Source organism: Doryrhamphus excisus, linkage group LG4, assembly GCF_037039965.1.
Source record: "Doryrhamphus excisus strain RoL-2023G ecotype Guam linkage group LG4, RoL_Dexc_Guam_v1.1, whole genome shotgun sequence".
Taxonomy (NCBI): Eukaryota; Metazoa; Chordata; class Actinopteri; order Syngnathiformes; family Syngnathidae; genus Doryrhamphus; species Doryrhamphus excisus.
In genome coordinates, this window is record NC_136360.1 from 260,240 (window position 1) to 321,187 (window position 60,948).

At 37.4% G+C, this 60,948-nt stretch overlaps 4 protein-coding genes and 1 long non-coding RNA gene across 8 annotated transcripts in view; 2 read left to right on the top strand and 3 right to left on the bottom strand.

The window, feature by feature from the left end:
- Positions 1–7,687, bottom strand: part of LOC144898345 (uncharacterized) — a 14,157-nt gene extending 6,470 nt beyond the window's left edge. Inside the window, exons 1-2 of the long non-coding RNA XR_013627247.1 lie at positions 7,575–7,687; positions 3,601–3,692 (exon numbers count right to left, since the gene is read on the bottom strand). This is a non-coding gene — a long non-coding RNA (uncharacterized LOC144898345). The remainder of the gene's footprint in view (positions 1–3,600; positions 3,693–7,574) is intronic.
- The window catches only part of LOC131130187 (homer protein homolog 3-like), a 46,828-nt gene extending 36,641 nt beyond the window's left edge, over positions 1–10,187 (top strand). For all 3 annotated transcript variants that reach the window (XM_058074444.2, XM_058074445.2, XM_078789953.1), the window contains 3 exons: positions 750–860; positions 3,769–3,849; positions 5,955–10,187. In XM_058074444.2, the coding sequence (XP_057930427.2) occupies positions 750–860; positions 3,769–3,849; positions 5,955–6,140 (378 nt within the window). In that variant the 3' untranslated portion in view covers positions 6,141–10,187. The remainder of the gene's footprint in view (positions 1–749; positions 861–3,768; positions 3,850–5,954) is intronic.
- Positions 10,188–13,305: 3,118 nt separating this feature from the next.
- LOC131130189 (actin-related protein 2/3 complex subunit 5-like) lies at positions 13,306–17,380 on the bottom strand. Its single transcript, XM_058074447.2, has 4 exons — positions 17,119–17,380; positions 16,260–16,331; positions 16,013–16,189; positions 13,306–14,435 (listed from the first exon to the last, which is right to left on the bottom strand). The coding sequence occupies exons 1-4, from the start codon at positions 17,257–17,259 to the stop codon at positions 14,373–14,375; spliced, it is 453 nt and encodes a 150-aa protein (XP_057930430.1). The 5' UTR covers positions 17,260–17,380; the 3' UTR covers positions 13,306–14,372.
- Positions 17,381–25,284: 7,904 nt separating this feature from the next.
- On the bottom strand, positions 25,285–49,811 carry LOC131130190 (cytosolic phospholipase A2-like). Of its 2 annotated transcripts, XM_078789944.1 has the most exons (19): positions 49,774–49,811; positions 46,210–46,299; positions 44,899–44,980; positions 44,638–44,786; positions 44,367–44,480; positions 44,234–44,271; positions 42,378–42,522; positions 41,610–41,746; positions 39,161–39,383; positions 38,971–39,085; positions 35,895–36,032; positions 35,720–35,809; positions 33,202–33,267; positions 31,283–31,413; positions 31,074–31,185; positions 30,091–30,275; positions 29,828–30,017; positions 26,880–27,037; positions 25,285–25,547 (listed from the first exon to the last, which is right to left on the bottom strand). In XM_078789944.1, the coding sequence occupies exons 2-19, from the start codon at positions 46,225–46,227 to the stop codon at positions 25,389–25,391; spliced, it is 2,250 nt and encodes a 749-aa protein (XP_078646070.1). In that variant the 5' UTR covers positions 46,228–46,299; positions 49,774–49,811; the 3' UTR covers positions 25,285–25,388. The 2 variants fall into 2 exon arrangements, with proteins under 2 accessions (XP_078646070.1, XP_078646071.1); XM_078789945.1 differs by lacking the exons at positions 46,210–46,299; positions 49,774–49,811 and having other exon boundaries at positions 44,901–44,980.
- Positions 49,812–50,508: 697 nt separating this feature from the next.
- Positions 50,509–59,907, top strand: LOC131130186 (prostaglandin G/H synthase 2-like). Its single transcript, XM_058074442.2, has 10 exons — positions 50,509–50,643; positions 50,719–50,835; positions 50,924–51,067; positions 51,142–51,285; positions 53,053–53,234; positions 53,303–53,386; positions 54,164–54,410; positions 55,536–55,822; positions 55,899–56,046; positions 58,150–59,907. Exons 1-10 carry the CDS (start codon positions 50,589–50,591, stop codon positions 58,560–58,562), a joined length of 1,821 nt encoding a protein of 606 aa, XP_057930425.2. The 5' UTR covers positions 50,509–50,588; the 3' UTR covers positions 58,563–59,907.
- Positions 59,908–60,948: the final 1,041 nt, after the last annotated feature.

Sequence of the window (60,948 nt, forward strand, 5' to 3'; positions counted from 1 at the left end):
ATTTAGCAAACATCAACTGCTTGTATTGTTTCTTGAATCGGCTCATCGTTGTGCATTGTTTGATTTCCTTACTCAATCCATTCCATAGTTTGATTCCACATACTGAAATGCTATGGCTAGCATAACGTAGTCCTAGCATAGAAGTGTTTCAAATGCACTTCTTCCCTGAGATCATATTTCTCCTCTCTTGTAGAGAAGGTAATTGCTGTCATTGGGATACACCTATTGATGATGAAGCCCCCTTAAAAAAAACCCTAAATGTTGTATGTTTTGATAGACATGCTGAGATCATGCATTAACACGAACAGTTGCAATATCTTACATAGTATCTTACACTACCAAAACGTCTTTCCTAGGGTGCACTGATACACATACTTATGCTAGTTCCGTCAACAACAGCAGTATAGATACATCGACAAAACTACGATGTCCGCTCTCCTTGGGATGGCTGTATCTTCCAACACAGTTCTTAGGTTAAAAAATACTGATGGCAAACGAGTATCTTGTTGAGTATTTGCAGCATCATTAAACTTAGTCTTAGCTGATGAAGAAAACAGGACCTAGATCACTTAATTAGTTGACATTGACCTTTGATGCAATTCCATGATTCGGCTCATGATTATGCAAAATTGACACCTTTGATTTCATATTGTAAACAGTACATCATGATTTTGTGCAACAAGCTAGTGACGCTCACCAGAAGAACAAATACACTACGTTCTCTGAGTATTGATGTGTTTGTGTTCCAGGTGGCAGAGTTGGAGGCACAGCTTGGTCATCCTGCTGCTGCTCACACTGATAAAGAGGAGTTGAGCCGCTCACTGGAGGAGCTCGAAGCCCTGCTTAGCGTCAAGGACCAGGTACATATAAGATGCAAAGTCCCCCTTTTACAGGGAAAAGTCATAAGAATATAAGACAGAAGCTGGTGTTTTCATGTATTCCCACACAAAACTAATGTAACATATATTAGGGTACCATATTGTATATGTTAGCACACCTAGTTGGAGCAAACTAGGTGATTTCATAACCAACAGACCAAGTGCTTGTCGATGCCCTAAAATATAATTTTATAATTGTTTATCTTCAACAGTCCTGACCTTATCTTAGTAAGTATGCACTTAAGCTTGCCTGCAATAATTTTTTTCTAAACTAAAGAATAGGTTTGAATCTGAGTGGGGAAGAAAATACCACTTCCACACTGAATGGGAGGAGAACTTTTTTCACTATGACATGTCTAACTCACAGCTAGGAGACCCGAGTTCAATCCCACCCTCGGCCATGTCTGTGTGGAGTTTGCATGTTCTCCCCGTGCATGCGTGGGTTTTCTCCGGGTACTCCGGTTTCCTCCCACATTCCAAAAACATGCTAGGTTAATTGGCCACTCCAAATTGTCCATAGGTATGAACACCGCCATTGTCACTTTTACATGCGTATTACCCAATATAGTAGTCATATAATCAGCAGAAAATTTGCAATTTAAGATGTAAATAAGACAAAATAAACTTGCGTGGAAAAAGCCACACGGTGGTCGAGTGGTGGCCAGTCAGAAGATTGAGAAGACCTGGGTTCGATTCTCAGGAAGTGATGTCGGGGGGTTTGTTACGGATGCAAAAGTAGCCCATGCTCGAGTTTCTTGCGCCTCCATTAAAATCCTGTTTTTCAGGTGGTCAACTCTGGTGCTTGTGTGTCTCACCAAACATTGCAGGTTTGATTTGATTGAGAATAGAAAACGTTTACTCTTAGAGCCTTCTAAACATGAAATAACACCCCTATGGTCACCTTTACATGCGTATTACCTAATATCGTAGTCATATAATTCGCAGAAAATTTTCAGATTTAAGATGTAAATAAGACAATATAAACTTGCATGGAAAGCCACACGGTGGTCGAGTGGTGGCCAGTCGGGAGATTGGGAAGACCTGGGTTCAATTCTCCGCTTTCCACATTCCAAAAACATGCATGTTAGGTTAATTGGTGACTGCAATATTCCTATTGGTGTATGAATGTGAGTGTGAATGGTTGTTTGATTGGTGAATGGTTGTCCTCTCGCCTGAAGACAGCTGGGATAGGCTCCAGCACCGCTTGTGAACACTCTATAGGCCTCACATACCAATTGAATGTACTCTAAATTGTAAACTGTCAAAGTACTCACCACAAAAAAATCAGTCATAGACATGACATAGTGAAAAAAATGATCCTCCAATTCCATGTGGAAGTGGTGCATTTTTGACCTTCTCACTTCGTCGTCCTTCCCCACTCTGTTGGAAATCCATTCTTAAGTTAAGAATATGTAAATTAGAGGCTATCTAGTTAGCTCGCTAGCTTGCCGTGCCTAAAGCGGGAGCTGTCTCTCGTGTTTCCGCAGAGGTCCCCATAGCCTATGTGTAAGAGTTGCGCAATGTGGTGTAACCAAAGATAGCCGTGCAGCAGTGTCGGTTATTTCACAACTGTATGTGTATGCCAGATGCATGTCGGACTGGTTGTCCTGACAAAGAATGACGGATGGCTAACGTCGACGTTTTTAATGCTGTGCGATGAACCCACATTACGTTGTCTACAACAAAAAAACTTTACCCATGCTAACATGTGAGTTATTGTGTCTTACTATAGCTTGTCATGTCTACTATATTATGACTATAGGGGTACTAGACACCCACAAAATAAGAACGACAAGAATAATAAGATAATAATTAACATTGCAATGTGGTTCACGTATCTAAACAAGGCCCACTTTACTTTTTTGAACCCACATTACGTTGTCTACAACAAAAGACTTTACCCATGCTAACATGTGAGTTATTATGTCTTATTATTGCTTGTCACGTCTACTATATTATGACTATAGGGGTACTAGACACCCACAAAATAAGAATTACTTGCTGTTTGGAGGTTGTCGCTCTCCTCGTTAACATTGCAATGTGGTTCACGTATCTAAACAAGGCCCACTTTACTTTTTTGAACCCACATTACGTTGTCTACAACAAAAGACTTTACCCATGCTAACATGTGAGTTATTATCTCTTATTATTGCTTGTCACGTCTACTATATTATGACTATAGGGGTACTAGACACCCACAAAATAAGAATTACTTGCTGTTTGGAGGTTGTCGCTCTCCTCGTTAACATTGCAATGTGGTTCACGTATCTAAACAAGGCCCGCTTTACTTTTTTGAACCTACATTACGTTGTCTACAACAAAAAAACTTTACCCATGCTAACATGTGAGTTATTATATCTTACTATTGCTTATCATGTCTAAGATATTATGACAAAAGGGGTACTAGAGATCCACAAAATAAGAATGACAAGTATAATAAGATAAGAATTAATATTGCAATGTGGTTCACGTATCTAAACAAGGCCCGCTTTACTTTTTTGAACCCACATTACGTTGTCTACAACAAAAAAACTTTACCCATGCTAACATGTGAGTTATTATATCTTACTATTGCTTATCATGTCTAAGATATTATGACAAAAGGGGTACTAGAGATCCCCAAAATAAGAATGACAAGTATAACAAGATAAGAATTAACATTGCAATGTGGTTCACGTATCTAAACAAGGCCCGCTTTACTTTTTAATTTATGCAAGGTCACCTTGATAAGGGTCTGTCGGGACTTCAGGTATGTTCCAAAGTGTTCTGATGACTCCGCTTGTTTGATTCCTTTTTGATTCCAAGCACAGCAACCTGGTGTAAAAGGACAGTAAGGTTAAAAACAACAGTGACAGGGTTTTCCTGTGTGACAAGGGTGATCTGTTTTCAGGAGATACACAGTCTACAAAGCAAGAAAACTGATGTGGGACAACTGGAGAGGGAGAGGGAAGAGGCTATTGAGAGACTCCAGGTACGTTGTTTTTCTCTTGTCTACTCACTGGCTTGCTTTTTGCTTTTAAAGTCGACTTTTCGTTCTTTTCGTCAATGATTTGGACGGAAAGATTTTCTTTTTTTCTGCACTAAAAGTTTCAAGCGGGTTCAAACTTGTCTTTAATGGTTGTGACTATTACTCCACCTCCTCAAGAGGCATCTTAGAGAAAGCAATCTTGCAGGAAAAGGGACTTGTTGAAGTGCCACTGGGTAGTAATTGTGCTGCAAAATAACAGCCTCATTATCAACATCTTGGTGCTATCTTGCAATAAAAAATAATTGTGTTATCGCCATGGCCATACTAGATCTTACATGGGCTTGAATATTGCTGGGCCAGCCAGTGCACCTCCACACCTGGGGTGGGAAAATGTTTCAAATTCTGGTATTGATTCAGGGCCGTATACGGATATATATATATATATATATATATATATATATATATATATATATATATATGGATACTAATTCTCATTTTTCAGTATTATTTAATGATTTTGTGATTTTTGCCTTTATTTTGTGGCTCATTCATCCATTCATTTTCTACTGCTTATCCTCACAAGGGTTGCGGGGGTGCTGGAGCCTATCCCAGCTGTGTCACAGGGCACATGTGCACCCCTGCTTTAATGTGTTTAGCAAATGGCTTCAATGTAAATCATATTTCTCATCTGTAGCGCAGGATCAATAGAATATGGTAATGGTTTTATTTCATTTGAACATGCATCAGATTACAATTGAATGCATCACATAATCAGTTCACAGTTCCACATGTCCAAAAGGAGTAGGAAGAAGCAAAGCTTATTAAATCCTACCCCTCCATCTGGTACTTTTACAATCACTAACTGTTACATTTGTTCACTTCCTGCTTTCCATAATACAGTTTAAGGTTTTTGTGTTTTTTTTTTAATAATGTACCTTGTACCAAAGTACTCAGTGATATGAGCATCCAATGCCATAATGGGTACCATAGTAAGTGTCAATATAGTGATATATATAGCACATCATGACTGGTTCAAGACTCTTCATCCTTGTATTTAGCAAACATCAACTGCTTGTATTGTTTCTTGAATTGGCTCATCGTTGTGCATTGTTTGATTTCCTTACTCAATCCATTCCATAGTTTGATTCCACATACTGAAATGCTATGGCTAGCATAACGTAGTCCTAGCATAGAAGTGTTTCAAATGTACTTCTTCCCTGAGATCATATTTCTCCTCTCTTGTAGAGAAGTATTAGATGACATTTTTAGCTAATTGCTTATTTTTAGCCTTATGCATTATTTTAGCTGTTTGAAGATGAACTATATCAGCAAGTTATCAGCAATATCAGATTTTGAAATAAGGAGTTAGTATGTTCTCTGTAGGCGGCATTATGAATTATCCTTACTGACCTTTTTTGCAGTACATTTAGCAAGTGAAGATTGCTTTTATAGTTATTACCCCACCTTTTTAGACAATAATAATTTTATTTAGAAAGCTACAGACTTTAGTTTTGTCATGTTTTGCATTTGGTGAGTAGTAGTGGCCTCTGCTGGCATAAGTGGTCATTGTCACATGCAAGCACATCAATTATCAAAGGATTTGACTAGTAGTTTAGTAGTAGTATAGTCTGTACTCTGATACAGTTACTAAAAAAAAGAGCACAGTATATGACAGTTCAAGGACAAAACAAATTGAACAACTTTGCATGTCAATGAGGGCAATACTGACAATTTTTCGTCTTGGTGTCAGTTATGATTCATGTATCGTCACGTTTAACCTTTGCTGTCTTTGTGTTTATTTCATCAATTCTTCATCGATTCATTCAGCAAAGTTCCCCTCATAAAGCCCCCGCAATGACTCATTTGAATTTCTATTTTCAACACAGAATGAGCAGCAAATAGCCTCGGAAATTTTAGCAACCTTTACCTCACTCAGCAGCGAGACAATATAGGATATAGAATTGACCGATTTTTAGGTTTAGGTCAAAACTCAAACAAAGTGGTTAAAATGAGTACTTCAACTACAACTACTCATTCCAAAAATTACAACAAAAAAAAAGATGCAAGTATGTGTATGACTGCAATGATGTCCGCCTATTTGTCTGCAGGACCTTGAGAGGCGAAACACAGAACTCGAGGGTCAAGTTCACAACGCTGAAGAGACACTGGCCTCCAGCAGGGACGAGCGAGAGAAAGCGGAAGTCGAGGTCCAACACATCCTGGAAGCTCTCGATGTTAAAATTTGCGACCTGAATGACCTGAGACAAAATTTGGCCAAACTGATCGATAAGTAGTCCCCATCTCAGGCGGGCTGCATCTCCACAGTCGAGGCGTGGTCACTCTTGTTTGTTTTTACCGGCAGATCCTTAAAGGTGCAACGCACAGAATAAACCAGCTGTATTCTTACATAGACAGTACACGATCTGATTTGTATCTAAGGCTACCTTCACTGTTTTGCTTTGGTACTCTGGTCTGGAGAATCTGAATTGAAAAAAGGTACTTGGTGTGCACTTTGGTACAGTTTGCTCAGCAGTCACACTAGTAGTTCTTAGTAGTCATGGGAACAAACATGGGACTTTACTTTGATGAGGTTGGCCATGGAGTTTCATTTGTAGTTTAGTGTGTTTAGTTTGTGACCAAAATAGGTGTGTCCCCAATGATGTGCATTGTTAGCTAGCTCATATTAACTTGGTTTCTTGTGTTATAATGCACAGAAAAGTAAATAAATAGAAATAAATATGTTTTCATGTATCACATAAGGATTGTGAATGATGGGCAAAATTTTAAAAGTGCAGTTCCCCTTTAAAGATTAACTTTCTGTACCTTTAAAATAACTAAAAAAGTCATTTGGATGAAATGTTAGGAAGAATTTGGTATTTGATTCCATGTACATGTTATAACTAGGGATCGACCAATATGTTTTTTGGGGGTCTGATGCCGATTTTTTTCCATCAACTTTAGCCGATGGCCGATTTTACTTGGGCCGATATTGCTTTTGATCCCTCAATTTACATGAAAAAAAGACCATGATAACAAATATTTATTGAAATGTAAACTTCTTAAACACACATTTAAACGTCATTATCAACTTTAAAAGGAATAAATATTCAACCATGTGCAAAACATTTCTGTCGTAGTTTAAATTTATCTAGCATCGATGTGATGACTGCTCCTCCGCAGTGTGACACGAACCTACACGCGTATCGGCCGATACCGATAGAAGAGAAAAACGCAAATATCGGCCGGCCGATGTATCGGTCGATACTTAGTTATAACCCTGAAAAGGGGGAAATATGTGAATAAGTATGGCCGAACACGCTGTCTCCCTCTGACATCCTCATCCAGAATGCTTTTATTTCATTTATTTCACACACACAAAAAAAACATGTATGTTAAGCACACGGTAGCCATTTTGTTTCCCACAAGTAGACCCACAGAGTAAATCAACAAGACAACAGTGTCCCTTTCTACTTTTTCAGACAACTCAAACACAAAATATTTGCATGTTATTTTAAACATCCGGAGAAAGAACATATATTGTACATGTCTACCTAAACAAATACACATATTACCCTCCTAACAGACGTCGGTTAGCTAGCTAGCTTACAGTACCATGTAGCATCTACAACGAGGTACCAAATTATGTCTCAAAAAGTTTCCGCAATGCACCAAACATGCTTAAAAATGTTGCAGCACAGCAATGAGTATATTTAATACCCGTGACATACCTGAAAATGGGGAAATATGTGAATAAGGACAGCCGGATACGATGTCTCCCTCTGGCATCCTCATTCAAAATGGAGCGCCGCGGCGAAGAGCTCCCCCTTTCGGCTTTAGCAGACATAGGCAATCGATCCCTGATTAATTGATTCAGACTGCATTGTAAATCAATTATAAATAGACACGACCCTTTTAGTGAGCACCTTGCAACACAAACAATATATCATGTGAGATCGAGATATATAATAAGAATAATGGCATCCTCTCCCCGACTGTGGAAATGCACCCCACTGGAGTTGGGTGACAGGAGGGGGGGGAAAGTCTAATCGAACCGCTGCTCTACTATCTACTTAATTCCTTGTTCGTATTTGCTCCATGAAGACACGGCAGCAAAGATGCTGCTCAATTCAAGTGGCGGGTTGCCAGCTTTATTCCCTTTTTATCCCCCTCCCTTTCATGTTTGTGCCAAATTTGATTTTGTTTTCTTCTGTTAAATGTTTAGAGAAGCAGTTTCAACACCTCCTCTGTAATATGAAACTGTTTTAGTGTGTGTGTGTGTGTGTGTGCTCCCTATACTGTTAAGAAGCACAACTCTTATTAGTTTACTATAGGGGTACTTTTCCAATTCAATAAGCTTGTGGAGCTGTAAGGATGCGATTTAACCATCTTTTATTATAAAAAATTTTTAAAAGAAGGGGAGTGTTGATTTTTACAAGCACTAGCTGTTTCTGAATGCTAATTTTATGCCCCAAGTTTCACTGTGATTTCGGCACGTTCAGCTTTACATTTCATCATTTCACCCGTCTGGCGGTTCGGACCTCAGCAGCCACATGCAAACGTCTTTTAATCAGCAATATATGTTTGTAGATTCTCACTATTTATTTAGCAAGACGTGATATGTCATTATAGTTATTATAGCCTGAGAATCACACTTAGAACATAGCAGGAAAATACTAGTACGAAACAGTAGTATTTCAGGGGTGTTTTTTTTTTTTAGTCGGCCTACAGCACATTGTAAAGAAAACATTCATTCATTAATTTTTGGACTGGTTGCCAGCAAATCCCAGGGCACATTTAGACAAACAACCATTCACACTCACATTCATACCTATGGACAATTTGGAGTCACCAATTAACCTAGCATGTTTTTGGAATGTGGGAGGAAACCGGAGTACCCGGAGAAAACCCACGCATGCACGGGGAGAACATGCAAACTCCACACAGAGATGGCCGAGGGTGGAATTGAACCCTGGTCTCCTAGCTGTGAGGCCTGTGTGCTAACCACCCGGCCGCCTTGCAGCCCTGGTTCAGTATATTTTTCATCAAAATAGTAGTCATGCCAAAATGTTGTGTTGCTGCTGGATGTTCACAGTATCCGAGTGATACTGCCGTGGGAGTGCTGGAGCCTATCCCAGCTGTCTTCGGGTGAGAGAGGCGGGGTACACCCTGGACTGGTGGCCAGCCAATCACAGGGCACATATAGACAAACAACCATTCACACTCACATTCATACCTATGGACAATTTGGAGTTGCTAATTAACCTAGCATGTTTTTGGAATGTGGGAGGAAACCGGAGTACCCGGAGAAAACCCACGCATGCACGAGGAGAACCTACAAACTCCACACAGAGATGGCGGAGGGTGGGGAAAGACAAAATAAGAAGCCAAAAAGTTACCACTTCCACACAAAATAGGAGGAGAACTCATTCATTCATTCATTTTCTACCGCTTGTCCTCACGAGGGTCGCGGAGGGTGCTGGAGCCTATCCCAGCTGTCTTCGGTACACCCTGGACTGGTGGCCAGCCAATCACAGGGCACATATAGACAAACAACCATTCACACTCACATTCATACCTATGGACAATTTGGAGTGGCCAATTAACCTAGCATGTTTTTGGAATGTGGGAGGAAACCGGAATACCCGGAGAAAACCCACGCATGCACGGGGAGAACATGCAAACTCCACACAGAGATGACCGAGGGTGGAATTGAACTCGGGTCTAGCTGTGAGGTCTGCGCGCTAACCACTCGTCCCCCGTGCAGCCTGAAAATATTAAGACAAAAAAGCAATAAGTTGACAGGAAGTAGCGTCATTTTGTGAGTAAAAATAATCATTTTAGTTTCAAGTCTTATTGTTTTTTTAAATATGTAAACATAAGAAACAAACAAAACGGTTGGAATTTTTGAAAATTTTGCTGGAAAAGTTGAGAGAACAAAATAAAGTTGTCAGTTTTTTGGGATAATTAGCTTGCTAATAATGTGGGAATTATTCCGAATGTTATTGGAATAAAGTCATAATATTACGAAAAGGCAAAATTATTTTAAGAAAACAGTTTAAAAAAAACAGCAGCATCAACTTCAAATATTTTGACAGACAAGTCAAATTCTAACAAGAACATAAGTTGTAATTTATAAACAATATAATAATATTATAATAATAATACAAAATATGGAAAATCTTTAGTAGCATGGTGTTGAAATATTAAAAAAATATATTCATGAGAAACACAACAAAAAAATAAAAATTTGGGTGGCGAATGAGGTTGTAGTAAAAAAAAGTTATAATACTATGAGAATAAAATCATAATATAAAAGAGAAGAAAAAAAATGAAATATTTGGAAATAATAAATTAAATTAAATTAAATTAAATTAAATTAAATTAAATTAAATTAAATTAAATTAAATTAAATTAAATTAAATTAAATTAAATTAAATTAAAGTAATAATAAAGTGGGGAGAAATTGTACCAATAATACACAATTTCATCTGTATTACAAAACTGAGATGCTTTTTTTTCTTGAAATATTTTAAAATTGTTAGCTTATCTGTATCTGTTAGCATACAAAATGGCCCTTGCATCCTTGTTTGGACCCCTGACGCTACACACGATAAATTCATTTTTTTCTCTTCATTTGCACTTTTGACATTTCTTGAGAGGTTCTGACAAATTAGTAAGGTAATACCTCTTCACGTATTATTTTCTAGGTCGAGTATTACTGTAGAAATCCATCCAAGCTCGTATTTTTACATGTATGGAACTGCTTTGTTTAACCATTGATAGTACCTGTTTTTGTGCTTGTTACACTCTGGAGTAAAACCTTGAAGTATCTCAACAAAGCACCAAAGAGGCGTTACCACCTAAACTGGAATGAGCACATCACCTTTTTCACCAATAACGAAATGACCTTCTTTTGACTGCATTTTACTTGATCTTTTACATAAATGCTTCTTAGCTTCTAACAGTTTTTTTTATGGTAATTTGGGAAAACCTTGTAATGACTTTTTCAAGGTCACAAACCCGGAGTGAAAGTTGGGTTTCTATGCGAGATTGAGGCTTATATTTGTAAAGAAGTCTTGAAGCATTAAAATTCAGCCATGCTTGACACAGCTCTATTCTTTATGGTCATTTTTGCATACTTAGCATATTCAAACCTATACAGGTATTATTATAAAGTGCGCATCACAATAATCACTGTCGTGGTTAACTACGGCCTATTATTGATCCAAAATGGGCGTTTTAAAGTAAATTGTACTTGTTCTTGGCCTAAATTAAGCATTTTCAAGTATAAAAATGGCGAAATTAACTAAAATACACAATACAGAAAAAACAATTTATACATTGGCCACTAGGGGTCAGTGTTTAGTGAGGGTCAGATTCAAGTCCTTTACACACAAACTTGGGGTTTATTTACATCTTAAATTGCAAACTTATTGTCTTTAAAAAATTATATATGGATGAATAATCACTGTGTCGTGGTGACTACGGCCTATTATTAGTCCAGAATATGCGTTTTAAAGTAAATTGTACTTATTTTTGGCTTAAATTAAGCATTTTCAAGTATAAAAATGGCGAAATTAACTAAAATGCACAATGCAGAAAAAACATTGTATACATTGGCCACTAGGGGTCAGTGTTTAGTGAGGGTCAGATTCTTCACATATGTCCGCCCGCCATTAAAGTCCGCTAGGGAATACATTTACTGTGACACACACAAACCGCGGGTTTATTTAGGTCTTAAATTGCGGAAGTACGCTGTCCGGAAGAAAACAACAATGAACTGCTACCGTGTGAGTCTATGTTGTCTTGTTTTGTCTAATATGGCTTATTTTCGTTGATTATATTGAGTAACATAAATGTAAAGATGACAATATGTGTGTTGTTTTATGTCTAGAGGGCTCTATTAATGTCAAAACTTTATTTAAAAGATTGTAAACAGGCGTTCTATGCTACTACTATGAAAATATTCAATTTATTAATAGCAGAAATTCACTTATCGTGGTTGTCTGAGCTGGTTAATCACGATAAAGAACACATTGAGAGCACATTGACAGTTATTTAGCTAAAAAATGGAAGAAAATGACGTTTTTCAGACCGGGGTCCAGTGAAATTGACCAGCAGGCACCCATTTGACACTTGGACACTGCTCCAAGAGACTGCAGCTGCATCATAATGTTTTATGTTTCATTTTATGTATAGAACATTTCCCAGGAGGGCGGCACGGTGGAGGAGTGGTTAGCGCGCAGACCTCACAGCTAGGAGACCATGCAGGATTCAATTCCACTCTCGGCCATCTCTGCTTTTCATGTTTGAAACAGCCTATTATTACTCAAAAACATCCATTTTAAGCACGTTTGATGTATTTTTGTCTTAAGCAAGCATTTTCAGGCATGAAAATGAACTAAAGTAAAAATATAAGGCGGGCTGCACGGTGGTCGAGTGGTTGGCGAACAGGCCTTACAGCTAGGAGACCCCTGTTCAATTCTCCCCATGCATGCGTGGGTTTTCTCCGGGTACTCCGGTTTCCTCCCACATTCCAAAAACATGCTAGGTTAATTAGCCACTCCAAATTGTCCATAAGTATGAATGTGAGTGTGAATGGTTGTTTGTCTACGTATATGTGCCCTGTGATTGGCTGGCCACCAGTCCAGGGTGTACCCCACCTCTCTCACCTGACGACAGCTGGGATAGGCTCCGGCACCCCCGTGAGGATAAGCGGCAGAAAATGAATGAATGAATTACATTTTTCAAAACATTGCAACTTGATCATTTTGTTTGCTTGTCATAGTATTAGAACTTTTAAAACAATACATTTTTTTCTTCAATATTTCACTTTTATGCTTCTAGTCACAAATTTCCCAGGTGCCAGTGAACGGGCCTCAAACCAAAAAGGTATGTCCAATGTCTTTTGTTTATATAGTGAACCCTTGGTTAGCATCTTTCATTGCAGAAAGTCGGACTCTTAACCAAAAACGGACGCTAACCTCATCCATTTTTCCCATAAGAAATACTGCAAAGCCAATTAATCCGTTCCAGAAATCCAAAAAATATGTGAAATTCATTCATTTTCTACCGCTTTTCCTCACAAGGGTCGCGGGGGGTGCTGGAGCCTATCCCAGCTCTCTTCGGGCGTGAGGCGGGGTACACCTTGGACTGGGGGCCAGCCAATCACAGGGCACATATAGACAAACAACCATTCACACTCACATTCATACCTATGGACAATTTGGAGTGGCTAATTAACCTAGCATGTTTTTGGAATGTGGGAGGAAACCGGAGTACCCGGAGAAAACCCACGCATGCACGGGGAGAACATGCAAACTCCACACAGAGATGGCCGAGGGTGGAATTGAACCCTGATCTACCTAGCTGTGAGGTCTGCGTGCTAACCACTTGCCCACCGTGCCGCCTGAAATTATTAACTAACATCAATAAATAAAAAAAATAAAAACGCAACAATTTTAACCAGCATTCACACCATTTATTTTGTCCAAAAAAAAAGAAAGCACAAACATAAAAAAGGAATATTCCATAAGGCAGTTTGGTTTTTGTTGCCTTGACTCCTTGCCCTGCCTTTTGAAATCCATCATTTGCGTTATCATGTAACTGTGTATCAGTTACTGCATGAAAACGTGAAAACGTGTTTTATGTCGGGATGCATCAACCACTGACGACTACGTGAACCTCTACGAATTAACCCGGGACTAAAAAGTCAAGCGTATAAGTGAAGCTTTGGTGGAACAATGAGGGAACTTCACACGGTAGCGAGCGGGAAAAGCGGGAATGCTCGTACATTGATTTTCCTATTGATATGGAATATGTCTAACACACAAGGGGCGTATAAACTGACATGAAATTGTTTTATTTGGCAACAGATGATTATCTACCTCATCGGGTAGACCGGTTTCCTGTGATACATTGAATATGCATACTGTATGTTTGGACTTATTGACACATTGGAGTAAATATATTTTAACCTATAGATATTTTTAAACTGACAAATAGCATCGGCATAAAGATATTCAAATATTGGCCTCTTTTTTTTAAACAGGAATGCGTACTTTCTCTAAAATGGGGTGAAAAATGTTGAATAAAGTAAAGGGATTTGGTCATCAACTAAAGCATTTTTAAATGACTTTAAAAATGAAAAGAGGAACTAGGAAGTTATTAGTTATCGTTAAAGAGCTACTATAAACAGTACCAGGAAGCAGAACAAAATGATGGAAGGGAAAACCGTTCGATGGATACAGGGGGTGGGGGATAAAAGAGCTTCCGGGATAAAAGAGCCGTGCGCTTCGGGTACTGAGTTTAGGAGTCGTTTTGCGGGGTTTGATCAAAAACGAGATAATAAATGTGCCAAATTCTTTAAACCCAACGTGACCCCAGATAAGACCGGTTTTAGTGGAGCAACTCGATGTGACAACAATCCCTATTTGCGTTTTCCTTTTAGTCCGTATGCCATCTGTTATGCTGTGCGGGTCTATCCGACGTGCGCGGAGTCGCCGGTGCCCGCGCGACTTTGTTGCTTAAACCGTCTTCCTCGCCGTCAGGACTCGTACGATGCTGCCGACTCCTCCGACTGCCAGCGCCTGCAAAACACATAAAAAAACAATAATTGAAATAGGACTCTTTTTTTTAAGCCTTGAAAAATAAAATAAAGTTGTAATTTTTGGAAAATTTGGTTCAGAACAAAGTGATAATGTTACAAGAATATTGGGAAAATATGGGAATAAAGTCATAATTATGAGTACAATATTTAAAAGTTGAAATAGGACCTTTTTTAAGCTTTGAAAAATAAAATAAGGTTGTCATTTTTGGAAAATTTGGTTCAGAACCAAGTGATAATATTACAAGAATAGTGTGAAAATATGGGAATAAAGTCATAATTACAAGTAGAATATTTAAAAGAAGAAAGTTGAAATACGACTTTTTTAAGCCTTGAAAAATAAAGTTGTAATTTTTGGAAATTTTGGTTCAGAACCAAGTGATAATATTACGAGAATAGTGTGAAAATATGGGAATAAAATCATAATTATGAGTACAATATTTAAAAGAAGAAAGTTGAAATAGGACTTTTTTTTAAGCCTTCAAAAATAAAATAAAGTTGTAATTTTTGGAAAATTTGGTTCAAAACCAAGTGATAATATTACAAGAATAGTGTGAAAATATGGGAATAAATTCATAATTACGAGTATGTTACGAGAACTGCGGCTTTAAAAAAAAGTCCTATTTCAACTTTCTTCGTTTAAATGTTCTACTCGTAATTATGAATTTTATTCCATATTTTCACACTATTCTTGTAATATTATCACTTGGTTCTGAACCAAATTTTGCAAAAATTACAACTTTATTTTATTTTTCAAGGCTTAAAAAAAGGTCCTATTTCAAATTTTAAACATTCTACTCATAATTATGACTTTATTCCCATATTTTCACACTATTCTTGTAATATTATCACTTGGTTCTTAACCAAATTTTCCAAAAATTACAACTTTATTTTATTTTTCAAGGCTTTAAAAAAAAAGGCATATTTCAACTTTCTTCTTTTAAATATTATACTCCTAATTATGACTTTATTCCCATATTTTCATACTATTCTCGTAATATTATCACTTGGTTCTGAACCAAAATTTGCCAAAAATTACAACTTTATTTTATTTTTCAAGGCTTAAAAAAAAAGTCCTATTTCAACTTTTAAATATTCTACTCATAATTATGACTATTCCCATATTTTCACGATATTCTCGTAACATTATCACTTTGTTCTGAACCAAATTTGCCAAAAATTACAACTTTATTTTATTTTTCAAGGCTTAAAAAAAGGTCCTATTTCAACTTTTAAATATTCTGCTCATAATTATGACTTTATTCCCATATTTTCACGATATTCTCGTAACATTATCAACTTTACAACTTTATTTTATTTTTCCTCATAATACTACATTATTCTTGAAAAATTAATTCTGACTTTTTCCCCATTGTAGTACAACTTTTTAAATCTTATTTTACCAGTGTAAAATGACTGCAGATTGTGTAATTTTTGCTGTTTTTTTTCAAGTTTTGTCATTAAATTTTTGTTTTATAAAGTACTGACTGTACTTATGCGTCCATTATTGGCGTTTTTCATCATTCCCACGGAATGATGCATCTACTATGGACAACTTACCTTTTCGTGCCACTGCAGGAGAACGGCGCTGCTGTTTTCTGACGGCCTCTCGAAGCCTTTGTAGATATATTTCATCAGCAGGTCCACGCCGTTCTTGTCCAGCGACTGCACACCTTTCTCGATGTCGCTGCTCTTAAAAGCGCTGAGCACCTTGAGCACCAGGCCTTCTGCACGGTCCTGGCGAACAAATCAGACAAATGTAGGAAGATAGCAACGTGGAAGATTAAAAAAAAGAAAACACACACACCTTCACGTTTTGATTCTTTGTATTGATTGGTGGGTTCTTGAGCACAGCGTGAAGAGCTGCCATATTGTCTCCTGTACAAAAGGTGCGTTAAGGAGTATAATAATAGACGGTTAAACCTCCAAAAATATGAATTATCATTAGTCCCATACAGTACAGAGTTTCACAATAATAAACATTGTTTACATTTTACGTTTATATTGTACACAACTGTCAAGTTGACCAAAATTAAAGACTTATTTGCGTTATATGTTTAACAATATCCAATATTTACAATGTAAAGAATCACTTTGCGGTACAAAGATGAACAAGTTGTTTCCGACACAAAAGACAAAAAAGAAACACTTGAAAAGCAACGGATGTCACATCTGATAGGCTGAAAGGTGGAGGTGGGCGGGACATAGCTACTGCAACAAGGAAGTGTCGCGCTTCCTTACCTTATAAGGCCTATAAATTCTAAACTCGATGTTTGTTTAGTTCCAACGCGTAACGAAGCACAACACAATACGGGAGTATTGTCATCACGTTCAAAGGTAAAGATTGCGTCGACAATGAATGGTATCGACGTAGAAAGTGTGCTGTATAATTACGGAAAATGTTAGCTTGAATAGCATTTTAGCTAAGCCATATACCAGCCTGTTCTCATTTGGGAGCAGAAATCCCTGGAATGTTACTGTCAGGCAAGTCTGGGCAGTGACTGGCCTCATTGTAAACGCCCCAATACGGGGCGAGTACAGCCGCCAAAGCACAGACTAAAGTATTAGGCTAAATATAATCCAGCCAAAGTCTACATTGTAATATAACCGTTTATAGAATAGCAATTACATGTTAGCATAAAGCAGGCTAATAAAGCAAAAGGATATTGTCTGATGAGGGAGTCCACCTCCGCCTCGTCGGGACCCAGCTGGTTCTCTCCCCCGTCCTCCTCGTCTACAAATTTGTTCTCGTCGTACTCATCCACGTCCACTCGCCTGAAGCGAGCGGACATAACGTTCTTCGACATTTCGGCAAAAAGAAAGTAGCGACTGACTGAAATCAACGACCGCTAACGTTGTGAAGCTCAATTTCCGGCCTCTTCACAGTCAACTAGCAAGCAGGAAGCTTCCTGATGTCTTTCTCCTTCCTTGTGTTGGCTTTTGGTTCCGCATTTACGCCATTGCCACCTGGCGGTCACCACATGGAACTGCAGGCAGGAGTCAATAGGACCACTAGAGGGAAATCACGCCTAAGAAATGTGGAACCGTTTACTGTATCGTACACACCAGCTGTGTAAATTGTATATTCTTTCCATGTACAGTTTACTCTTTCTAAATGTATAGATTTAAACAGGTGTGTGTATATGTATCACCATAATATTACACAGGTTCCAACACTGGGCCCCAATTCAAATTTTATGACACTAAAGTTGCTCGCTCTGTTAGAAAACAAGCTTAATTTTATTTGGGTGTTAGTAAATAATGTCTACCCACTGGAACAAGTGTTTACAAACTCTTGCAGCTGTTCCTGTGAGAGCTGTGTGGGCTCAAGTGCTAAAATCCAAACAGATGATCCCTATGTACTCCATATATTTTTATTTAGCACTTAGCCAGCACTTAGTGTGTCCACAGCAAAGCAACGCAATGCGTCACACACACACACACACCTTAATCCAGGTGTGTCCAAAGGTTGGCCGGAGTTTTTTTTTTTATCGGCCCGCAGCATATTCTAAAAACATGTTATAACAATAAAAATAAAAAATACAACACCAGAAGCAAACATTGAAAAATCAGCAGTAATTTTACCCAAAAAGTTAAACTGTGAAGACAAAATATCAAATTTTTGCAAGAATAATGTAATATTATGAGGAAAAATAAATAGAAAATTAATATAAAATTAATTTAAATTAATCTAAATTAATTTATAAGTCATAATATTCTAAAAAAAACATTAACAAATAAAGCTGTAATATGTGGAAAATTTCTGGAAAATTAGTTTGCAGATAAAGTTATATTATTATAAGATTAAAGTCAAAATTATGAGAAGAAAATGAAATTGAAATATTAAAGAAAAAAATAAGTTATTTAGCACTGATATGATGGGAAACAAACAAAACAAAATAAAGTTGTCATTTCTAATAATATCAAAACAAAGTCTAAATTATGAGAAGAAAATTTACAAGAAGAAGGTTAGTCAGGAAAAGAAAATAACAGCAGAAATGACAAAAATAATTATAAAAGTATGATGAGAAAAAGTATTGTGACAAAAAAGTCCCAATTTTACTAGAATAAATATTATTATGTTATGTATTATATATATATATACTTTTGTATATTTTGTATATTATTATATTGTATATTATTTAATACTATGTATATATATATATAATGTATTATTTTTGTTGAAATATTAAAGAAAAAAATAAGTTATTTAGCACTGATATTATGGGAAAGAAACAAAACAAAATAAAGTTGTCATTTCTAATCATATCAAAATAAAGTCCAAATATTATGGGAATCGAATAATAATACTATGAAAAGAAGTTGAAATATTTAGGAAATTAAAAAATAAAAACAAAAATGTAATAATCAGCTTTTTTCACAAGGATGACAGTTTTTTTCCTGAAATGTATCAAACTTCTTAGCATATTTTCATGTGTTGAAAATAACAACATGGTCCTTGCATTCTTTTATTTTTCAGTGTGGGGTGAAAAAATGTGTCAATCCCTGCCGTATAATAAGTGAGATACCCAAAAAACATAATTTATTACCAAAATATTTGCAGATGACTCACAGAACCCCATTTTAGTGAATCCCTGCTATATACGTACATCCTGAGTAATGTCTGCTATGGATTCCTACTGGGACAAAATGAGTTGGGAATGGGAAATTTCCATGTTTGTAGTCTCGTCTGTGTATGTTTGTGTGTGTGTGTGTGTGTGTGTGTGTATGTGTGTGCTGATTCATGATGTGCTTCTCATTGTGGAAATATTTCTTTGACCGGTCAGCGCTGTGTGGTTTTTGGTGAGTCCTGAAATCTTTACGTCAGCAGGGATTTTCGGATTTTCCTGCTTTGGTGAGTGAGTGAGTGAGTGAGTGAGTGAGTGAAAGTGCATGTTTGTAATTGCAGGAAGCATGGGGAGGAAAAAAAAAACAAAAAAAACTTCCATGTTGAACTTCAGCCTAGTGAACTTTGGAAGACTCTCCAAGACAGGGGTGGGCAAACTTTTTGACTCGCGGGCCGCATTGATATGACAAAATTTAGGGGGTGGGGGGGGGCAGACCAGTATATATTTTACACGTAACAGTCCACCTGGTATTATTGTATCTGTAAAATTGTCATGCTGTCAAGCATCTGCTATTATTATTTATTATTTTATATTTATATTTAAATATTTTAAAAATAATAAAATATTATAATAATTACAATAAAATTAAAATTATAATTATTATATTATTGTTATGTAAAATATGCAAATATAACAATAATATTATATATAATTAATATAATAATTAGCATTAATGTAATAATTATAATAATCATAATAGTTCTAATAATTATAATAATGTAATTATTATTATTATTATTATTATGTGCTTGTGTCCCTTTTTTCAGGAGCACTTTGTAAACAACAGACCATGTCAAAAAAGGAAATTGGTAAAACCATCAAAAGGTTGGCTCAGGCCATGATGCCAGGTTGTATGTTGAGTTGAAATGAAATACTTTGGAAAGATTGGGCGGGCCGGATGTGGCCCCCGGGCCGTAGTTTGCCCACCCCTGCTCCAAGAGGACTTAAAGTGAATTCAAAGAAAAATGCTAGGATCCAAACCCACAGTTTCATTGACTCCAAGTCTTGTGATGTCGCTATAGCAACAGGACTGAATGGTTTTTCAGGGTGGAATTTTTGAATTTCCTGATCGGACCTGTCTAGACTGACGGCCCCAAGGGAGATAAAAGCTAATATCGCATGGATTCAACGTTCAAGTTACATAAGATAACTCACTGCTGTATAGTCTTAACATCAGCGTTGCGTGCATTGGGTCTTGAACGTCCTCACTTGAGAGCTTTTGAAGACAAAGTCTCAACCCATGGGTGCTATGTGTGACTCAACACATCAAAAGCTGAGCATACAGGCACCTACATGACAAGCTCACGTGAAGAAGGCACCCTGAAGGAATATTACAGTATGTAGATCATTTCCACTCATGCACCGTACGTACCGTGCACACTAGCATGGATGGATGGATGGATGGATGGATGGGCTCGACAAATTGTCGGATAATTAAACGGTGCTCTTCGTGACAGGATGATAAGTGCAAAATATCTTGAAGTATATAATTATTCCGCCTTATTAAATTTGGGAATGTTATGGCTTGGCTTGGAGACACCCAGGGTGGTTTGGTCTATTTGTGGAGGTTGCGATGTACTTGTGGTTTTGTTGTTTTGTTATGTCACCGTGTGAACCTGGAGTATTTTTCATGCATTTCTAAACCACATTATTAAGAATATTTTATATGAAACTTTTTATTATTAAAGGAGATTAAAAAAAAATCCCCCAAACAGTGATTACCCCCTAAACTTAATAAATGGTTGGGCCCACTCATCTTTGCAGACTTGTTGTCATTTAGCCACATTGCTTTGCTTCTTCCTACTCCTTTTGGACATGTGGAACTGGGAACTGATTTGACAAAAATAAAAAAATACAAAAAAACCTTACACTATATTAAGAAAGCAGGAAGTGAACAAATGTAACAGTTACTGATTGTAAAAGTACCAGATGCAGGGGTGGGATTTAATAAGCTTTGCTTCTTCCTACTCCTTTTGGACATGTGGAACTGGGAACTGATTTGACAAAAGTAATTAAAAAAAAAAAAACCTTAAACTATATTAGGAAAGCAGGAAGTGAACAAATGTAACAGTTACTGATTGTAAAAGTACCGCATGGAGGGGCAGGATTTAATAAGCTTTGCTTCTTCCTACTCCTTTTGGACATGTGGAACTGGGAACTGATTTGACAAAAATATATATATTTTTTTAAAAAAACCTTAAACTATATTAGGAAAGCAGGAAGTGAACAAATGTAACAGTTACTGATTGTAAAAGTATCGCATGGAGGGGCAGGATTTAATAAGCTTTGCTTCTTCCTACTCCTTTTGAACATGTGGAACTGGGAACTGATTTGACCAAAAAAAAAATAAAATAGAAAAACCCCTTAAACTATAGTAGGAAAGCAGGAAGTGAACAAATGTAACAGTTACTGATTGTAAAAGTACCAGATGGAGGAGTAGGATTTAATAAGCTTTGCTTCTTCCTACTCCTTTTGGACATGTGGAACTGTGAACTGATTATGTGATGCATTCAATTGTAATCTGATGCATGTTCAAATGAAATAAAACCATTACCATTACCATTACCATTACCATTACCATTACCATTACCATTTGTATGATATTTGAGTTCGTATTAGTTGTATAACCAAAGTTGACATCAAAGCTTTCACTGATAAGGGATCATCAGTACAAAAGCATTTCAAAGGCAACCATTCCAGGGATGATCATTACCAGGGCATTCATTGTCAGACAGGAATTCCCGTAATACTTCATAAAAATCCACATTTTTCCAACAGTGTTTGACGTTGCTCGTGGAACTCTTGAACGCACACTCAGCATTCAGAGCATACTCGTCATGCTTTATCAAAACAAGGTTTACAGGAAAAAAAGTGTCGCAAATCATCGACTTAATTCTAAAAATGTGAGTCACATAAAAGAGCGCATTGTTGTCAAAGATAAGAAAGACCACATAAGGACTTAGTTTTTTGTGGATGTGCTCCAAAGTCCTGAAACATGATCCATGAACATCCAATAGCGGTCACAAGCGTTTGAGTGTAAAATTCCACTGCGGTGTGTGCAGCCTTTGGGCCCCATGCAGGTTGGAGGTGTAATGTGTCAGATTCCAGGCTTGCAGCGCTGGAGGTGTAGGTGCAGTGTGTAAAATTCCACTGAATGAGAGCCAGTTGTATGATGCCATCTCACTCCTAACCACCACCACCCTCTCACCCTCCCCTTCCTTTAACCTGAGCGCCATTTTTTTGAGGCGGCTGAAAGCCAGCAGGGTGGCGGGAAGAGGAGGAGCAGGAGGAGGAAATGGTCTTTTTCGGAAAAAGTGGCCTGAAACAACACAGCCAGGAGCATAAACACGCCTTTAATGCTAATGTTGATATGGTATCGGGTTGTTTTTGTAGAATGGCCGCTTCAGTAGGAGGCACTGCCCGCTTCCTCCCTGTCGGCCATTAAACCACATTGAAATGTTTGAGGTTTACTAGTTACTATCATACTGTGCTATGCTATGCTATGCTATGCTATGCTATGCTATGCTATGCTATGCTATGCTATGCTATGCTATGCTATGCCATTAAACCACATTGAAATGTTTGAGGTTTACTAGTTACTATCATACTGTGCTATGCTATGCTATGCTATGCTATGCTATGCTATGCTATGCTATGCTATGCTATGCCATTAAACCACATTGAAATGTTTGAGGTTTACTAGTTACTATCATACTGTGCTATGCTATGCTATGCTATGCTATGCTATATTTCTAAAATCACAAATACTTCAACTTGCTGATATAGTTCATCTTCAAACAGCTAAAATAATGCATAAGGCTAAAAATAACCATAACCATATCTTACTTATTGTGTGGAAATATGGGCTAATAACTATAAAAGCAATCTTCACTCACTAAATGTACTGCAAAAAAAGGTCAGTAAGGATAATTCATAATGCCGCCTACAGAGAACATACTAACTCCTTATTTCTAAAATCCCAAATACTTCAACTTGCTGATATAGTTCATCTTCAAACAGCTAAAATAATGCATAAGGCTAAAAATAACCAATTAGCTAAAAATGTCATCCATATCACCTCGTACTTCGGTACGTGACAAAAATCAAATAAAAAATAAAAACACAAATTAAAAATTTAACATTTTTTACTTTTTTTAAATTTTGAATTTTTTTTTAATTTGTAAAATTAAAAAAAATAAAAAAAAAATCATTTTTAAAATTTTACAATTAAAAAAATTTCCAATAAAAAATAAAATAAAAACATAAAAAAAACTCATATCACCTCGTACTTCGGTACGAGGTGCATTATTAAAAAAAAAACCTTAAACTGTATTATGGAAAGCAGGAAGTGAACAAATGTAAGAGTTAGTGATTGTAAAAGTACCAGATGGAGGGGTAGGATTTAATAAGCTTTGCTTCTTCCTACTCCTTTTGGACATGTGGAACTGTGAACTGATTATGTGATGCATTCAAGTGTAATCTGATGCATGTTCAAATGAAATAAAACCATTACCATTACTATCAAATTAATGGCGACAAGCTTCTCTTGTTTAGGTGTGTCAGTCAGGTGGGTAAAAAACAAAAAGTCATTTCCCCGCCATGGACGGAGGGGTAGCAATTGAAGTGGTTACGAGTTACTGTCAAACAAACGGCTTCAAGCGTCTCGTATGATCTCACTCATGATGTTTGGGTGAGTCATTCGATCTTTTTTCTGCACTGGCACGATGAAAACGGATGGAAGGAGTTCAGCCAACTAACAGATACAGTACAGGCCAGGTTTCTTACACAGGGCAAACATTGCATCACCATCATTGTTGGGTTGGTCACGACACGATTCGTCTCTCGTCTGAGCAGGCGTCATTAGTTCATGTTCAAGGGGGGGTTTGAAAGAGGAATGAAGGGTGAAGAAAACATTCATTCATTAGTTTTCTACCACTTCTTTTTCACGAGGGTCGCGGGGGTGCTGGAGCCTATTCCAGCTGTCTTCAGGTGAGAGAGGCGGGGTACACCCTGGACTGGTGGCCAGCCAATCACAGGGCACATATAGACAAACAACCATGCACACTCACATTCATACCTATGGACAATTTGGAGTGGCTAATTAACCTAGCATGTTTTTGGAATGTGGGAGGAAACCGGAGTACCCGGAGAAAACCCACGCATGCACGGGGAGAACATGCAAACTCCACACAGAGATGGCCGAGGGTGGGGAAAGACAAAATAAGAAGCCAAAAAGTTACCACTTCCACACAAAGTAGGAGGAGAACTCATTCATTCATTCGTCCATTTTCTACCGCTTATCCTCACGAGGATCGCAGGGGTGCTGGAGCCTATCCCAGCTGCGGGGTACACCCTGGACTGGTGGCCAGCCAATCACAGGGCACATATAGGGTGTACCCCGCCTTTTGCCTGAAGTCAGCTGGGATAGGCTCCAGCATACCCCCACAATCCTAGCAAGGATAAGCGGCATAGAAACTTACAAGAAGAAAGGTTTTTTTGTTTGTTTTTTTTTAATTGTATTTAACTATTAAATTAAATTTTAACTATTAATTTACATTTTATTGAAAAGTTGAAATAGTTAACAGAACTGCAAAATCGGCTGTAATTTTGCAAGAATAAAGTCAAAATATTGAGAAAAATTTGGCAATTTGACGAGAATAAACTTGTAATAGTATGAAAAAAATAATGTTATTTTAGAAGCAATGACTGGAAATATTCAAGAATATTCTTCAAAGTTGTAAAATTATGAAATTGATTTGTAATTTTTTGAAAATTAGGTTGGGGAAAAAGTTCCAATATTATGTGAATAAAATCATAATATTACTAAAAGAAAATTTGAAAGAAAGTTGAAATATTTGGAAAATTAAACATTTTTTGTCCTCCCCGTGCATGCGTGGGTTTTCTCCGGGTACTCCGGTTTCCTCCCACATTCCAAAAACATGCTAGGTTAATTAGCCACTCCAAATTGTCCCTAGGTATGAATGTGAGTGTGAATGGTTGTTTGTCTATATGTGCCCTGTGATTGGCTGAAAATGAATGAATTATTCACACAGTGTAAAACATATGACTCCAGTCTCTCAGCCAGAGGAAACCAAATGTCAGCTGCTAACGGTTGCAGCAAAGAGTTTGGCCTATTTTGTGCAAATGGAGCCCGAATGAAAAGAAAAACGTCAGTGTGTTTCTGAGGCTTTAAACAATAAAACGTCATCGTTCCCTTTTATCTAACACCATCAAACATAGCAAATTCAACATTTTCCAAAAAGAAAACATTTTCCGCTAAAATCCAAAAGTCTCCATGGAAAACCAGGCTACTGATCATTGTTGCCATGGTGATTCCAGGCGTTAAGGTGAGGATTCCTTTTGAGAAACCTCTTCTTGGGGATCGCACTTAGGGAGAAAGGCAAGGTGAGGGAGGAAGGATTCTCTTTCCGTAACACGATGCGATCTTTGATGGCGTCTTTAATCACCTACAGGAAGCAAATGCAGCGATCAGTGTTGAAAAAACAAAAACATTGCTATCTTTATTCAGTGTGTCTGCCTTTTGGATGGGAAAATGCAACACTTGCACAAAGTGACTCACTCCCTTTTTAACAATATCTAATAGGAGGTCAAAACCGACAAGGCGTGGTCGGAGATGATGGATCTCAAAGGGTTTAAGATATGCCTTTATTAAGATATGCCTTTATTCGTCCCTCAGTGGGGAAATTTGGTTTGATCATGCATTCCAAGATGCAAGTGAATGAAACGGTTAATTGGTTCCAGCGTCAACAGCGGTTTCTGCCAAGTATGATTCAATATTAATAAATGGAGTATTTTCGTTTTCGAGTGTTTTCGAGTTTTGAAGACCTGGTTGTGACCTTCTAAAACATTTTTTTTTTACATTTTTAACATTATTAGAGCTCTATGGACATGAAATAACACCCCTGTGGTCATCTTCATACTTACATTACCTAATACAGTAGACATAATAAGCAATAATAAGACATAATAACTCATCGTTAGCATTGGGAAAGTTCCTTGTTGTTGTAGAATCTAAAAAATAAATAAAGAGTTTGAGTTTTGAAAACCTGGTTATGACCTTCTAAAAAATGTTTTTTACAGGTTTGAATTTGAGTGGGAAAGAAAATACCACTTCCACACGGAATGAGAGGAGAACTTTTTTCACTATGACATGTCTAATTCTTATTCTTGGAGTTTGCATGTTCTCCCCGTGCATGCGTGGGTTTTCTCCGGGTACTCAGGTTTCCTCCCACATTCCAAAAACATGCTAGGTTAATTAGCCACTCCAAATTGTCCATAGGTATGAATGTGAGTGTGAATGGTTGTTTGTCTATATGTGCCCTGTGATTGGCTGGCCACCAGTCCAGGGTGTACCCCGCCTCTCTTACCCGAAGACAGCTGGGATAGGCTCCAGCACCCCCGCAACCATCGTGAGGATAAGCGGTATGTTTGTATACTTATTGGTATACCTTTTGAGTGTTAAGTTCCTGTGTGATGAGTTTAGTGTTCTTTGTGAAATGACACGGTGGTGATTGCATCACGTGTGAGTCTTCCCTCAGCTCAGGAGTGACTCAGTTACGCTGAGTGAAAGTCATAATGACACATCTGCACACCAATGTTTTAATATTGCACCATAACCTGATAACCTGAATGGTGACAGTACAAATATGCACAGCACGCCAACGCATCACACTTGAACAAAAGTTGCCCATCAATGGCACCAAGGGCATCGAACTTGATGCTGCCCCGGGGTATCAAAATACACACACAGCCTTTTTTTTTAGAAGCGTGAAACTTACATCCAAGTTGTTGAGGGTGTTGAACTCCATGAGGTCGTGGAGTCGAGTGAAAGCCTCGTTGGAGTACTGGAAGTTGAACGTGGAGAACGGAGACTCGGGGTCGTCGAAGATGTCGAAGTCTGCCACTTCCTTCTCCTTCTCGGTTTCTCTTGGAACGCCTGTTAGCACATTTGCATCACAATCATATCAGTGTGACGGACGCAGTTCTGCTACTGCTATCATAAACAAAAGGGTTGTTTATTATTGTGGAGCTTGAACCTTGGCACTTGCCGTGGAGTGGAAAGCACGTCATTTATAGTAGTTTGCACGTTTTTTGTACTTTTTAAAACATTTTACCATATTTTTTACTATATTCATTCATTCATTCATTTTCTACCACTTTTTCCTCATGGGGGTGCGGGGGTGCTGGAGCCTATCCCAGCTGTCTTTGGGCGAGAGAGGCGGGGTACACCCTGGACTGGTGGCCAGCCAATCACAGGGCACATATAGACAAACAACCATTCACACTCACATTCATACCTATGGACAATTTGGAGTGGCTAATTAACCTAGCATGTTTTTGGAATGTGGGAGGAAACCGGAGTACCTGGAGAAAACCCACGCATGCACGGGGAGAACATGCAAACTCCACACAGATGGCCGAGGGTGGAATTGAACTTGGGTCTCCTAGCTGTGAAGCCTGTGTGCTAACCACCCGTCCTCTGTGCAGCCCTGGTTCAGTATATTTTTCATCAAAATAGTAGTCATGCCAAAATGTTGTGTTGCTGCTGGATGTTCACAGTATCCGAGTGATACTGTCGTGGGGGTGCTGGAGCCTATCCCAGCTGTCTTCCGGCGAGAGAGGCGGGGTACACCCTGGACTGGTGGCCAGCCAATCCCAGGGCACATATAGACAAACAACCATTCACACTCACATTCATACCTATGGACAATTTGGATTTAATTCCGGGTACTCCGGTTTTCCTCCCACATTCCAAAAACATGCTAGTTTGCTAACATGCTAAACATGCTAATTGGCGACTCCAAATTGTCCATAGGTATGAATGTGAGTGTGAATGGTTGTTTGTCTATATGTGCCCTGTGATTGGCTGGCCACCAGTCCAGGGTGTACCCCGCCTCTCGCCTGAAGACAGCTGGGATAGGCTCCAGCACCCCCCTCCCGCGACCGTCGTGATGAAAAAGCAGTAGAAAACAAATGAATGAACTTTTACAGGTTAGATTCCCAGTGTGCAGCCATCTTTTACAATAGCTCATTCTTGGCGCTCATGACACATCAGTCGTCTGCAGGAAAAAGTTAGTTTGGAAAATGGAACCCTTCGATAGCAAAGTCTGTTTCAGGTCCGACAAACTGGAAGTCCATACATGGAAGTGCAAAAAAAAAAAAAATCTGAAACATCAATAAACAGGCTGCGGAAGTATGTGGGCAGATGGCCGCCTGAATGTAAGGAGGCAGATCTTTCTGTGTCTGAAAAATGGCCGCTTACATATACAACTCTCCCACCGGACTGAGACATTCCCACCCAGCACCTGGTACCTCACGGAACCATAATCCTCCCAAACGGCTCATGAAATAGTCAGGGACCGCCATGTTCCTGTCTGTGTGTGCACACCGAGCAGAATGCATATGTGGGCTTCAAAGCACACAAATTCCATGAAGAACCACAGACACCCACATTTAACAGTGAGCAATGGGGCCCAACTGGCGAGACAAAATTGTTGGCTCAATGTTGTTCAAATATTGTGTCACTTCAAGGAACGGATGCCTCATATGCCATGACGGTAAAAAAAAAAAATGACAGGAAGGGGTACAGTAAGATTATTTTTCCTTTCACAAAGCACATAAGGTGGCCAGAAATATTTCAGTATTGAACAAAGCAAAATTTGTTCTCAATCAGAAATCACTCCACACTCTTTATTGCTCTCTAGTTCTACCATATCTTACTTATTGTGTGGAAATATGGGCTAATAACAATTTAATTTAATTTAATTTAATTTAATTTAATTTAATTTAATTTAATTTAATTTAATTTAATTTAATTTAATTTAATTTAATTTAATTTAATTTAATTTAATTTAATTTAATTTAATTTAAAAATGAAACTATATTAGGAAAGCAGGAAATGAACAAATGTAACAGTCACTGATTGTAAAAGTACCAGATGGAGGGGTAGGATTTAATAAGGGAGAACATGCAAACTCCACACAGAGATGGCTGATGGTGGAATTGAACCCTGGTCTCCCTAGCTGTCAGGTCTGCACGCTAGCCACTCGACGGCCGTGCCACCCCAAACATATACCAATATAAAAGTTTAAAATGATTTTGGTTTTTAAAGCCATTTCTAAAGTTTTGGGACTCTAGCAAACTACAGTGAGAGCCACTATCCAGAAAATGGCAAAAAAAAAAAAAAAACATGAAACAGTAATGAACCTTCCCAGAAAATGACCCCAAGAGCGCAGCGACGACTCATCCAAGTGGTCACAAAAGACCCCACAACAAAGAACTGCAGGCCTGATGTGCTATATATATCACTATATTGACACTTACTATGGTACCCATTATGGCATTGGATGCTCTTATCACCTCCTACTTTGGTACGTGACAAAAATAAAATAAAAAATAAATGAATTAATTTTTAAAAAATTAATATTTAAAATTTACATTTTTAAAAATTTAAAAATTTAAAAATTTAAAAATTTAAAAATTTAAAAATTTAAAAATTTAAAAATTTAATAAAAAAATGAAATAAAAAAATGAAATAAAAAAATAAACTATATTAGGAAAGCAGGAAGTGAATTGTAAAAGTACCAGATGGAGGGGTAGGATTTAATAAGCTTTGCTTCTTCCTACTCCTTTTGGACATGTGCAACTGTGAACTGATTATGTGATGCATTCAAGTGTAATCTGATGCATGTTCAAATGAAATAAAACCATTACCATTACCACTTACCAGGCGCTTTGAACGTCCTGAAGTTGATATTGACCAGGACAAAATGGATGACAGTTGGGCAGTTCTTTTCGCCTTTTTTGGGTTTGAACACGTAGCATTCCTTCAGGCCCTCCCGGTCGAAGACTTTGGGATCAATTTTGGGAAATGGAAGCTTGTTCATACGAGCCCATTTTTCAGCCAGCAGGAGCTCCTGATGTGTCAAATTTACAAAAGATTCACTTTTTTGTTTTTCTGAATCGTTCTTGACTTAAGCGGAGTCAGACCTTGAATGGCGGGCTGGAATCACTGGGTCGTGCAGAGAAATCAAAGGAGATGATGAGGTCGACGCTCCGTTGGGGCCGCAGGATGAGAGGATAGGGGAGGTTGTAGGTGAGGCCGCTGTCCACCACGTGGATCTTCTTACTCTTCACATCCAGAGGTTCATAGATGCGGTCAAACTCGTCTGGGTCTAAGAAGGTGGCAGGGACACAATCGAGTCAAGCATTCATTCATTCATTCATTTTCTACCGCTTTTCCTCACAAGGGTCGCGGGGGTGCTGGAGCCTATCCCAGCTGTCTTTGGGCGAGAGGCGGGGTACACCCTGGACTGGTGGCCAGCCAATCCCAGGGCACATATAGACAAACAACCATTCACACTCACATTCATACCTATGGACAATTTGGAGTCGCTAATTAACCTAGCATGTTTTTGGAATGGGGGAGGAAACCGGATTGGTTTGTGTATTTATGAGGTCTATCATTTAGGCGTTAAGTTGCTGTGTGATGATTTTAATTGTGTTTGTGAGATGAAACCGTGATGGTCACCTATCATGTCTATGAGGAATGAAGGTCTTCAAAACTCCCACTTACTACTCTGCAACATCTCACTCACAGTTAATTAAATTAAATTAAATTAAATTAAATTAAATTAAATTAAATTAAATTAAATTAAATTAAATTAAATTAAATTAAATTAAATTAAATTAAATTAAATTAAATTAAATTAAATTAAATTAAATTAAATTAAGAAAGCAGGAAGTGAACAAATGTGAGAGTTAGTGATTGTAAAAGTACCAGATGGAGGGGTAGGATTTAATAAGCTTTGCTTCTTCCTACTCCTTTTGGACACGTGGAGCTGTGAACTGATTATGTGATGCATTCAAGTGTAATCTGATGCATGTTCAAATGAAACCAAAGCATTCCCATGACCATAATTGTACTGTGGTAATATTTCAAAGTAAAAGGAAACATTGCTGCTTGTTGTTACCTGTGACAGCATCTACTTCTTCCTCTGGTGTAGGTGCTTGGCAGATGACACCACTGGCAGGGGAGAAAGGGATGCTGGTGTTCAGGTTCAATCCCAACATGAAGTTATGCACCTGGTCAAACAGGGTAAGAACAGAAAAAGTCCATTTTGAATTCACATATTTCCGTTAGTTAGTACCAGTAACTGTAAGTAAGAATATCTTCGGGCACCTTCCCAGCACGACCTTCTCTGGTGTTGAACAAGGCCGTGTCGCTGAAGAGCGACGTGAACATCCTGTGGACCCAGCTGGCCTGAGCGGTGCGATGATACTCATCCTCCGCCTCTTGGTTCTCTGTGCCGGCTGAAGACCAACAGGGTTAGTCTTTATGAAGGTGTCATGGGAGACATTGTGTTCTTTCTAATCCAGGGAGCAGGACACTGTCTTTCAAGGTAATTGATGTACTTGTCTTGTACTTGTCTCTGTACTGGTCTCTGTGATCCTCATCTCCGGTGTGGGGGGAAAAGTATTCTTAAGGATCTCTATAATCCATAAATGTTTACATTCCTATCATAAAGAGGACCTATTATGCTCATTTTTTGACCCTTTGTATTGAATGGTGGTCTCCTATAGAGCAGCTACACGCAATAACATTTTAGATTTTCCAGAATCTGCACCTATTCCAGCTGTATTTCCTTTTATTTATGCCTGTTTTAATTTATTCCACCCATGGCCCGCCTCCAGGCATACCCACTCCCCTAACTATGAACCATATAAGGACGTCCGTCCCTCTGTGACATCACAAAGGAATGGTTTTACCACGCCTTTTCAAACCGAGCATTTTGGCCCATCCCAAACGTCTTTTAGGGCTCACTTCCAAATATCAGATTACAGTTGAATGCATCCCATAATCAGTTCACAGTTCCACATGTCCAAAAGGAGTAGGAAGAAGCAAAGCTTATTAAATCCTACCCCTCCATCTGGTACTTTTACAATCACTAACTGTTACATTTGTTCACTTCCTGCTTTCCCAATATAGTTTAAGTTTTTTATTTTTGAATTTCATTTTTAAAATGTTAAAATGTTCATTCATTCATTCATTCATTTTCTACTGTTAAAATTTTAAATGTTAAATTTTTAAATTTTTAAATTTTTAAATTTTTAAATTTTTAAATTTTTAAATTTTTAAATTTATTTTTAATTTTATTTTTGTCACGTACCGAAGTACGAGGTGATATGACCATCCAATGACATAATGGGTACCATAGTGTCATTTGTTCACTTCCTGCTTTCCATAATACAGTTTAAGGATTTTTTTTTTTTTTTAATAATGTACCTCGTACCGAAGTATTGCTGCTTGTATTGTTTCTTGAATTGGCTCATCGTTGTGCATTGTTTGATTTCCTTACTCAATCCATTCCATAGTTTGATTCCACATACTGAGATGCTATGGCTTTTTAACAACATTTTTAGCTAATTGCTTATTTTTAGCCTTATGCATTATTTTAGCTGTTTGAAGAGGAACTATATCAGCAAGTTGAAGTATTTGGGATTTTAGAAATAAGGAGTTAGTATGTTCTCTGTAGGCGGCATTATGAATTATCCTTACTGACCTTTTTTTGCAGTACATGTAGTACTGTGAAGATTGCTTTTATAGTTATTAGTTATAGTGATTTCTGATTGAGAACAAAATTTTGCTTTGTTCAATACTGAAATATTTCTATCCACCTTATGTTGTATATTTGTAATATGAGGTTTCCAGCTCATATTTTCATCTATTGTGAAATCTAAGTATGTTCTACATGTTCAACTACATATATAGGTTCACTTGAAAAAAAACGTTGACTTTCCTCGGCGTTCTCACAATACTTTACGACATGTACGAGTTGTGCCAGGAATTCTAACGGTTTCCCTTCCTCTTTTGTTTATTTTTAGATAAGACTGACTGCCATTGACTCAGCCAAAGCACTGAGGAGGAACATGATGAGCTTTGAACCTTGAGCGCAGTAAGAGAGCTTTTGTATGTATGATTGTGCACGTATGGAAATTTCCCTCCTAACATGCAAACTCATGGCCAGGATGTTTCCATATGTACAGTAATACCCATTGAACCTCTAACAATGTTCACCACAAGTCTGAATTAGAGATCACCTTTGCGGGGTTCATCCTCATTGTCCAAACTGTCTTCTCCGACAATGTGCTGTGGTTTAATCTGCTCTGTAAAACAAGACAGGAAATCATCAGGTCATACATAATGATATTTGTCACAGGGCTGCACGGTGGACAAGTGGTTAGCACTTCTCCTCTCATTCCATGTGGAAGTGGTATTTTCTTCCCCACTCAGATTCAAACAATTCCCAGACAGACGGCCATCTCTGTGTGGCGTTTGCATGTTCTCCCCGTGCATGCGTGGGTTTTCTCCGGGTACTCCGGTTTCCTCCCACATTCCAAAAACATGCTAGGTTGATTAGCCACTCCAAATTGTCCATAGGTATGAATGTGAGTGTGAATGGTTGTTTGTCTATATGTGCCCTGTAATTGGCTGGCCACCAGTCCAGGGTGTACAACTGGACATAGACAACTGGGATAGGCTCCAGCACCCCCGTGACCCTCGTGAGGCAAAGCGGTAGAAAATGAATGAATGAATGAATGAACATATTAGTGAATGTGAGTGTGAATGGTTGTTTGTCTATATGTGCCCTGTGATTGGCTGGCCACCAGTCCAGGGTCACCTGGGATAGGCTCCAGCATACCCCCACAACCCTATTGAAGATAAGTAGCATAGAAAAGGGCTTAGATGGATGGATGGATGTAAATGTAAATATTAGTCAATGACAAGATTTCGATTTTTTTTTCTTTAATAATAAAAAGTTTCATTTAAAAACGACATTTTATATTGAGTTGTGTTGTCCTTGACTAATATTTACATTTGTTTGAAGATCTGAAACATTCAAGTGTGCGAAACAAAAACACACCAACGCCAACGACTTCAGCTTCATGTTGCTGACATGATCAAGTTTACTGATTCCTTTTTTTATCACTCATAATATAACCAGGGCAGAAAGGCGATACCGGTGATGAACAAACACATTCTTTCACAGGGTGGGATTGGTCCCAGCACTTTGGTACAAGCCGTGGATTGTGTGTCTGCATGCAAAGGTCATCCTAAGCAAACGCATTTAACCTAAGCAAACATCACACGTGTTGTCTGAATAAGCCCAGGAAACTGATACCTCCTCATTGTTGTGGGAACAACAGACAAGCGCACACACGACACACACACACACACACATACACACACTATTCCTAAAGATATATACAGTCATTTCTTTCCACAGTATATACATACTGCAAGGGTGTGCAACAAAATGTATGAATCTCTCTTCTGTGCTTACAATGACTATAGTACAAAAATACTAGGGCAGAAAAATGATTACAAATATTAATCGAATTAATCGCATTTTCCCCCTTCAAATGAATTAATCATGATTAATCAGCATTTTAAATTCATTCATTCATTTTCTACCATGGGGGTTGCTGGAGCCTATCCCAGCTGTCTTCGTTCGAGAGGCGAGGTATAACCTGGACTGGTGGCCAGCCAGCCAATCACAGGGCACATATAGACAAACAACCATTCACACTCACATTCATACCTATGGACAATTTGGAGTGGCTAATTAACCTAGCATGTTTTTGGAATGTGGGAGGAAACCGGAGTACCCGGAGAAAACCCACGCATGCACGGGGAGAACATGCAAACTCCACACAGAGATGGCCGAGGGTGGGGAAAGACAAAATAAGAAGCCAAAAAGTTACCACTTCCACACAAAATAGGAGGAGAACTCATTCATTCATTCATCCATTTTCTACCGCTTATCCTCACAAGGGTCGTGGAGGGTGCTGGAGCCTATCCCAGCTGTCTTCGGGCGAGAGGCGGGGTACACCCTGGACTGGTGGCCAGCCAATCACAGGGCACATATAGACAAACAACCATTCACACTCACATTCATACCTATGGACAATTTGGAGTCGCTAATTAACCTAGCATGTTTTTGGAATGTGGGAGGAAACCGGAGTACCCGGAGATGGCCGAGGGTGGCATTGAACTCAGGTCTCCTAGTTGTGAGGTCCCCGCGCTAACCACTATACCACCGTGCAGCCCGTTTCATTTTTTTTTAATCCTAAATGTTTTTTTAACGGAAAAATAAACAAAAAATGCTAAAATATTAGAAATAAAATTCAATGGAAATAGTTTGGATGTCAAAAATAAAATAAAAAATAAATGAATGAATTAAAAAAAAAAAATGAAAAATGTATCAAATATTGGCTATCATGATCAAATATTGGCTATCATTATCAAATATTGGCTATCATTATCAAATATTGGCTATCATGATCAAATATTGGCTATCATTATCAAATATTGGCTATCATGATCAAATATTGGCTATCATGATCAAATATTGGCTATCATGATCAAATATTGGCTATCATGATCAAATATTGGCTATCATGATCAAATATTGGCTATCATGATCAAATATTGGCTATCATGATCAAATATTGGCTATCATGATCAAATATTGGCTATCATGATCAAATATTGGCTATCATGATCAAATATTGGCTATCATGATCAAATACTACAATGACTTGAAATGATGCTTACCTAACTCCTCCTCCATGGTGCTGCCCCCAGTTCTGTCTTTGACCCCCAGCACGCGGTTAAAAAGAATAGAAAAGGCGCTTCCCCAAACACCTGGAAGAAGAAACATATGTATATTTCATATTTCCTGTGTACTTTATTCCCCAATGGACAAAAGTACATATATTGAGTTTCTCACCCATTAAAAAGTGAAGAGGGTTTTCCTCGTATTTCTTGACAACAGTTCCCATGAAGAACTTGCTTCCAAACAGGTCAGGGGTCATGAAGGTGCCGTATTTTGCCATCCCAATTTCGTAAGGAGTGAACTCCACCCAGTCTGCAGGTGAAAGTGTTAACTCAGACATGGACACCCATCTCGTAAAAAAAAACAAAAAACATCAATACAGAGGTCTTGAAATGGAAAACGATCATTATAGAGTCTTCTTATGCAGTGGAACCTTGGCTAGCGTCAATAATTTGTTCCAGAAGGTCTGACTATAATCGAAATGCACATTTTTTCCCATCAGAAATTATGGAAATCCAATTTTGACCTTCATTGAAGACTTTATTCTTGACTAGAGTATTCCCCAAGACACCACCTTCAGGTCTTGCCATGAGTTATTTTTTCAATTCAATTCCGTTTTTCACCTAGAGGATCACAATAGATGAAAATATGAGCTGGAAACCTCATATGACAAATATACAACATAAGGTGGCCAGAAATATTTCAATATTGAACAAAGCAAAATGTGTTCTCAATTAAATTAAATTAAATTAAATTAAATTAAATTAAATTAAATTAAATTAAATTAAATTAAATTAAATTAAATTAAATTAAATTAAATTAAATTAAATTAAATTAAATTAAATTAAATTAAATTAAATTAAATTAAATTAAATTAATAAATAAGAATTTTAAGAAGCATGAAGCCGAAACATTGTTGAAAAAAAGCATGTTATTTTTTTTATCATGAGAAAAAAACAAAATGTTGGGAAAAGTGTTCCAAAATGACAAGAATAAAGTCAAAATATTTTGGGATAAAGTCATAATAGTACAAGAACTAAATAAATAAATAATAAATAAAAAATAAATGAATGAATTTAAAAAGAAATACATACAATACATTTAAAAATTAAAAAATGTAAAAATGTAAAAATGTAAAAATGTAAAAATGTAAAAATGTAAAAATGTAAAAATGTAAAAATGTAAAAATGTAAAAATGTAAAAATGTAAAAATGTAAAAATGTAAAAATGTAAAAATGTAAAAATGTAAAAATGTAAAACATTTAAAATTTAAAAATTCAAAAATTTCATAATTTTTAAATTTTAAAATAAAAAAAATCCAATAAAAAAAAAAAAAACTTAAACTATATTATGAAAGCAGGAAGTGAACAAATGTAAGAGTTAGTGATTGTAAAAGTACCAGATGGAGGGGTAGGATTTAATAAGCTTTGCTTCTTCCTACTCCTTTTGGACATGTGGAACTGTGAACTGATTATGTGATGCATTCAATTGTAATCTGATGCATGTTCAAATGAAATAAAAGCATTACCACTACCATCAATAACCCACAATGGCGCCACTGAAAGTGCCAGCATTTTTGATAAAGAGTGTGAAAAACAGGATTTGATTGAATTGAATTCAGTGAATAACAAAACAGGAAGCTGGTGACTTAGGGAACACTCGTATCAAGAATCACATCTTAAATGTTGACTTATCCCATTAATTCCTCATTTATTTATCTGTATTTTGAATTATTTTATGCATGTCAAACTATTTACTATGAACATTGTCATAGTCGGGCTACTCTACTATTTGTTGTGTACTAAAACACAAGAAGTAGGTCAATATGGGCTTTACTTTTGGCCTCAGGGCCAACAAAGACTGTTGTCCCGTACAGAGTACTGTAGTATATGTACAGTAAGTATACCGAGGCCTGTCATCATGAAGTATTTGTCCAGGCTTGTATGACATATGATGAATAACAACAACCACTTCAGGCGTGTGGGTAAAAATAGAGCCAGAAATACACGCAAAACATACATTGACACATGGAACATGGCATGGAAACACTAATTACACCAATTATTGCTCTTGAAAATTGCTGATATTTAAGGAGTATTTTGACATGGAAGTCGTGTCTTGGGGAAACAGTTTGTGTCACACATACACGCCAAAAAACCCCCCCCAAAAAACACGCACACGCATGCTAGTCACGCTTTCGACTTTGAAAGAAATAGTCTGAATGTCATGATTTAATTTGAGGTGTGATAATAACACATAACAGGAGACAAACAGTGGGTTGCCGTGCTAACGACAACAACAACAACATTGAATGTTCCTTCTTCTAGCTTAGCTTAGCTGCCAAACAGGAAATCATGACAGAACAGAAGAAAAGCAAACAAGAGTCGCAACCAAAGGTGACCATAGGGGTGTTATTTCATGTTTACAGGGCTCTGATATTATTTTTAAAAATCAGGATGTCGTAAACAAGTTTTCTATGTTTTAAATATTGGTAATGGTTTGATTTCATTTCAACATGCATCAGATTACAATTGAATGCATCACATAATCAGTTCACAGTTCCACATGTCCAAAAGGAGTAGGAAGAAGCAAAGCTTATTAAATCCTACCCCTCCATCTGGTACTTTTACAATCACTAACTGCTACATTTGTTCACTTCCTGCTTTCTAAATTAAATTAAATTAAATTAAATTAAATTAAATTAAATTAAATTAAATTAAATTAAATTAAATTAAATTAAATTAAATTAAATTAAATTAAATTAAATTAAATTAAAATTACACTGTGCATGTGTTTTTTTTTTTTTGTGTGTGACACAAACTGTTTCCCCAAGACATGACTTCCATGTCAAAAGACTGCTTAAATTAAATGTAATGAAATGTAATTACATGTTAAATTTAATTACATTTAATTAAATTGAATTAAATTTAATTTAAGCAGTCTTTTGACATGGAAGTCAAAAACATTAATTTAATTTAATTTAATTTAATTTAATTTAATTTAATTTAATTTAATTTAATTTAATTTAATTTAATTTAATACAAATTTTGAACTTACTTTTACAATCAGTAACTGTTACATTTGTTCACTTCCTGCTTTCCATAACACAGTTTAAGGTTTTTTTTGTTTTTTTTTTAGTACAATATCCCAATAGTTCATTTATTAATACTGAATACTTGGATGGAACCAATGAACACCGATAATGGAGGTACAGTACGACTCCATATGCAAGTACTAATATAAAACGTACCTGCAAACATGAGCTCAGAAACATCCGGCTTGACATGGAGACACGTAAAGAGAGGAAGAGGACATTGGGCCTGGTCGATTTTCTCCTGGATGTCACTCAGCTTGATGTCCATCCTCTGGTGGAGAAATCAAATACAGGATGATGTACGCTACTAAAATAGGAAACAAAACGTCTCTTAGGTATCTCTTACCGCAGGTATAAGCGTCTCTCCTATGAGCATCCCGAAGATATCGGTGAAGGTAACAGGCTGTCCTGAGGCCTTCTTGGTCCACAGAGCCTGGATGTAGTTGGTTATATGTTGCGGCAGCAAGAGTCTTAATGGATTACTGCTGACTTGGTTCATTAGCTCCTTGTTGATCTCCTTTGGACCCTTATTGGGAAATTCCGGGTGGGAGTACATAGTGGACATGTACCTGGAGCGCCAAACGGAGACATAGATGAACATATGCATTTCATTTAATATTGAAATGTTGTCAAATATCGTGTTTAATCAGGAGGTGCTGCTCTTAAAGAAGCCAGGGGTGTCCGGTTTTTTTTTTAATGAGGCTCGGCAAGACTTTAACGTAACAGGAAAATTAAAAACAAACAAAAAAAAACAACAGCAGATATGGAAGAAAAGTGCAGTCATTTTACAAGAATAATATCAAAATATTTAAAGAATAATGAGAAAATTAAGTAAAGTAAGTAAAAGTAAGTAAGTAAATAGAATATTCAGAGATAATGCTCATAATCTCATAATTTTACAGAAATACAGTCATAATATTATGAGGAAAAAAATTACTTTAATAAATAAGAATTTTAAGCAGCATGAAGTCAAAACATTGTTGAAAAAAACATGTTATTTAATAAAAATTAATTATGAGAAAAAAACAAAATGATGAGAAAAGTGTTACAAAATGACGAAAATAAAGTCAAAATATTTTGGGATAAAGTCACAATAGTATAGGAACAAATATTAACAAGAATAAAGTTGAAATATTTCTTTAAAAAAAATGTATGCCAAAATTTGCTTTAAAAAAAGTGTATTATTATAAGAAAAAGTAAATATAGAAATCAAAGTGGCCCAAGAATCAAAGAATGTGGATTCTTTGTACAGTACGGGGGCCCTCTGTGGAAAAAGTCATAATTTTACAACAATACAGTCATAATATTACGAGGGGAAAAAATGACTTTAATAAATACGAAATTTAAGAAGCATAAAGTTGAAAATTTGTTGAAAAAAGCATGTTTTTTTTAATCATGAGATAAAAACAAAAAATGTTGGGAAAAGTGTTACAAAACGACGAGAATAAAGTCAAAATATTTTGGGATAAAGTCATAATAGTACAAGAACAAATATTTACAAGAATAAAGTTGAAATATTTATTTTTAAAAAATTTAATGCAAAAATTTGCTTTTAAAAAAAGTATTTTATAAGTGTTACAAAATGACAAGAATAAAGTCAAAATATTTTGTGCTAAAGTCATAATAGTACAAGAACAAATATTCACAAGAAGTTGAAATATTTATTTTTTTTAAATTTCATGCAAAATTTGCTTTTAAAAAAAGTATTTCATAAGTGTTACAGAATGACAAGAAGAAAGTCAAAATATTTTGGGATAAAGTCATAATAATACAAGAACAAAGATTGACATGAATAAAGTTGAAATATTTGTTTAAAAAAATTAATGCCAAAATTTGCTGAAAAAGTCATAATTTTACCAGAATACAGTCATAATATTGTGAGGAAAAAAATGACTCTAATAAATAAGAAATTTAAGAAGCATAAAGTTGAAAATTTGTCAAAAAAAGCATATTATTTTTTTTAAATCATGAGATAAAAACAAAATGTTGGGAAAAGTGTTACAAAATGACGAGAATAAAGTCAAAATATTTTGGGATAAAGTCATAATAGTACAAGAACAAAGATTCACAAGAATAAAGTTGAAATATTAATTTTGTTTAAATTTTATGCAAAAATGTGCTTTTAAAAAAGTGTATTATAAGTGTTACAGAATGACAAGAATAAAGTCAAAATATTTTGGGATGAAGTCATAAGAGTACAAGAACAAAGATTAACATGAATAAAGCATAAAGTTGAAAATTTGTCAAAAAAAGCATGTTATTTTTTTTAAATCATGAGATAAAAACAAAATGTTGGGAAAAGTGTTTTCAAATGACGCGAATAAAGTCAAAATATTTTGGGATAATAATAATAGTACATAGATAATAATAATAATAATCATAATAGTACAAGAACAAATATTCACAAGAATAAAGTTGAAATATATATTTTTAATTTAATGCAAAAAATTTGCTTTAAAAAAAGTATTTTATAAGAAGAAAGTGTTTTTTATTTGAATATATTAATATGTTGGGTTGGTTCACCAAATATAGAAATCAAAGTGGTCCCCACATTCTTTGTACAGTATGGGGCCCCCATGTGGAAAAAGTTTGGACACCCCTGCATTAAGCCATCCCACGCATATGGAAAATAAAAAGAGAAAAGCCAGTGCTTCCTTGATGACGGATTCGTACCAGTAAACGTGGAAAATAGAAAAATGCTGAGTAAGAGGAAAATGTTTAGTTGAAAATATAAGAAACCAGACCGCATTATGGAAGAATTATGGAGAATAACAAAATACAAAAAACACACAAACCAGGTGGATCCGGAGAGACCAGCAATATAGGTGGCACAATCCAGGACTCCAGACTCAAAGAGGGCTTTCATCACACCCGAGTAGCCCACCATGGCACGAAATCCACCTCCTGAACCCGAGATGGCGATCACTGGTACCTGTGTCACGCAAAAAGAACATCACAGATAGTCAACTATATCCTGATGGCCACTGTTTAACATTATTATTATGGGCTTGCTCAGTAATGCAAGCCCATAATCACTGAGCAATTTCATTTCTACTCCTTTTGGACATGTGGAACTGGGAACTGATTTGACAAAAAAACAAAGAAAAACCTTAAACGATATTAGGAAAGCAGGAAGTGAACAAATGTAACAGTTACCGATTGTAAAAGTACCAGATGGAGGGGTAGGATTTAATAAGCTTTGCTTCTTCCTACTCCTTTTGGACATGTGGAACTGTGAACTGATTATGTGATGCATTCAATTGTAATCTGATGCATGTTCAAATGAAATAAAACCATTACCATTACCATTACAATTACCATTAAAATGGCGTCTGGGCCAGGGGAAAAAAAATGTCTTTTGAGCATAGCTTCTTACATCTGTTTCTCTTCTCATGTCCCGGTTGAGTGATTTTAATAGCTAAGACTTGTGGAGGTCAGAATAGTTGGGAAAAACAGAGACTAGGTTTCTGTTGGATCCATTTTTCTGGTGTGATAGCTTTGGTCTGTGCATATGAAAGCATGTTGACGTTCCCCTAAAGGAAGCAATAAATTCTTTTTCTCACCTCTTCTGGTGAGCTGGGAAGGAAACGCGGCTTCTCCATGTCCAGGAACTTCTTGATCCCCAACATTACTCTTTCTCTGCGGGTCTGACGGAACTGCTTCTCCTTGTCACAGAGAGCCAGGCTGAAGCGTAGATCCAACTTGGTACTGTCGGCACAAACAAGTGGAACAGCTTTACTACGACTTTACTTTTGCGTATGAGAAGATAAAGTCGACGGTCAATTTTGGTGTATAAGCCACACACTCTAAATTTAGAGTGAAAAAAACAGATTTGTGTATATTTAAGCTGTACTGAACTACAATTGGCTGCACGGTGCTTAAGTGGTTAGCACGCAGGCCTCACAGTGAGGAGACCCAAGTTTAATTCCACCCTCGGCCATTTCTGTGAGGAGTTTGCATGTTCTCCCCGTGCATGCGTGGGTTTTGTCCGGTTTCCTCCCACATTACAAAAACATGCTAGGTTGATTTCAATAATATGAATGTGAGTGTGAATGGTTGTTTGTCTATATGTGCCCTGTGATTGGCGCAGGTCTTTATATGACAGCAACTATAAAAAAACTCACAACGAGCCTGTCAACCCGTCGAAAATTGTAGGAGGTCATTATTCAATAACACTCAAAGTTTAGAACACTAAACTCATCACACAGCAACTTAACTCTCAAAAATTAAAAAATTAAAAAATTAAAAAATTAAAAAATTAAAAAATTAAAAAATTAAAAAATTAAAAAATTAAAAAATTAAAAAATTAAAAAATTAAAAAATTAAAAAATTAAAAAATTAAAAAATTAAAAAATTAAAATTTGAGAGATGGCCGAGGGTGGAATTGAACCCTGGTCTCCTAGCTGTGAGGTCTGCGCGCTAACCACTCGACCGCCATGCCGCCCCAAACATATACCAATACAAAAGTTCAAAATGATTTTGATTTTTAAAGCCATTTCTAAAGTTTTGGGACTCCAGCAAACCACAGTGAGAGCCACTATCCAGAAAATGACACAAAAATAACCCATAAAACAGTAATGAACCTTCCCAGAAAATGACCCCAAGAGCGCAGCGACGACTCGTCTAAGTGGTCACAAAAGACTAAAAGTTTAAAATGATTTTGGTTTTAAAGTCATTTCTAGTGGTTAGCGCGCAGACCTCACAGCTAGGAGACCAGGGTTCAATTCCACCCTCGGCCATCTCTGTGTGGAGTTTGCATGTTCTCCCTGTGCATGCGTGGGTTTTCTCCGGGTACTCCGGTTTCCTCCCACATTCCAAAAACATGCTAGGTTAATTAGCCACTCCAAATTGTCCATAGGTATGAATGTGAGTGTGAATGGTTGTTTGTCTATATGTGCGTTGTGATTGGCTGGCGACCAGTCCAGGGTGTACCCCGCCTCTCGCTCGAAGACAGCTGGGATAGGCTCCAGCACCCCCGCGAAAAAGCGGTAGAAAATGAATGAATGAATGAAAGCCATTTCTAAAGTTTTGGGACTCCAGCAAACCACAGTGAGAGCCATTATCCAGAAAATGACCAAAAAAAAAACATAAAACAGTAATGAACCTTCCCAGAAAATGACCCCAAGAGCGCAGCGACGTCTCATCCAAGTGGTCACAAAAGACCCCACAACAACATCCAAAGAACTACAGCCTTACTTTACTTAGCCTCAGTTACAGTCCATGTCCATGACTCCATTATAACAAAAACAAGGGTCAAAAACGACCGAAGATCAAAAACCACTGCTGAACAAACGGAACATTCAGGCTTCAAGATTCCCTTTTGGACTTTTGGGAAAATGTCTGTGGTCACATCTGGCATTAAAAAAAACATTTTGGAAAAAAAACAGCATACCAAAATCACTGATTTTGGATCACTTACCAGATCTCCTGATACATCTCCAGGTAGACCTTGGTTGCCTGTCAAAGCAAGAACATATGTCAGTCATATTTTTATATATATATATATATTTATATATATATTTGTCTTTCTATTTGTCAGTGATGGAGCTCACTTTTCCAATAAGGAACGTCTCCATTTGTTTGTGTCCCACTTTGAGCTTGGAGATGTCGTAGGAAGCGGTCCCGAGGGTCTCATCCATCACGTAATTGGCATCCATTAACGTTATCTGAGATCAAACAACATGAATTAGGCTAAAGCTAATTTGGGATGCGTTTCATTTCCCATTTTTTTGAACGCACCGCAAACCAGCTTTTTTTCCAAGTGAAGTGTGAAATCATCAATTCAACAATCTGGCTTTTTGAAGTGCGTTAGCAAGTACCGACCTCGAGGACGTTCTGCAGGTTCGGGTCCAGTATGAAGTGAAATGTCTCGTCCCATTTTGGATTGACGTTGTTGTCGATGTGATTGGTCTTCTTCCTGCTCTCCGGGGCCGTCGGGATGAACAGCTCCACATACGGATCCGGTGTATCCACTATACGAGTACGCGGAAATGTTACGTGCTAATCTTTGTTGGTTTGTTTTTTGATTGCTAAGATTTTTGTGAACACGCTGCAGGGTTCTGAAGAAGTTCGAGAAGAACTCACACAAGTCTCCCAGCGCTCCCTTGGTGACGCTCTCGGCTCGGACGACCGTCACTGTTAATTTGTGGGAAAACTGTTGTTCCACCTGAAATACAGCAGATCATGTCGGAAAAGTATTTGTACGTAATGAAATTGGAATCTACACGGATATTTTTACCCATGTTTTAGCCATACATTCATTTATTTGTGACTTTGAATATCGGCTTGACAGGTTCACAGCGAGGAGACCAGGGTTCAATTCCAACCTCGGCCATCTCTGTGTTCCATAGGTATGAATGTGAGTGTGAATGGTTGTTTGTCTGTATGTGCCCTGTGATTGGCTGGCCACCAGTCCAGGGTGTACCCCGCCTCTCGCCCAAAGACAGCTGGGATAGGCTCCAGCACCCCCCAACATCAACTGCTTGTATTGTTTCTTGAATTGGCTCATCGTTGTGCATTGTTTGATTTCCTTACTCAATCCATTCCATAGTTTGATTCCACATACTGAAATGCTATGGCTAGCATAACGTAGTCCTAGCATAGAAGTGTTTCAAATGTACTTCTTCCCTGAGATCATATTTCTCCTCTCTTGTAGAGAAGTATTGGATGACATTTTTAGCTCATTGCTTATTTTTAGCCTTATGCATTATTTTAGCTGTTTGAAGATGAACTATATCAGCAAGTTGAAGTATTCTAAAATCACAAATACTTCAACTTGCTGATATAGTTAATTTTCGGGGAGAACACAGAGATGGCCGAGGGTAGAATTGAACTCGGGTCTCCTAGCTGTGTGGCCAGTGTGCTAACCACTCAATCACCGTGCAGCCAGTATGTGTGTACATAAATTGCTATTTTTTGTGTTGTTTATGTTTGTACAGTTGTTGTAAAGTAATGCTTGTAATGTATCTATTCACAACCTTTTTAGTCGGGGACTGATATTTTCCTGAAACGTACCTATGTTCTACTGCTGATTACTAAAGAACAGAAAAAGGTAGAAAGAAAACTTTTTTTTCTGATGAAAGACTGGGGGTCAAACCTTTCTTTGTAGGAAATCGAACAAAATGACACCAGAATCCTTTAATGGATTTTGTTTTGTTTCGACGCCCTCCCTCCCGAAAAAAAGTCTTTTCTAAAACCACTTGACATCCGTCTGAGTTCACTGAAGCTTCTAAGGTGTGTCAGTCGTCAAGAACTAGGTAACCATGGAGACAGTTTCAACAAAAAAACAATGAGAAGGTTAAAAGTTCAAGAGACCTAAAAAAAAAGTTTGATTCCTTTGTTTTAATCTCATTTATCAACATGCTAATTGAGCCAACATGAAGCGTCGGTACTCACGATTATATTCGATGCCATGGTGTGGTGTCAGTGATGTCGGTCTGGATCAAGATGGAAACTCAGGAGAACATCTCACTCCTCGGTTGAAAACTTGAGAGTCGGAAAAATGAAACAAAAATATGAGACACAAATGACACGGATGGTGACTTTCATTTACAAGAGTTCCTGAACACATCTGGAATGGGATTGGATCATCCCAAGTCTGTTTGTTAAGTGTGTTTGTTATGTGTGTTTGTTAAGTGTGTTTGTTATGTGTGCTGCAGAGGTCATCCAGGTTTTTCTCATGGGTTCAGCAAAGCGTGCCAGAACTGACGGGCTCGGGTGCACGTAGGGAGATTGTGCGCTCATCCCGCCGGTCACGTAGTTTGCCTCGGTGGTCCAAATCCTGCAAGTGCCAGCTCATTCTGGCACATGCCGCCTTCCGTGCGTATATGTGTGAGTCAACATTTTCCTAAGAGCATGGAAGAGACCAGACTAGGGGTCGGCAACCTTTACTATCAAAAGAGACGTTTTGCCTCAACGCTCACCAAAGGAAAATAGACTGGAGCCGCAAAAGAATCATTAAAAAAAAAACACGGTGGTTGAGTGGTTAGCATGCAGGTGTCACATCTAGGAGACCCAGGTTCAATTCCACTCTCGGCCATCTCTTGTGTGGAGTTTGCATGTTCTCCTTGTGCATGTGTGGCTTTTCTCCGGGTACGAAACATGCTAGGTTAATTAGCGACTCCAAATTGTCCATAGGTATGAATGTGAGTGTGAATGGTTGTTTGTCTATATGTGCCCTGGGATTGGCTGGCCACCAGTCCAGGGTGTACCCCGCCGCTCGCCCGAAGACAGCTGGGATGGGCTCCAGCACCCCCCGTGACCCTCGTGAGGATAAGCGGTAGAAAATGAATGAATGAATAAGTTCTCCTCCTATTTTGTGTGGAAGTGGTAACTTTTTGGCTTCTTATTTTGTCTTTCCCCACCCTCGGCCATCTCTGTGTGGAGTTTGCATGTTCTCCCTGTGCATGCGTGGGTTTTCTCCGGGTACTCCGGTTTCCTCCCACATTCCAAAAACATGCTAGGTTAATTGGCGACTCCAAATTGTCCATAGGTATGAATGTGAGTGTGAATGGTTGTTTGTCTATATGTGCCCTGTGATTGGCTGGCCACCAGTCCTGAGTATACCCCGCCTCTCTTGCCCAAAGACAGCTGGGATAGGCTCCAGCACCCCCGCGACCCTCATGAGGATAAGCGGTAGAAAATGGATGAATGAATGAATGAGTTCTCCTCCTATTTTGTGTGGAAGTGGTAACTTTATGGCTTCTTATTTTGTCTTTCCCCACCCTCGGCCATCTCTGTGTGGAGTTTGCATGTTCTCCCCGTGCATGCGTGGGTTTTCTCCGGGTACTCCGGTTTCCTCCCACATTCCAAAAACATGCTAGGTTAATTAGCGACCGTGGGTTGCTGACCCCTGGACTAGACCAATGCAACATTTTCTAAAAACACAAGCTTGTTTCTTCTGTACAGCGTAACGCGGGGGTTATGTTTTCATCACAGTCGCCATCTTATAAGACTCAACTTTTCAAATGTTGTACTCCTGTTCTCCATGATATGGAAGTCCCATATCCTGAAGTTGGTGCGTCGGCACTCCAGGAAGTTTTAGTCATGGATATCATTGCTCCTGATATCATTATCTGCATTGAACATACCATCCTCTGTCTCTGTCAGCTCAACAAGACCACAAACATGAACGTTTGAACGTTCCCATGCACTCGGGGTGCATTTAGACCAGGGGTCTCAAACTCAGTTTACCCGGGGGCCACTGGAGCTAGGGTCTGGGTGAGACTGGGCCGCATCAGTGACTTTGTTCATTGTGTTCACAAAAAAGAACTAGTTCTTTTGACCCATTCGTTCATGACTGACACACCACGAGTCATCGTGTGTTGTTGCACTGAGTCGTAACAAACATGAACATGAGTGAAGGGACTGACTCGACACAGCTAACCGGGTCTATGCACAGGGGGACATCACAGGCTAACAAATTGACCGAAATGAACGGATCTTTTTACTGAAATGAAACGCCAAATGTGGCCCGCAGGACACTAGTTTGAGGCCCCCGCCTTCATATGAAAGTTTAATGTCAGTGCGGCCCGCGCAAGTTTGATATGGATGCTGTATGGTATCATGTACCCAGAAAATATTATTACGTTTGATTCATGTTCATGTTAAAGGTTAAATAACTGTTAATAGTTATCCTCCCTATTCGTGTGGAAGTGGTAAGTTTTTGGCCGCATGTTTGAGACCCCTGATTTATACATATTTTGCTAAGTATTTTCTGAGAGATAATTCTTTATCTTTTTTTAATCTTTTTTTTTTTTAACAGACATGACAAAACACGACTATAGTCACATTTATAGTCTTTTTATTTACAACATATTGCGCAACTGCAGGGTCTTGAGACACGTGCTAACTCGCAAACTAGAGAGCTAGCGACCTAAACGGTAGCCTTCAAGTTATTTCCTTTCAACTTAAAAAACCAAAAACTTACCACTTCCACACGGATAGGGAGGATAACTATTAACAGTTATTTAACCTTTAACATGAACATGAATCAAACGTAATAATATTTTCTGGGTACATGATACCATACAGCATCCATATCAAACTTGCGCGGGGCCGCACTAACATTAAACTTTCATATAAAAGGCGGGGGCCTCAAACCCGTGTCCTGCGGGCCACATTTGGCCCACAGGCCGCGTGTTTGAGACCCCTGACCTAAACGGTAGCCTTCAAGTTATTTCCTTTAAACTTGAAAAAAGCCAAAAACTTACCACTTCCACACGGATAGGGAGGATAACTATTAACAGTTATTTAACCTTTAACATGAACATGAATCAAACGTAATAATATTTTCTGGGTACATGATACCATACAGCATCCATATCAAACTTGCGCGGGCCGCACTAACATTAAACTTTCATATCAAGGCGGGGGCCTCAAACTAGTGTCCTGCGGGCCACTTTTGGCCGCGTTTTGACTGGGACACCTTGATAACCTTTGTCAGGTTATGTATGTTTATTATACGTATAAGAAGAGGTGAATCAAACTAATATATTTTTAAATATGCTATAAAGTCACTTTTGTTGTGATTTGCCACAATGTAAAAATGACCTGGAGTGAAGTGAATGACAGAAAGGTGTATTCCCAATACCCAATTCCCAATTCCCAGTAGTCATCACGGTGTTATTATTAATGGTGGTTCACAATACTGATCCGTGTGGACAGTTCATAAACGAGCAGTTATTATTTTACAGAGATAACGTTCGAATGAATATGGTTCATTTGCAAACATGAAAGCAACGTTTGCTAAATAAGCTAATAGGAGTGTCTTAACCATTTACTGACAGTTTGTACCTGACGAAATGTGAGTATTTACAAGTATGATATGATAGTATCGTCTCCTTTTGGTTTTCCTCGTCATTTCAAATTCGCGTCAAAAGTCCCAAAGTAAGTACGCTTTGTGACGGCATTCCGATTTAAAAAACACCGAACGATGCGAGGTAAAGAAAGTACACATACCTGTAACGTATCCGCTCACAAATCCTGCAAAAAAATAAAAATAAAAAAAAATGTCACCGATCGAGAATCTTGTTCCACCACAAGTCTGGAAGGAGGCGGTGCCTCGCTTTTTTTTACTTTGTGGCCACTCACAGCAAAAGCATTCAATCTTCTTCAACACTGACGTTCTTGTTGATAGCACATAATACGTTTAAGCCCCCCCCCCCCCCCACACACACACACACCGGAAAAAGCGCATAGTTCCGAACAAGAAACCATAATGGATGATTTTTACGCGGCGGAAAGTTGCGCTCCTGTGTGCGTAACGCTGCGTCCGCTTGGGGGCGCGACTCACTCTGTTGCCAAATGTACGAGTCCATCACTATGACTCAAGAAAACACCTTTTGTCTATCTTTACTTACAAATAAAACATCTGTGATGCTTAAATCCGGAATTAAATTCAATTCCGTGAATTACGCGACTCGTAATAACAAGATAATATTAATATAAATACCAAAAAAATGATAATAATAATAATGAACAAAATTATCTACGATAATATTGAATACATACACGTTTAGAAATAATAAACAACAATTTGAGGTTTATTAAGATTACTCATAAGAAAACAATTATAAAGGTGTGCGGTTGCGCAAAGGGGAAATTGTGTCTATGCATTGAGTGAAGACTGCGTGTGACGTCACCCCCCACTATAAAGGTGCTCCCTGTGGCAGGATGGGACACTCAAACGTTCAACTCCCAGAGAGAAAACAACACTGCGGAGGTGAAGAGGAGTGCAGCCAAGAAGAAAAGAAAAAAACATTTTTTTTTGGAGTATGAACACATTAATTTTTTTCATTTTGGCTCTTGGTTGTGTTGTCTGTGCTGGAGGTAAGAAGTCACATGATCAGATCTTTTTTGGAATCATGTGTTGGGATTTCCCGCCGTTATGCGTGTGTGTTTCAGGTAACCCATGTTGCTCGGAACCATGCCAGAACCGAGGCGTCTGCACGGCACTCGGAACCCAAGCGTACGAATGCGACTGCACCCGTACGGGATATAGCGGTCCCAACTGCACCAGGCGTGAGTACAACGTTCCGTTTCGTGTTCCATCTCCTCGGGTATCGATTCACGATCATCTGGTTTTTTGTTTTTTTTCCGATCTCTACAGCTGAATTCCGAACCCGCATCAAACTCCTACTGAAACCGTCACCCAACACGGTCCATTACATTCTCACCCACTTCAAGGGATTCTGGAACATCATCAACAACATCTCATTCCTAAGAGATGCCATCATGAAATATGTGCTGACATGTAAGCCACCGCGCAGCGATAGTGATATAGTATTATAATAACACTAATACTTTTTCTTCTTCTTCTTCTTCTAGCTCGCTCCCACATGATTGACAGCCCCCCGACGTACAACGCTGATTACGGTTACAAAAGCTGGGAGGCCTACTCCAACCTTTCCTACTACACCAGAGCCCTCCCCCCGGTTCCGCAGGATTGCCCAACCCCGATGGGAGTCGTAGGTGAGTTGTTTCTCCACCTTCGGAGAAACCAGTTTTCTTAGATTCCTGACTATGAAAAGCAAGTAGTGGCTCCTCACTTGACTTAGTTGCATGTTGGAATTCAGTGATTTTCAACCTTTTTTTGAGCCACGGCACGTTTTTTTTTTACATTGGAAAAATCTTGTGGCACACCACTAACCAAAAATGTTCCAAAATGTCACCACGACCTCACACGTGCATCAATAAGTCTATGGGAGGAACAAGGTAGGTGTTGCCACACGGACCAATATTACATTGCTATGCCAGTCTTTACACCACAGACACTCCACAGTAGCCATGTTTTTACATCACCACTTTTTCTCTTTCCCAATGACCTTTCGGGAAACAATGGTATCCATGGAAAGGAATATTCCAATCTCTTGTCTACATGCGTCGCTATAAGCAACCAGAATAGTCAATAGGGCATGCCCAGTAAAACGTAAACATCAACATCACGTGATACCGGCTTCCCCGAGTTTTTCTTCCACTTGTTGGAATAACTCCGTATTGCCAGTTTTTCGTCTGTCCAGTCTTGAAATTTAGTTTGAATCAAAAACAAACTTTGCTTAGCAGTCCAATTTACGATTGCTGGCCTCCATTTTTAAAAGTGAAGAACGTCTGGATCTGCGTGTTACGTCATATCTGAGCATGCGCTGAAAGAACGCACCCGGGATCAATTTAAACAGGAAAAGATCAAATTCAATCTTGCTAATATTTTATAATTAAACTCAGGACATGTTTTATATAGATATATATTTTCTTTTTTAATAAAACTGGACTTGTGAATGGCGTATAGAAGGGTTTAGATTCTGTTCCACAGATGGCGCTAATGTACACGAAAGCTGCTTGCCAACCGCCAATAAACAACAGAAGAAGAAAAACACCACCAAGAAGAACGCACCCTGACAACTTTCCGTTTTTTAGCGGGTACAAGATACCTCAATCGGATTGGTTAAAGGAATATTCCATCCCTGTTCAATTCTTTCCGTTTGAGCAAATAAACCAAATGCAATATTTGGGTCCATATATTCTTGGCTATTGACATAATATTTGCAAATGATGATTATTCATTCATTCATTTTCTACCGCTTCTTCCTCACGAGGGTGCTGGTGCCTATCCCAGCTGTCTTTGGGCGAGAGAGCGGGGTACACCCTGGACTGGTTGCCAGCCAATCACAGGGCACATATAGACAAACAACCATTCACACTCACATTCATACCTATGGACAATTTGGAGTGGCTAATTAACCTAGCATGTGGAGAACATACAAACTCCACACTGAGATGGCCGAGAAAAATTTCAAAATTTCAAAATTTCAAAATTTCAAAATTTCAAAATTTCAAAATTTCAAAATTTCAGAGATAGCCGAGGATGGAATTGAACCCTGGTCTCCTGGCTGTGAGGTCTGCACGATAACCACTAGACCACCGTGCCGCCCTTGGTTTTAATGGTTTTCAGATACCGATATCAGTATTTTATGCTGATAATAATTGTAGGTGCTGATAATGATCAGACATCTCTAATTAATTAACTGGGAGGAAACCGGAGTACTCGGAGAAAACCCACGCATGCACGGGGAGAACATGCAAACTCCACACAGAGATGGCCGAGGGTGGAATTGAACCCTGGTCTCCTAGCTGTGAGGTCTGCGCACTAACCACTAGACCGCCGTCGGCACACGTGACGGTTTCTCAAGGTACACTAGTGTGGTTGAAAATCACTGTTGTAATGAATTGCCCCCCTTGCAGGTAAAAAGGAGCTACCCGACGCTCAGGTTCTTGCAGAGAAGCTCCTGATGAGAAGACAGTTCATCCCCGACCCGCAGGGAACCAGCCTGATGTTTGCGTTCTTCGCACAGCACTTCACGCATCAGTTCTTCAAATCCGACATGAAAAGAGGTCCCGCCTTCACTCAGGCGAAAGGACACGGGGTGAGTAGACATGGATGGTTGTTTTTTTAACATGGAACATCTCATTTAATGCCGTGTCATGTTTTCAGGTGGACCTCAGTCATATTTATGGAAACGGTCAGGAGAGGCAGTACAAGTTGAGGCTCTTCAAAGATGGCAAGCTTAAATATCAGGTATGTGGCGATAACGTGGAGCACCAAAATCCCCGTTTCGGGTAAAGCATCTCACATTTTCCCATTTTCCCAAATAAGTTGACTTGAGTAACGTTACGTTACATTTAATTTAATTTAATTTAATTTAATTTAATTTAATTTAATTTAATTTAATTTAATTTAATTTAATTTAATTTAATTTAATTTAATTTAATTTAATTTAATTTAATTTAATTTAATTTAATTTAATTTACGCATGTACAAAAAAAACGTATGGGAAAAACATTACAAAAATACAGTCGCATTATGAGAATAAAGTCATACAATTCCAAGAAAAATAACAGTAATATTACGAAAAGAAAGTTTATTAAATTAAATTAAATTAAATTAAATTAAATTAAATTAAATTAAATTAAATTAAATTAAATTAAATTAAATTAAATTAAATTAAATTAAACTATATTTTCGTAATATTACTGTTATTTTTCTTGGAATTGTATGACTTTGTTCTCATAATGCGACTGTATTTTTGTAATGTTTTTTTGTATGACGTTTATTTTGTTTGAAGTATTGAAGTATGTGACGTTATTGTCATAATATTTCCACTTTATTATGGTAAATGTATAACTTTACTCTCGTAAATATGCAACGTTATTGTCATAATATGTATATGAGTAATTTAATTTAATTTAATTTAATTTAATTTAATTTAATTTAATTTAATTTAATTTAATTTAATTTAATTTAATTTAATTTAATTTAATTTAATTTAATTTAATGACTTTTATGACTCCGCAGATGCTGGATGGAGACATGTACCCCCCCACAGTCAAGGAAGTGGGCGTTGATATGCACTACCCTCCTCATATCGCCGACTCTCATCGCTTTGCCGTGGGACACGAGGCGTTCGGATTGGTCCCCGGTCTCATGATGTACGCCACCATATGGCTCCGGGAGCACAACCGGGTGTGTGACGTCCTGAAGCAGGTCCATCCTGACTGGGACGATGAAAGACTCTTTCAAACGGCACGGCTCATTCTGATTGGTGAGTACCGTAATACAGTAGTAGTATAGCATGTACTGGATGGTAAAACCTCGTCTCCGCACTCTTAGCATTACTGATTAGCCGTCCACATGTGTGGAAATATGGGCTAATAACTATAAAAGCAATCTTCACTCGCTAAATGTACTGCAAAAAAAAGGCCAGTAAGGATAATTCATAATGCCGCCTACAGAGAACATACTAACTCCTTATTTCTAAAATCACAAATACTTCAACTTGCTGATATAGTTCATCTTCAAACAGCTAAAATAATGCATAAGGCTAAAAATAAGCAATTAGCTAAAAATGTCATTTGAAGTACATTTGAAACACTTCTATGCTAGGACTACGTTATGCTAGCCATAGCATTTCAGTATGTGGAATCAAACTATGGAATGGATTGAGTAAGGAAATCAAACAATGCACAACGATGAGCCAATTCAAGAAACAATACAAGCAGTTGATGAAAATTAAATTTTATTTTATTTTACTAGGAAAGCAGGAAGTGAACAAATGTAACAGTTAGTGATTGTAAAAGTAGCAGATGGAGGGGTAGGATTTAATAAGCTTTGCTTCTTCCTACTCCTTTTGGACATGTGGAACTGTGAACTGATTATGTGATGCATTCAATGGTAATCTGATGCATGTTCAAATGAAATAAAACCATTACCATTACCAGGCATTTTTTTTAAATTCATTGCAAAATAACCCACCACGGGGCCAAGTCCGCATCAACAATAGGTTCCATTTCGTCACGTCATTTATAATTATTGACATGATTTCCTGGTTTTTCAGACGTTTTGGTTACTTCTGGAGCGAGTGAATTAGTCAGGAAATGCAATATGAATATAAAGTCATTCATATCAATAATAATAATACCTGAAGCTGCTGTGTCATGAGGCTGCAGGCGTATTTACCCCAGGAAGTGGAAAAGTAGAAGTTGATTCATCACATCCCTCAGATCCTGTTGCACACTTCCACATTTCAAAAGATAAATGAGTTCATAAAGACGATTCGTTTCTCTATCGCCCGGCATCCGCTTGCCAAATTGTGCACCTCGACAAACCCAAGCAAATAGCAAGGGTCCCTTTTCAGACGCTAACACATGGAGAATCATTTGTCCTACAGGAGAAACCATCAAGATCGTAATCGAGGACTACGTCCAGCATCTGAGCGGCTACAACTTCAAGCTCAAATTCGATCCCGAGTTGCTGTTCAGCCAGCGTTTCCAGTACCAGAACCGCATCGCGTCCGAGTTCAACACCCTCTACCACTGGCACCCACTCATGCCCGATTCCTTCCACATCGAGGAGAAAGACTACACCTACAAAGAGTTCGTTTTTAACACTTCTGTCGTGACCGCGCACGGGATCGCTAACCTGGTGGAGTCCTTCACGAAGCAGATAGCCGGCCGGGTAGGTTTGTTTACATTAGCGGCGCTAGCTAGTTGTTAGCCGCTGCTAACATCTTTTCCCGTTGCGTTGTTTTCAGGTTGCCGGCGGGCGGAATGTCCCTGCGCCGATCATGTACGTGGCCGTTAAATCCATCGAGGACAGCAGGAAAATGCGCTATCAGTCCCTGAACGCCTACAGGAGAAGATTCTCCATGACTCCGTATCAGTCATTTGAGGACTTGACAGGTGAGATGAGCATTTATGATCATATTTTGGTTATGGTTTTGTTTATTTTGGATGACCAAGTATTAGCGCCACATTGAAAAAAAAAACATTCAGACATTTCGAGAATAAAGTCATAAAATGTACGATAAAAAATTGGGGTAAGAATGGCTAGTGAGAAGGGCTAGCTAGACATGCTAGCTAGACATGCTAGCTAGCTAGCTATCTCAATTACGTAATATTACGTACTATGACTTTATTTTCGGATTTTTTTTTCTTGTACATGTACAGCTTTATTCTTGTAAATAATAATATAATATAATTCTATTAGAATTCTAATTCTAATATAATAAGATTCTCCATGACTCCGTATCAGTCATTTGAGGACTTGACAGGTGAGATGAGCATTTATAATAATATTTTGGTTATGGTTTTGTTTATTTTGTACATTGAAAAAAAAACATTCAGACATTTCGAGAATAAAGTCATAAAATGTACGATAAAAAATTGGGGTAAGAATGGCTAGTGAGAAGGGCTAGCTAGACATGCTAGCTAGCTAGCTATCTCTCAATTACGTAATATTACGTACTATGACTTCATTTTCGTATTTTTTTTTCTTGTACATTTACAGCTTTATTGTTGTAAATAATAATATAATATAATATAATATTTCCACTTTATTATGGTAATTTTACAACTTTATTCTCGTAAATTTGCGACTTTACGCTTGTAAACTTTCTTTTCGTAATATTACAGTTATTTTTCTTGGAATTGTATGACTTTATTCTCATAATGCGACTGTATTTTCGTAATGTTTTTCTCATACGTTTACGGCTTTTTTAAAATTGTAATATTCGTGACTCCATTATCGTTTTGTTACTTATACATTTATGGCTCTATTCTCATAATATTGTGACTTTATGATCATAACATTTACGGTTTTACACTTGGAAATTTCCGACTTTATACTTGTAAATTTACTAGTTTAATTTTCATAATGTTACAAGTTTTTTTTTCTCGTAAATTCCCGACTTCATTCTTGTAAATTTACAACGTAATTTTCATAAATATACAAAACTTTGTTCTTGTAATTTTATGACATTATTCTCATAATATTGCAACTTTATTTTGGCAAATGTACAACTTTACTCTCGCTAATTTACGACTTTAAACAAACAAATTCTTGTTAATGTACAACTTTCGGAATATTTGAATATAATATTTAATTATTTATTGTTAATAATTTATTGTACTTATCAGAGAAATCCACCACTTGCAGACTTTATACTTGTAAATTTTCTAGTTTATTTTCATAATGTTACAAGTTTTTTTTCTCGTAAATTTCCAACTTCATTCTTGTAAATTTACAACTTCATTTTCATAATATAAAAAATTTTGTTCTTGTAATTTTAAACTTTATTTTCGCAAATTTACGACTTTAACCAAACAAATTCTTGTTAATGTACAACTTTCTGAAGATTACAAGTTTATATATATATATATTTTTTTTTAATATTACAAGTTTATTCTCAAAATCTACGATTTTTAAACTTTATTTTCGCAAATTTACAACTTTCCTCTCGCTAATTTACGACTTTAAACAAACAAATTCTTGTTAATGTACAACTTTCTGAATATTACAAGTTTATATATTTTTTTACGATTTTTTTTCAACGTCGTAATTTTGAACTTAGTACTTACATGTCACGTTCACAGATAAAAAGAGCAGTTTTACCCCAATTCTCTCCTTAAACACACGCACGTATGACGTTTAGAAAATGTCACATTTTTGCTGAACGTATTGAATCGTTTGTCAAAACAAAATGATACACCTTTAAAAAAACCCCGAATTGAAGCGTTTATGAAGTATTTCCGCTAGTATACAACCCAGATGCTAAGTTTGTGTAAGCAAGTCGTCAACGCGGTGAACAAGATATAAACAAAAACAAGAGGTCTCACTCCACTCCGGAGGGGAAAGTTTAGAATATTTTTCTTCAAAAACACTGAAGTATGAACATTTTGACCACATGTGAGCGAGCCAGTGATATTCCAGTAGAACGGAATAAACAGTAATAAATATTCTAATAAAAACCATAAACTAAACCTGTTTTCTTCCTCCATCTTTAGGAGAAAAAGAAATGGCAGCAGTTCTGGAGGAGATGTACGGTGACGTTGACGCTGTGGAACTCTACCCGGGCCTGCTGGTGGAAAAACCCCGCCAAAACGCCATCTTTGGGGAGACCATGGTGGAGATGGGCGCCCCTTTCTCACTCAAAGGCTTGATGGGAAACCCCATCTGTTCTCCGGAATACTGGAAGCCCAGCACCTTCGGAGGCAGCGTAGGATTCCACATTGTCAACACGGCATCTCTGCAGAAGCTGGTGTGCAATAACGTGCGGGGGCCTTGCCCCGTGGCGTCTTTTAATGTGCCTGACGTGAAAGATACAGGATCCGTGGTCATCAATTCCAGCACGTCGCCGTCACGCCGTAGTGACATCAACCCTACGCTCATTTTGAAAGAAAGGACTACTGAGCTCTAAAGTTGATTGCGGTATTTCTTATTATTTCATTCAGCTATTTAATTATTTATTGGTACTTATTTATTGTATTTATGAGAGAAATACACCACTTGCAGACATTTTTTAATTCAATTTACTACTTTATTTTCATAATATTACAAGTTTTTTTTCTCAAAAATTTACGAAAATTTACGACTTTAAACAAACAAATTCTTGTTAATGTACAACTTTCGGAATATTTGAATATAATATTTAATTATTTATTGTTAATTATTTATTGTATTTATAAGAGAAATCCACCACTTGCAGACTTTATACTTTATTCATTTTTTTTTTATTAAATTTACTAGTTTTTTGTCATCATGTTACAAGTTTGTTTTTTCCGTAAATTTCTGACTTCATTCTTGTAAATTTACAACGTAATTTTCGCAATATAAAAAAAAATTATGACATTATTCTCATAATATTGTAACTTTATTTTCATAATGTTACAAGTTTTTTTCTCGAAAATTTCCGACTTCATTCTTGTAAATTTACTAATTAATTTTCGTAATATAAAAAAAATGTTCTTGTAATTTTATGACATTATTCTCATAATATTGCAACTTTATTTTCACAAATGTACAACTTTACTCTTGCTAATTTCCTACTTTAAACAAACAAATTCTTGTTAATGTACAACTTTCGGAATATTTGAATATAATATTTAATTATTTATTGTTAATTATTTATTGTATTTATAAGAGAAATGGATTTCTATGGAATTCTACATGTTGTTTTATGGCTAAATGTGGTTTATTTATTAAAACACAGCGTGTATTGTAAGTTATTGTAAAAGGAAAGACCTCAGTGACTGCCACCTGATACTTGAACGTTAGTTTACAATTTTCCCGCCGTTATAGTATACGTAAGTTACATGGCTGACGGTTTTTTTATACACTAAGTGCTGCTCGTTTTTTCCACTTTTAAGTATTTTTGCTTTGTACTAGACAAAACGTAGTACTTGTTGAGTTGTGGATACAGTGACCCTTAAAATGATTTGAGTATTTTTTTGTATTTATATTGTTATTTCTGTGTTTTTTTATAGTCATTTGAAATGACACTGGATCTAAGTTGCACAGTTTTCTATTCATGTGTATTGATGTCTTGTAGAAAAGTCACTTGAATATTCATGTTAGATATGTTATCAAAGGCTATTTACATATCAGGTTAGCGCTAATTGTGCTTAGCGGGAAATGATGAATATTGCTCAGAAATCAGAAAGTTATCATTGTCACTTTTTTCTTTGACATTTTTGACATTCAACCTTTTGATCCAAGTTGTGGAAATGTGCTAAGTATTTTTGATCATTAAATGATATTTATGATATCAAATCTTGGTTTTTTTTAATGCACAAGACTAGACACGCACAAACTAAAAAAGTGGGCTAATAAATTGACAATAAAAGCACAAATACTGCAAATTTCAGAAAACAACAGATGGGATGATACAGCACTCTACAAGAAGCAATGAAGTCTGTAAAATTAAAAACTTAAAAAAACAATTGTTACTGACTGCATCACACGCCGTCTGGAAAGAGTCAGTATCAAACATAATGTACGTACCGTCATTTCCGATGTATACAGCGCTACATTTTTTTATGGCTATGTTCTAGAATCGCTACTCATTATGGAATCATTTGTTTAACTCGTATTGGTACATGTTTGTATGTTTATTCGGCATACCTTTTGAGTGTTAAGTTGCTGTGTGGTGATTTTAGACTTATTTGTAACATGACACCGTGAATCAGACTATGACAGGGAGTAATGACCTCCTGCTGGTCCTACTGGTCCTCACAGACTCCATATAACGATATAACGATGAAAAGGGTAATATTAATGGTGATTATAATAATGGTGATAATAATGATAATATTATAATGATAATAATAACAGGGGAAAACAAGACTGGCATGAACATGATTATATCATGATTATATATTACATGATCTATGTAATCTTTTGCTTCAGCCTACTCCTTTTGGGATTGTGATCATATAGTTGAATACAAATGTAAATAATGGAAAGTTATATTTTGATTAATGTAAGAAATGCACTGTAATGTTTCATATATTTGCCCCTCAACATTTTTTTTACACTTTTACATTTGTCCAGATAATCAATTTTTATGAATACCGCATCCAAATCTGAGTCATTTAATTTTGAGTATTGGTGGTAATGCAATAAAAAAAAAAAAAAAAGTGTGAAGAAACACATCCCGAATATCATTTTTTTGTATTTTATTCACGTTATTTGTTACAAAGCCCATAATTTAACATGCTTTGTGTCATTTGTGCGCTTGGCTTTGGCACTTGTTTTGTCCCACTGTGTTCGGCCGTCAGTGAACGCACCGCAGTATTGTGCAGTTT

Coding starts and splice junctions, on each gene's coding strand:
- LOC131130190 (XM_078789944.1), bottom strand. Junction 44,481..44,637: donor ACCTGCAGAACGTCCTCGAG/GTCGGTACTTGC, acceptor GTTTGATCTCAG/ATAACGTTAATGGATGCCAA. Junction 39,086..39,160: donor GAGAGACGCTTATACCTGCG/GTAAGAGATACC, acceptor TTTCTCCACCAG/AGGATGGACATCAAGCTGAG.
- LOC131130189 (XM_058074447.2), bottom strand. CDS start 17,259: ATGTCGAAGAACGTTATGTCCGCTCGCTTCAGGCGAGTGGACGTGGAT. Junction 16,332..17,118: donor TGGACTCCCTCATCAGACAA/TATCCTTTTGCT, acceptor ACCTTTTGTACA/GGAGACAATATGGCAGCTCT. Junction 14,436..16,012: donor TCCTGCAGTGGCACGAAAAG/GTAAGTTGTCCA, acceptor TGTGTTTTGCAG/GCGCTGGCAGTCGGAGGAGT.
- LOC131130186 (XM_058074442.2), top strand. CDS start 50,589: ATGAACACATTAATTTTTTTCATTTTGGCTCTTGGTTGTGTTGTCTGT. Junction 53,235..53,302: donor CTCAGGCGAAAGGACACGGG/GTGAGTAGACAT, acceptor TCATGTTTTCAG/GTGGACCTCAGTCATATTTA. Junction 54,411..55,535: donor GGCACGGCTCATTCTGATTG/GTGAGTACCGTA, acceptor TTTGTCCTACAG/GAGAAACCATCAAGATCGTA.